Below are 72,089 nucleotides of genomic sequence, written 5' to 3'. Positions count from 1 at the left end.
CGATGCCCTGTTTGGCTGAGAACGATTCTTGGTTGGCATGCTACAAGGAGCATCCCAAGGACTTGCTGAAATGTGCCCCTCTGGTTAGAAACTTTGAAAGCTGTATTCGCAGAGCTAGGCAGCAAGTGAGTCCAGCAGAGTAATGTTTCCCAGAGAAAATGTTTCTGGTGACATACATGAGTGCAAGCTAATATCCAGTCCGAGTGACACCTAGATTTTTTCGGAAGAAATAAATAAAACACTCCTTGATGTCTCATTTGTTGGCATGCTTGCTGTCTTTTTTAAGTGTCATTTACATTTATTTTGTTGAATATTGCTCTTCGCGGCTCAAAATGTGTTACTTTAGTTAACTCTTTTGCGTTTCGATGTTGAGATAAGTTGAGTTGAGTTGTGAATAATAGTATTTTATAGGTCCTATCGAGATGGATTGAACTTTTTTAGATTGAAATGAGTTTAACTTTTTAGGTTGAAATATATGAAGTAGGTTGAGATGAATTTAACTTTTTTATAGGAAGTTGAAAAAATAATGAGTCTCATCAATAATTGGTTTGAGATAAATTAAGATGGCTTTAACAATAAAAAATACAGTAAGTGTTAATAAATGTAATGTGACATGGTCATTGGAGTTTCACCTTATGAACACCATTTCCTCTGCTCTAGGCTATCTATTTTAACCCAAGCCCTCGATATCACTGTGCTATCAATTCTAATCAGCAATTGTTTATTCTATCATATGCTTTAAGTTTTTTGATCGGTTATAAGTTTTAATGGAGTCTTGCTTTCCATACGCGTGAAAAAGGCGCTGCGGGTTATGTGTTGAAAACAAAATCTGGACAAAAGCATAGAAATCTTAGTAGTATCTTCACCATCAACATTTCGGCACACCAATAACTAGAGCACACATTTCTGTACACCAATCATGTTGTGAAATGTTATGCAAAACACACACAAATGATGACAAATAAAGTAAAAGTAACACAATCAAGAACACGACGCACAATATACGTCGTTCGGTAAATTACCTACATCTACAGAGCTACAAAAATCTTATTAATCAGAGGAGATTACAATCACACAATTTCAACTCACACTCTCTAAGACTTTTTGTTCTCTCATATAATATGCATTCACTAGACAATTGTTTTCTCTCAAAATATGTTTGAGGCTGTAAAAAACAAATATAATATGATATATTTATAGCAAAAGGCGTTGGAAACTTAATCTGACAAAATCTGCATACTTCGCTCGAGCGACGTATCGAGCGCACCTCGAGCGAATGACCAAATCAACATTGGCTCAAGTGGGGTGTCTAGCGAATACTAGGGTTTGTGTCTCGCTCAAGCTCATTGTCGAGCGGGACTGGAGCAAACTCTTAGACTTGAGTTTCGCTCGAGTGCACTTTCAGCAACACTTTTTTCAGCTCTAAAACTAATATCCACATACACCCCAACAAACCATTCGGTAGAGAATCATTAACAACAAACATTTTGCTAAACAAATCATTCGGTACTCAACTATTTTAAGTTTTCTCTATATCTTTCTCTTTATCTTTCCCATGCTTTTAGCTAGGAGCTATGTTCAGAAAAATGTATTTGATTTAGGAGCTTTTGTTGGGGACTTGACCATCGAGGAGGTTTGTTTTGTTGCAAAGAACTGAGAAGTAGCATAATGTTTATAAAGCTTCTAGATATGTACTGTTAAAGGCTAGGAACTGCATGAACTTTGGGACAAACTGTGGTGATGCCTATGCCTTCAAGCTGGATACACTTCTTAAGGTTGATGTCAAGGGTGCATATGGAAAAATCACTCGGTTGCATTTTGTTGTACATGCTTCGTTTGCTCTAGCTGGAATGTCCGGAAGAGAAATGAGAGAAGAGAAAGGAACAGTAGGTGTAGAAAGGAAGGGAAAAGAAAGTTGGCTATTGCTTCTTAGTTAAAAGAAATGAGTAATGTTAGATATAGTTATAGAGTATTCAAACGCTGTGTAATTATTTTGAAAAAAAATAGTACATTATTACAAAAATTAATTTTTTTATGTAGATTTTATATTTACTCACTTTTTAAAAAAAATTATGTGACGCTTATATACTTTATTATTACAAATATCATTTCTCTAAATAAACATAGGGGAAAAAGCTCTCTACTTTTGCTTTATGATTTTCGTTGCTTTTCGTTTGGTTTTTTTTAAAAAAAAATAATTAGAGGCTGACGAGACAATGCACAGATCTATGCCACGCCAGCATGTAACGGGGCATACGTTTTTGTACTAGTTTCTCTTTTTAAAGATGTAAAAATATAAATATCAACTTATAACCGCAGTACATCGTTTGCTGCAGTTAAAAAAAAAAAAAAAAAATCAGGTGAGTGTAAGCTGATGTATAAAATGATTCTTTAAAGATATATGCAATTATTTGCGTATGCCATTATTTTGATTAAAACATTTCTGGAGCTATTGTTTGAAGATCATAGTTATAGACTGCTCGTCTAACGTTTCATGAAAATTAATTAATTTCTAACTTTTTGTGTTCATCATCTATGAATGAGAAGTCTATGTGGCATGTTGCAGTGCTGTTGTAGTTAATATGTTTCTTTTTATTGTGATTGGTTTTCTTGTAATTCCAACCCTCTCCAACAAAAAAAAAAAAAAAAATCGATCTCTCGAATTTTTAATGCTAAATATTTTTATCTTTTTATTGCTAAAAGTCGGACTTTATAGATATGGAGTGAATATTGGAGGAGATCATAATAAAATCTGTTAGATTGTAATTCTTTTTTTCTAAGCAAACATTTCATAGATAAATTAAGTGGTTACAAGATATTAGATTTAATGGAGGTGAGAGTTCCCAACAATTATCCCAAAACAAACAAATGCAACACAAGAGAAATAGAAAAGAGGGATCTGGAGCCAACAATTTAGCTCCCACTCATTTTTCATTACGAGGAAGCCGCTTGAAGTGATTGTATAATTTGATAAACAGACTATCAAACTACGACTAAAAGTCGTAGTGGAATGTTGTGTGCTTAATTTTGTTGGTCTGGACTGACTGAAGTAGATTTTTATGACCACTTTATATTGATCATTGGTTAGAGAAAGCAAGAACATAAGAAAGTAGCAACTAGAAAATGAGTCGATATGCTGACATAGGACTGTTACTAGCTATGGAGGCGTGTATAGTTCACTCTTGAAAAAAAGGTAATAGTCGAATCTAAGAAATCCGAAACCGCTAATCCTAATAGTGTTATGCATGATAGCAACAAACTACTCCTTATGTGGCGACACATAAATTTCATGTGCAGTTGAATCATAATAAGGGTAGTATTTTTTTAAAGAGTAATACTATACATCATATTCTTATTTTACTTTCATCTTATTAAGTAAGATGTAGTTTGTAAAAAAAAAAAATATGATATATTTATTACTATTAAATGATAAAAAAATATTTAATAAATAATTATTTAATGATAATAATTATATCATTTCTTACTTAATGAAATAAAAGTAATATGATAATTTGTTGCATAAAATTTTCAACTAATAACGGTAGAAATGAGAGAAAAAGCATGAAGGCTATGTATGGGAAGGAAAAAGCAAGAGATGAAAAAAAAAAAAAAAAAACACCACCAGGTACACCAGTACCACCACTACTATAGTTCTCAGTAGTCAGAACATAAACCCACGCGCGGATCGGATCACGTGAAGGAGTAAACGATTTCCACGCCTTCTCCTCGGAAGAGAGGTAGCGAGGACCGCTAATTTATCGCCGTGGTTTTCCATTTCCTCGGTTCCCTCCCTTCCCTCCAAATCGCCGATACCAATTGTCCCCAGATTCCGACAATCCCCACTCTTTCCTCTCTCCACCCTCGGCTCCCGACAAGAAAAAATTCTGCCTCAGGTCCCGCTCAACCAGGTGCTCTCTCTCTCTCTCTCTCTCACTAATTGTTTCAAGCAAAGATATACTGGTATATTTTTAGATAAGATTATATTTCAAATTTTTCTAGAATTATGATAATATCCAATTGCTGACTTATTTCCTGTTAATGAGTGGCTTGTTATGCTGTTAATGGGTGGTGAGTTTAAGTTCTGGAAGTTATGTAAGTGCTATTATACTTGAAATGCTTGCTAACATGTCATTCAAGTCCCCAATCCCATAATGCGTATTTTTAAAAAAATATATGTATCTTTTTTATTAACCAACATGGTGGTAACTTGGAGTTCAGAGTTGGGATTCTTACGGCATATGGGTAAGATCATATACGAAGGAACGTAGAATGAGAAAATAGAGAAAGAAGAAAACCAAACCAAGAGACATAACAGGAAATCCAATTTAAGGATTGGATCACTTACTAGCATAGACCATTTGGTATGGTAAGATGTACAGAGCATAAAATACATGAGTCCTGGATTGTTGGACCAATGCGTGATGGGATACTCCAGCATCTGCTAAAACCTATGGAGTTACAGAAGTAGGGAGAAGTTACATTTCTGGACGTTTGTTATGCCACTTAAACTTAGTCCATATGATTAGAAGGAAAAATAAAATTGAGAAAGAACGATGTTGTTTATATATTTAAGAGATGCATTCACATCTTATTAAAGGAAACTTCTTGGTGTAAAGAGTTTACAGATTGTATTAGCATGCAGGCTTCTGAGTTTAAGCATTTTGTTCTGACTTAATTGTTGTGGTGAAGCATTGGAGTTACGTAAGCCCAGTCACTAAGATGTATTTAGTCAGATACTGGAATATAACTTGATCTGCATCAAAGCATTTCTTAAATGCTGTATGTGGGCTGTTTCAATGTGCTGTATGCTATCTTCTTAATTCCAATTGAAAATTTAGACTTTTTCCATGAAAAATGATATCAAAGTTTTGGGCACTTCATGGAAATGTCTTCTCATGTTGCTTGACGAAGGGCAAAGACATTTAGGGTTGGTTGGATAGTGAGATGAGATGAGATGGTTTTAGATGAAAGATGAAAGTTAAATAAAATATTGTTAGAATATTATTTGTTAATATTATTATTGTTTTGAGATTTGAAAAAGTTGAATTGGGATTTGAAAAAGTTGAATTATTTATTATATTTTGTGTGGGAATTTGGAGAAATTGTAATGATGAGATGAGATGAGATGAGATGAAATACTCAATTCAAATGAGCCCTTAGTTTTCACTTTTGATTATTATTTTATGGTTCAGATGAAGCAAAAGCAACATGTGTCCCAGGAATTATGATAATTGAAAGAGAACAGGGTTGGCTGAGCTAAAGAAATCTTAAGATAAGAAATGCTTCCACCTGATGGGTTGGGAACATTCCGTTAGTTGGTCTCGTTTATTTTCAGAAAACATCTCATCTCATCATTACAACTTTCCCAACTTCCAATACAAAATAAAATAAATAATTTAACTTTTTCAAATCCCAAAACAAAAATAATTTTAAAAAATATATTCTAACCATATTTTATTCAATTTTTTAACTTTAATCTCTTCTCATCTCATCTCATCTCCGAAAACAAACGGGCCCTGACCTGAATTACCCCCCTGTGTTTCATTCGCTGATGATGCAATGGATCGACCTTGAACTTGTTTTCTGCTAATGGAAGGCTTATGATGATTACAAAAAAGAAAAACAGAAAGAAATGTTCACTTGGCTTAATATATGTTTGTATGATCAGAAGAGTTAATTTCTTTCTCATGGATCAGTCCTGCATGAATCTGCAACTACTAAATATAATGATTGTCGTACTTGAAAACAAGTTTGCTGACTTACTTGCAAGTTACAGCATCATTCACCCTTGGAATACTTTTAATATGCCTTAATCAAGCTTTTTATATGCCTTAATTGGACTGGGGGATTTTCTTCTTGAATTACCTGAGGTGCACTTGCGGGAAACTTCTTGTCGAGGGCCTGTGCACCCCTAAGATTAGTCGGAACGCTGTTCCCAGACACCTGGTGCGAATAAAAAAAATCATGCTTTTTTATGGTTGTAGTACTTTTTTTAAAAAAGACTTTTAAATAAACTTATATAAAAACTAAGTGTTACATCTACAAAGAGATCTCATAAAAGTAAACTCATAAACTAATGTAGCTTAATGTAGTATGGTAGATTATGAAGTTCTTTTTCCTATAAAATAAATCTGACGTATTACATCAAACCATGTTAGTTTGTGAGTTTACTTTGGTGAAATCTCTTTGTGGATGAAGCATTTCTCACAAAAAAATTGTTGTTGGAGGAAGCTAATGCAACCTCTTGATCTCGTATTTCATATTCATCTTGTGCATGTCATTTGCTGCAAATCTTATTTGTTATTGCAAACAACATTGGTCTTATGAGCAATGTGGCCCAGCTTGAAACAACATTGTAAGCAACAGTGAGTTTACTGATTGTATTAGCATGCAGCCCATGTTTGTGTTTGTCTCTCTTTTGTTCAATTGCAATAATAGAAAAAATATTACTGAATTTCTACTTTTTAAAGATAATGGTTCGAGGAAGAGATGCCTGTTGGGAGCACTGTGACCTTGTTGATGCAACTAGACAGAAGGTTAGGTGTAATTATTGTCAACGGGAATTCAGTGGAGGGGTATACAGGATGAAATTTCACTTAGCTCAAATAAAAAACAAAGATATAGTGCCCTGTTCTGAAGTCCCAGCTGATGTGCGAGACCATATCCAAAGTATACTACGCACTCCCAAGAAACAGAAAACTCCCAAAAAAACAAAGGTGGATCGTGCAGCAGCAGCCAATGGTCAACAAAATAGCTCTTCTGCTAGTGGTGGCTTCCATCCTAACCATGAATCTAGCGGACAGAATGGAAGCTCCTGTCCGTCTTTGTTATTCCCACGCCCTTCACCAAGTGGACAGCCAGCAGTAGATGATGCTCAGAAACAAAAACAGGATGACGCCAATAAAAAGGTTGCTGTTTTTTTCTTCCACAATTCTATTCCTTTCAGTGCTGCTAAATCCATATATTATCAGGAAATGGTAAATGCTATAGGGGAGTGTGGGGTTGGCTACAAAGCCCCAAGTTCTGAAAAACTGAGATCTACTCTTTTGGAGAAAGTGAAAGGTGATATACATGAATGTTACAAGAAATATAGAGATGAATGGAAAGAAACAGGCTGCACAATCTTGTGCGATAGCTGGTCTGATGGAAGGACAAAATCACTTGCAGTGTTTTCAATTACATGCCCAAAGGGGCTCTATTTTTGAAGTCTGTTGATGTATCAGGTCATGAAGATGATGCTGCTTACTTGTTTGAGCTGCTTGAGTCCGTGGTTTTAGAAATTGGTGTAGAAAATGTTATTCAAGTTATAACCGATGCCACAGCCAGTTATGTTTATGCAGGAAGACTTCTTATGTCCAAGTACAATTCATTGTTTTGGTCTCCTTGTGCTTCCTATTGTGTAGATAAGATGCTAGAAGATATTGGTAAACAAGAGTGGGTGGCTACAGTATTGGAGGAGGCAAAGAGCATCACAAGGTATATTTATAGTAATGCATGGACTTTGAATATGATGAAAAAATTCACCTGCGGAAGGGAGTTGATCAGGCCAAGAATGACCAGATTTGTGGCTAATTTTCTCTCCTTGAGGTCCATTGTGATCCAGGAGGACAATTTGAAGCACATGTTTTCTCATACTGATTGGTTGTCCTCCATACATAGTAAAGGTCCTGATGCACAAGCCATGAAGTCCTTGTTGAATTTAGATAGATTTTGGAAGTATGCACATGAAGCTGTAAGTGTTTCTGAACCACTAGTTAAAATCTTACGGATTGTTGAAGGGGACATGCCGGCTATGGGGTATATATACGAAGGGTTAGAGAGGGTGAAGGTTGCAATCAAGACATATTATAAGGGTTGTGAAGAGAATTACATGCCAATTTGGGATATAGTTGATCGAAGATGGAATATGCAGCTTCACTCATCCTTACATGCTGCAGCGGCATTCCTTAATCCTTCTATTTTCTACAATCCAAACTTTAAGATTGATCTGCGGATGAGGAATGGGTTTCAAGAAGCTATGTTAAAGATGGCTACAACGGATAAAGATAAAATGGAAATCACTAAAGAACATCCCATATACATCAATGCGCAAGGTGCTCTTGGGACTGATTTTGCAATCATGGGAAGGATACTGAACGCCCCAGGTACGTGTAAGCAGCAGTTACTGTTACAAATCTCACCTTATGAGAAATTAATTGCTCTCCCACTTCTATCTGGGTTTTTCCCTGTCACCGTTTGTGTGTTTTAACAAAATTACATGTGTATCACTCGCCATCCTGGATTCTTAGGTGATTGGTGGGCAGGATATGGTTATGAGATCCCCACACTCCAGAAAGCTGCAATACGGATACTGAGCCAACCTTGCAGTTCCCATTGGTGTAGATGGAACTGGAGCACTTTTGAGAGCATGCATACCAAGAAACGGAGCAGAGTGGAGCTGGAAAAATTCAATGATACGGTTTTTGTGCACTGCAATCTTTGGTTACAAGCCATTTGTCGAAGTAGAGATGGAAAATGTAAACCCATTATCTTTGATGAAATAGATGTTAGTTCTGAGTGGCCCACTGAGTCGGAACCTTCAGCTCCATTTTTGGATGATTCATGGCTGGAAATACCCCTTGAATGCAGGGGTAGCCCCTGAGCTTGTTTATAAAGATAAAATAGAGAACATCTATTGAATGACCAGTAAAGTAAGTGTATATAAAAGTCGTGCCTGATAGTTATATGAGTACGTACTGAAATATGATTAGTTATAAGTTGATAACTGTAATGCTCCCTCTTTCATCTACATAACGTACAATGAAAAGAAAATTCAACCCAGTTCTCTCACATCTAAACGGTTTTTTCTTTTTCAAATGACAAATTTGTAATATATATGAGTCTGATCTTCTGCAATGGAACATTAACTTTTCAAATCCTGATAAGAGTCAAGAGCTTCTTGTGAATGGTTTGATTGACTTTAATTTACATGCATTCTTTGCTTCCCAGGAATAGTAGGGTCGTCGTTCTCAGACACCCGTTGTCCATAAAACAAATGAAGAGTGCTACAGTTATAAATGAATTATATAAAAATAATCTTAACGTGACTTCATGTGATCCATCATATTTGTTTTACAATAAAAGTAATTTTACAATCGGATAAATTACATTAAACTAAATCAATTTGTGAGATTACTTTTATAAAATATTTTGTGACTAGAGTATTTCGCCTAAAAAAAAAAAAAAATAACATAAGAAACTTCAATAAATTATAATACTCTTATATCCGAAGATTCCCTTGCCGGCCTGATTCCCTTGCCGGCCTGTTGTAGCTGGTTCAATGAATCATATAGATCCTTGTCTTGACGGTATCCTGTGTGGTTCTACAGGCTACACCACATACTTTAAAGTACTGTATCTTATATATGTGGTGGGTAGCTGCCAATTCATCAAGTTAATCCTCTCTCTCTGAGGACACATCTCCCCTACACCACCATGATGACAGACATCTCAGCTTTCCTCCGAAGTATTATCAATGGAAACGATCCCCTCTCACGCTTGCTCTTCACCCTCTTTGTTATCTTTACGCTCTCTTGGTATGTATGGATTTACTCCAAAAGTAATAAGGTCACCCCACCGTTGCCACCGGGACCCCGTGGCCTGCCCTTGGTCGGAAACCTTCTCTCCCTCGACCCGGAACTGCACTCATACTTCGCCGGCCTTGCCCAGAAACACGGACCCATACTCAAGCTCCGGCTCGGCAACAAGCTCGGCATCCTGGTGACCTCCCCATCCCTTGCTCGCGAAGTGCTCAAGGACCACGACGTCAACTTCGCAAACCGTGACGTGCCCGCCTCTGCCCGGGCCTTAGCCTATGGTGGGTCCGATATAGTGTGGACCCCGTACGGGCCGGAGTGGCGGATGCTCAGAAAGGTCTGTGTGCTCAAGATGCTCAGCAACGCAACCTTGGACTCCGTCTACACGCTCCGCCGCAAACAGGTCCGAGAAACCGTCGCGTACTTCTACAGTAGGGTCGGTTCTCCCGTGAACATCGGGGAGCAGATGTTCTTGACGGTGCTCAAAGTAATAACCAACATGCTGTGGGGTGGGACGGTGGAAGGTGAAAAGAGTGCGAGCGTAGGGTCGGAGTTCAGGGAGGTGGTGAACGAGATGACTGAGCATTTGGGGAAGCCTAACATCTCGGATTTTTATCCTAGTTTGGCTCGGTTCGATTTGCAAGGCATAGTGGGGAAGATGGCAGGGTTGGCCCGACGGTTTGATCGGATCTTTGATGTCATGATAGATCAAAGACTGAAGATCAATAAAGAAGACGGGAGCAGATCAGCAGCTGAGGATATTGTTTCCGGCAAGGAAGATTTCCTGCAGTTTTTATTGAAATTGAAGGATGAAGGAGATTCCAAGACACCTCTCACCATGTTCCACCTCAAAGCATTGCTCATGGTATGTCTTCTTTCTTTTCTTTTATTTTGTTTATTAATTATTATTTTTAATTATGACCATGCATCGGTGCATGAAAAATGGTGAGAAGTGTCTTGGAATCTCCTACATAATATTTATTATTCTCAAACACTCGATTTAAATAAACGGATATGTCCTTCCTAAGAATTCTAAAATTACATACAAAAATAAGAATATATTAGTTTAGAACATAATATATTAATTTTAGATAAAAGGAAAGATTAAAAAAACAATGCTTTGGAATTTGGATATCTTTAATTTGATTTATCGGTACCGAGCTTCCAATCCACTGTTCTCTCTTTTTTTCTTTTTTTATCAAAAGCAAATAACATTAATACAACTTAAATCAATACAATGATTACCCATTGATTGCTCATGTCGAGCGACGTACCACCCAAGAGCGGCCTACAGAAGGAGGGGCGTTGGGCGAGATTTTTAGTTTTTTTCTATTATTTAAAGTGGATTTATTATAATTATTAAAAATAAAATAGAAAATTTATTATATTAAACAATACATTCAAGGTAGATTTTAAATATATATATATTTTTATATAATATTAGATACAATTTTAAGATAAATAACGTTAAACATAGTTGGTTCTATTTTTTTAATTTTAAACCTCAGTACCGATAGGAATATAACTCCGACCTGTAATTCACAATCCAACTCACATGGGATGGGATCTATCTCATTCAGCGGCGATCCTCGTATAAACCATAAAGGAATATTTGTTTCCACCCCTTTTCGGCCAATCCATGCTGCTACTCCTCCTAGCTAGTTAGAAGTATAATCGGTTCGGTCCGGTCTCGTTCCGCTCGAGAGAGTCACAGATCGAAAATTTAGATCCATCATTTTTGTCAAATCAAAACTATCGGTTCGGTCGGTCCATTCGGCCCAATTCGGTCTATGAACATTTTTTTCATTGTATATATATGATTAATGAAATTAAGTAATCTTTTTAATATTTTATATATGTATGGTTAATGAATATTAAATAATTTTATTGTATATATGGTCAATGGTGATTCATTAGATAAAAATTACATAATTAACTTATACAACTATTATATAAAATAATATATTATATATATATAAAATATTTAAATATATAAATATACACACACATTCGGTAGGTATTGGTTCAGTCTGGTCCAGAAAAATCACACCTCGAGACCGATCAATAAGACTAATATCAGTCCAGTTCATCCCGGACCGAATCATTCAATCCGGTCAATTTTTTCGATCCGGTCTAGTCCTCTTACAGCCTTACTCCTAGTCTTGTGTCATAAGAATCAATTTTTTTTTTTGTCCTTATTAAAGGAAGATAAACTTTATTTTGAATAATTTTGGACCTTTGGTTAAGAAAAAAGGATAGAAAAACTGATAAAAACCTTAAGTACTTTCAAAATCAAAGAACTCAGGCCTTAAATATTATGTATTAAAAGATCGGGTTTTTTAAAAGCATTAGGCAAAATACGTGTTTAATTAGGGCATTGTGATCCCTAAAAGATTAAAAAAAAAAAGAAAGTGAAAGCTACCGCGCGCACTTTATAGTTTATACACACGCATCGTTCTTCACTTTACTAATTTTTTGTTCGACGTAGAAGTCAGTTGCAGCACTTTCTATGATTTATATCAACAGTGAGTCGAAATCATGATATAGAAATTAAAAATTAAATAAAATATCGTAGAATATAATTTTTATTTTAAAATTAAAAAAAATTAAATTATTTATTATATTTTATTTAAATACTTAAAAAATTATAATAATTAGAGGAGATGAGATAAGATTATTTCACTAAATAAACCAGGCCTTAAGCTTTTAATAATAATATTCTCTCAATTTTAGTTTTTAATCTCCAATCCCTGAAGAATAAGTATTTTACTCTCCTAACGAAATGGTAATTCGTAAATGGATATATATATATATATATAGACTAGGAAAAATGCTCAGGGGGGAACCCACCTGTGAACAGTGATGATTACACTGTTTACAGAAACAGTAATATTACTGTTTCACGTTTATATCTTATTCATGATACTCGATTTGAACCCAACAGTAAATTATAAAAGAAAAATACTTTAAAATGAGATTTCATAAAATTAAACAACTCATAAATTCATGTGATTTAATATGATACGGAGTGATATTATAAAATTATTTATTTTATAAAGTTACGTTGATTAATGGTAAATTTATTTTTATAATATTTTTTTTTTATCATTGTAGTTATATTCTCATTATAAAAAGTAAAAACGGTCTAAAATACTGTTCTGTATTTCTAATATTCGATCGGCCACTAGCGCCAAAAACAATTATTATTGCTCTTCGGCACTTTCCTTGGCTGCTTGTTTGCCACATTGTAAGTGGGGTGCGTGATTGTAAAAGCTGCATATATAGACATCGACGTCAAAGATGAAAGATATTATAATAACTCGTTGTTCACAATGTGCCCCAACTCTATCGTTATTCTCTATCTCATTCGTATTTTTCTATGTTGTTTTGATTAGGTGAGAGACAATGCATGACACCGGCCCTTTTATCAAATACAATATATAATCATATTTAAAGGGTTGAGATGATTTAATAAGCTAAGATCTTCACATGATATAAATATTGGATTTGTTAATAGATGGGTCAGAACGTTAGGTGATATTACTGTTACAATATTTTGTTAATTTATTATGTTAATTAATTGGTAATATTATTTGAAAGGGACGCATCCGCATGCATAACCTAGAGTACTGTGCTGTGCACACGCAGGATATGGTGGTGGGTGGGACAGATACATCCTCCAACACGATCGAGTTTGCCATGGCTGAAATTATGAACAAACCAGAAGTGATGAAGAAAGCCCAGCAAGAATTAGAGGATGTAGTTGGCAAAGACAACATTGTCGAAGAGTCTCACATTAACAAATTATCCTACTTGCATGCTGTGATGAAAGAAACGCTGAGGTTGCACCCTGTGCTGCCGCTCTTAGTCCCTCATTGCCCCAGCGAGACGTGCGCCGTGGGAGGCTACACCATTCCAAAAGGCTCTCGGGTGTTCGTGAATGTGTGGGCAATTCAGAGGGACCCTTCCATCTGGGAAAATCCATTAGAATTTGATCCCCTGAGGTTCTTCAATAATAGTAAATGGGATTACACTGGAAGTGACTTAAACTATTTCCCATTTGGGTCTGGCCGAAGAATATGTGCTGGCATAGCAATGGCTGAGAGGATGGTGATGTATTCACTTGCTACTCTTTTGCATTCTTTTGATTGGAAATTGCCTCCTGGAGATCAGAAGCTGGACCTTTCGGAAAAGTTTGGGATCGTTCTAAAAAAGAAGAACCCTCTTGTTGCAATTCCTACCCCAAGGTTACCTGATCCATCTCTCTATACCTAAGTTCACGGGGCCGTGAGATTGTAATAATGATCGATGTTTTTTATGTCTCAGTTTTTTGCTCCATTTGGCCGCTTCGAGTCTTTGAAGTTGCTCAAATTAATTTGTACGCAAGAAGCTAATTAAGTAATCCTGCAATCTTAAAAAGGTGGTGATTGAGAGTGATTGTTTGTTGATGGTGAGGGATCTTCAATTTCAACAGTCTTCCTCAAGGCTGGGAGCATTATTGCAAGAAACTAAGAAGTTGATGTCTACTTTTGATGACTTTCAGATTCAACATGCAAGTAGAGTGGCTAATGAAGCTGTCATGGCTTAGCCCGACATGCTTGGATTGTTGAGTCTATTGAGATGTGGTAAAATGGTTTTTAGATTTTATTTTTCAAGCAATTTGGCTTGATAATTGTCAGTAAAACTCTGATTATTAATGTGATTCTTCTTATTAAAAAAAAAAGGTGATCCTGCAACCTTGATACTTCCTATATATATATATATATATATATATATATATATATATATATATATATACCCTTGGAAGATTAAATGAGGTTGAGACAAGTAGTACCACTAGTACGTACTAGATACATGTTTATTGAAAGATTAATGGAACGACAACAATTAATATATATAATATTATATATATTATAGGTGAATTTGCATGCGTCTTTGATCATGTAGATAAGATTTTAATTAATAACACGAATGAAAAAATGATTGCAAGATATAATTTTAATGGTTAATTTTGAATTAATGATGTAATTAAAAACATAAGTAGGTTAGGGTGTTGATTATATATATGATACTGTTCACCTGGGTTTGGGCCCGGGTTAACTTGGGTTACTTGGGTGAAATCGGGGTTTTGAGACTCGGAAGTCTGGTACTGAGTTGTTCTCCTTTCTTTTTTTTTATTTTATTTTAATAAAAGCCTATATTTTATTTTATTTTTCAAGAAAAAAATAATGTTGAAAAGCATAATACTAATGCATTAAACATTGTTCATAATAATAAAAACATATCAAAACGGAAAACTAAATTTTATGTAAAAAATAACTAATTAAAGTTTGAAACTGCTAATTACCTTTTTAACTAAATGCATGAAAAACAAAAAAGAAAAATCCAATATTCATTATGTAAAATGCTTGCAACACACAAATGCAATTCACTATATATTATATTATTTGGTATTTATACATTACATTGCAGAAACACAAAATTATAATATTAAGTTACAAAATCAGTAGCATAGTCTTCCATCAATAATTTAATCTCACACCAAATAACAACTTCAAGTGAGATAAGAGAGACGTACAACCAAATAGTCTATTGTCGATTCCTGTAATTAATATAACATAACTTCAAAAAATCACTCAGATATTAGGACAAAGCTTATAAATACTTAAGATTTGACTGTAAATTTTGGCAAGAGTATTAAATAGGCATGGCTATGAAATTCTCATGTATCATGAAGGTGTCGAGCACAACCATATACTACTTGATGTACTCTCGAACCTTATTGTCTCTTATTGGATCGATCATTTCTTTCAGTAACATGATGCAGTTAATTGGAAGCTATACAAATGGTTTCATCCGCAAACAATTTTCTTTATATTATTATTTCACGATGTCGATCTATTCATCGAGATGCTCATTATACAGAACTAGCTAGAGGAGCCTGAGAAAAAGAAAGTGATCAGGCCGTCAATGAAGTTATCATGAAATTAACAAGAAATAAGACCCATATGTACCAATAACGACCTTGTAGTTTCTTGTTTGACGGAAACTTGAAATTTCTTGCCATGAGAGCGTGCGCGCAGTACTCTTCGTTGGTTTTCCATGCATTGAAGATCACCTCTTCTTGGTAGATCAATCTTAATTAGCTTCTGCTTTAGCATACAGATTACAGATCGATCTGCTCCTCTATTTTCCCACATTTCTGCATTAATCAGTGCAAACTCTTGATGATCACTGATCATTCTAATTAGGTATAGCATCATATATATAGTCTCTGAATTCATATTATATATAAATAATATATATAGATAGGGCCTTGCAGTACTATAGGTCAATGAGAACGTTGTCATATATAGTCTCTTAATTAGGCCGGTCTAGATCATCTGTTCATGAATACAGAAAAAGAATAATCAGTCGTCCCTTCAATCAAAGTAATTAATATACGGTGTCGCCACACATGAACCAGGTTGCCATTTGTGAAATTAGCATTTCAAAAACTGCAAGCCCAACCAAACGTATTTTCCAATTTTAAAAACTTTGCAGTTTCTTATAAGTGGATTTAACAAGAAAAGAAAAAAAAAAACCAATAAGTTACATGACAATAAGCTGCAATCCTCAATGTTGTCGAGAAACAAATTTGGCCTATTTGAATACAAACATTGATCCTTCTTTAGAATCAAATTTTCCAGTAAAAGAAATAATGTCAAGTGCTGAACAACATTATAGGGTAGTACTGCACAAACGTAAAGACTAAAGTAAAAGATCAATCAATTAGAAAGTGTAATAGATTTGGTTAATATATTCTCATTAATTGATTCTTTTACTTTAATAGAAAGTGTAATAGATTTGGTTAACACTTGTGAGCTACACATATATGCATGCACAATCAGTGAGCAGTAATTTACAAGACAAGTCAGTAAACATGAAATTAAAAGTTAAAACGTGTTTCTTCTGTGATCAGCTACTCTGTGATGGTTAATGGCAAATCTGGATAGGAAGTTTTACCTTCAAGTGGACTAGGGCTCGTTTGGATGATGAGATGAGATGGTTTTAGATGAGTTGAATAAAATATGGTTAGAATAATATTTTTTAATATTATTATTATTTTGAGATTTGAAAAAGTTGAATTGTTTATTGTATTTTATGTGAGAATTTGAAAATATTGTAATGATGAGATAAGAAGAGATGATTTCTATATCCAAATGAGCCTTAAGGTAGGTGACCCTTTGTCCCCTTACATGTTCATAATCTGTGTTGATGGCCTTAGCCAACTTTTGGTTAAGTTAGAATTGAAGGGATGATTTCTGTATTCAAATGAGCCCTAAGGTAGGTGACCCTTTATCCCTTTACATTTTCATAATCTGTGCTGAGGGCCTTAGCCAACTTTTGGTTAAATTAGAATTGAAGGGAGAAATAATCTATGCTCAGGGTGAACCACTTTTATTTGTTGAGACTGTGCAATGTTTTGTAGTTCAAAGATGGAAGAATGGAAAAACATCTACTCAATTCTTGGTGTTTATGTAACACCCCCTTCCCGTAGGCTAGGAGTGCCACGTATTTTCCATAAAAATAATCCGGTAATAGATCCCATAATTTCATAATTGAAAAAAAAATTGAACTTTTATTATGCAGAAAAATGTATAATCAAACTGTCTTCCAAAACATTAAATGAAATAAACTGAAATAAATTCATGTCATAAAAACATGTTTATTTTAGAAAGTCTGAACTAAAAAAAAAATAAATGCTCCTTCTACTCCTGGCCTGCCTGCTCGTAATCATCATCTTCACCTGGGTGGTTAAAAACATGAAAATAAACTAAAATGAGTCGATGACTCAGTAAGAAATCTATCACAACGTAAACGTAATAAACATAAGATTTTCATAACAACTTTCATGCTGAGCTTAAAATTCATGACTGTTCATACTGATGCTTATGCTATGTATGACTGTTTTAACTGACTGATCTGACTGATTTATCTGATTTAACTGATTTATCTGACTGGCCAACACACTTAACCCTGTGTGCAAGGTTGTGCACCGGCCCCACATCCCGCTGCAGCAAGGGGAACCGCTGATAGTATTCTAGCATACTATGGTGGACCACGACTAAGTTCATGGCTTGCACACCACCCTGAACTGAACTGAACTGCATTGGTACCATACATCTGAATGACCATCTTATTAACTGATCTGATATTATCTTACACTTGAATTTAAGATGGCCTACGTGTCTTATACACATGAGATGCATGACATACTACATACATAATCATAAATTCTGAATTTAAACATGATGCGGAATGACATGATCGTATGCTATGCTAGATGACATGCTTGCATATGACATGAGCGGTTCATAAATAGTGGCTATCAATGAACTGTCTTGAATAATACATACATATAAGCTAACTGTGATGACCTAATTTATGATCAAATTTACTTACTTCGCTGCGTGTCTTCTTGAATAATACTTCGTAACTTGAGACCTATATTCAATAAATAACTATCACTAAATTGTTTGGAAAATAAATAAATGCTAATATCTTACTTAACTAATTTCGGAATTCTAAAATATAGTCAAACCAATATTTGTTTAACACTAAAATCAATAATTCATAGTATTTAAATTACTTAAAATACTAATTTATAATTTAGTAGAAATACTCGAGCTATTTTAAAATAATTCACAAAAAAACTTAAATTCTTAAACTAAGTTTCATTTCTCAACATAATTATTAAATCTTATAAGAAACTTAACAAATTCCACTAAATTCTTAACATAGAAATTTTATTAAAATCTTACTAAATTGACAAAGGAAATTTAACTCAAATATTAGACTTAACATTATTCTTTAAAAACATATTTCTAATTCTTTAAACATTTTTATAAAAAAATGAACCTTTAATTAACTATATTTATTTAATAACTCAACTAGTAATATTAAACTCAATAAAATTCACTAAAATAATTATTGAAATAAAATAAGATCAAATTCAATTAAACATCATTATAGTCTGTAAAAAGGTCAAGGACTCTGGCCCATAATAATAATACTACAAGAGCCCAAACAAAAGAACAGGCTCACACACGTACGCACAAGGGCTTAGGGCCCAACGGCCCAATAAGACCTACGGATTCATTCGGATTCATTCAAGTATCCGAAAACACGGCAATAAAGGAAAAAACAGAGAGCTGAGAGAGAGAGAGAGGGTCTGCGATGGTGGCTCACCGAGGGAGGGCTGAGGCGATGGCGGCGCTGGTGGCTGGGAGTGACCGGCGGCGCGACTGAGGGTTCCTATGGTGGTGCGGCACCGAGTGAGAGAAAGAGAGAGAGAGAGAGTTTAGAGAGAGAGAGACTGAGCCGAGAACTACCGAAATAAAAAACAAAGGCTGCGGCGGTCGAGATCTTATCGGAATGGAGTGGGTGTGCTGGGGCTGAGCTGGTCGGCAGTTTCTGGTTCCACGGGTGGTACTCTGACGTCCTATGGTGGTCGGCGGCGGTTGGAAGAATCTAAGGCTTAAACGGCAGTGTTTTGGTACTCTGGGTGTTTCAGAAGCAGATGTTTTGGAGTGGCTCACGAGATACTCCTCTCGTACGAGGTAAGCAAATATTTATAAGCGTAGAAGATAGAGAAAATGAAAAAGGAAAATCTTAGAGGAGTAGAGACGTGCAGAGACTGAGAGTGGAGACGTGCATGAGTAGAGGAATACACGGCAATAGAGTTGGTGTTCCACTAGGACGTTAGCAAAACAAACAAAATCACTGAGAGAAACATACGGGTTGGGTGGTTTGAAGTTCTCAAACAGAGGCTAACAAAGTGATGAGGTTCGGTGACTAGAAGAAAAATTTTAAACTTTAAATTTCAAAACAAAACCGTAGTAACATAATCTGATACACTTTAGAAATCCTTATTAAAACAAAACTCTAACAAATCATAAATCGCAACTATAATATAAAATATAAAGATAAAGTACATATAAATTCTGATAAAACTATAATCATAAAAATATAAATTCTAAAAATATAAGTTTACTAGAAAAAATTACTTATATACCCTAAAACCAAAACTGGTATGTCACAGTTTATGAGAGAGCTTCAGGGCAGGTGTTAAATATATAGAAGACATGCATCCATATTTTTTAGTTCCAATACGACAAGTGAAATGAGAAAGAAGATCTTACAAGAAGCTGGAGCAGGAATATGTGGCAGTTATGAGAAGTATTTAGGCCTTTTAACAGTTGTGGGAAAGTCAAAATATAATGTTTTTCGAAGCATTAAAGAGAGGGTGTGGATGAAGATGCAAAACTGGAAAAATGACTCTCTCAAAAGCTGGTAAGGATAGGAGTGTAACCAGTTTAGTTCAGTTTGGTTTTATACATTTTTTAGAATCGAATCGGTATACACCAGTTTTGAAATTTTAAGAACTAATATCGGACCGGACCGATTCACTACCGAAACTATTAATTAATTTATAATATAGTATAAGTACATTATTTTACAATAATTAACACATACTAGTATAATATTAAATTTAACTATAGTCTATATATGCTCTAGACTTTTTATACGAGTATATATGATCAAATGTGTAAAATTAATGCATTTACAAAAGTAATGTACTTTTTTTAATTTTTTAAATATTTTTAAAAAAATATACTATCTCACTAATAGTAACTTTCTTAATCATTAAAAAAATTAAAATACACGAATGATAACTTTGAGGGATAAAATGATTAAAGTATCATTTTCCTTTTCTAACATGCACCGTTAAGATGTTTTAGAAAAAAACCATTGAATTACAAATTAACCATTCTTCCCTGATTTACAAGAATTCAAAACGGCATGTACTGATCAATTTAGTGACGAAAGTTTTTTATTAAATAATCCACCCGTTTAAGTACGTACGACGTTTAGATTGATATATTAATGGTGATTTCAGAAAAAGAAAAAGAAAAAAGATTGATATATTGGTGAAAATATCAGATATGTTTCCAATCAGTTAATGACATGTCCAGAAAAAAAAAAAAAATTATAACCAACAGATGACATAAGGTAATAAAAAAGTGAATTATATGTTTCCAAATTTTTTCTGTTGCTTTGGCTCTTGTGTATCCCTATCTCATGTTTTTATCAATTTCTGATCTGTTTGGATATAAGGTAATGAAAAAGTGAATTATCCTCCATTTCATAAAGAGAAAAGAAGGGAAAATACATTTCATGATCAGTACCTCATATAATTAATATATAGATCATGTAATTTACATTTTGCACCCAAAACTATAATTGATGTTGACATGCATTACTTATCTTCGAGCTATAAAAAATCTGTAATGCACGTATAAAACTTATTTTGGTTTGATTATTAAGATTGTGTCATATAAATGATCATCTATTTTTAATTACTTTTTTATATATATCTTAATTACTATAATTGAGTATTATTTATTATTTTTTCCTTTATAAGGTATAATATTTTAGTTTCGATAATTTGGAGATTGAGGATGCAAACCTAGCTAATTTCGAAAAAAGAAAAAAAATGTTAGAGAATATCATTTCATTTTTTCATTTATTAAGATTTTTTTTTTTTTTTGAAAATAAACCTCCTTGTATTCAATTCAAATTGTAACTGTATTACAATACATTTTGTCTATCCTTAATTGATTCGTAATATACTCAGGGCCCTCCTCAATCCAATACAAATCACTCACCCCATATATAGCCCCTTTTGCAAGTTGATGAGCCACCTCGTTTCCCTCTCTGTGAGTAAAACCAATTTTCCACTCTGGATAGTGCCTCAGTTTCTGTTGCAGGTCTTCCACCAGCTGACCCAGACTTGAGTCATTCCTCTCTCCCATCTTCACAGCATCAATCACACTCTTTGCATCCCCTTCAATTATGACCTTTCTCACTCCCAACTCTTCACATAGAACCATAGCTTCCCACATGGCAGAACACTCAGCCCCAAAAGCACCTAAGATAGCTTCTCTTCTAATTGATGCTGCAGCAAACACCTCACCTCTTCCATCCCTTATTATCACTCCAATACCCATCTTTTTTGAAGGCGCACTAACAACAGCATCAAAATTAGCCTTTAATATCATATCCCCAGGTTTCTTCCATCCTCTATCATAGTTAATACCACCATCTGTTGCATTTAGATTTATTTCCTTCTCTTTCTTCCTTCTTGCCCGATTGAATTCCTCATATCCTTCTACTGACCACTGAATCACCCTTGCTGGACTTGCAAATTTTTTCTCAAAGACCACTTTATTTCTTCTATGCCATATATTTCTCATTATTATTACCAGCTTCTCTATGTTTTCCATCGTGAGTTTGCTGTACAGTTCCCTCCATAACTGGAAAAAACTTTCCTCACCCACTCTCCATTTTTGCACTGGGCTTCCCTTCTCTGCCCACACATCTGTGGCTGCTGGACACCACCAAATAGCATGCATAGCAGATTCTTCATCACTTAAGCATATTGGGCACAAGCCATCTGTCACTATTTTTTTCTGCCATAAATTATGCTTTGTAGGCAGAATATTGTGAGCAAGTTTCCACAAAAAGTGTTTCACAGTCCCTGGGACATTCAATCTCCATATCTGCTTCCATATAGTTTCCTCTCTGTCTCCCTTAGAGTTTTCCCCATCCCCCATCCTTCTGACTTGCTGCAGCATATGGTAGGCACTTCTGACAGAATACTTGCCATTTCTAGATTGGTCCCAAATTAGTCTATCCTTTGCACCCAAAGGGCTAACAGGCAAAGACAATATCATTTCAGCTTCATCTTCATCAAACATCTGTCTCACCAACTCCATCTTCCATCCTTTAACTGAGTCATTAATCAACTCACTCACTCGAGCATTAGCATTTAGCATCTTTACTTGAGATTGAACACATCCAGTCACAGGTTTAGGCAACCATTTATGTCCCCATATATGAATGGATTCACCATTACCTACCCTCCATCTCATACCTCTCTTAATAACTCCCATAGCAGCCCACACACTCCTCCAAATGAAAGATGGACATTTACCCAAAGGGGCTTCAAGGAATGAAGAGTCTCTAAAATATTTATCTTTAAAGATTCTAGCCACTAGAGAATTTGGAAATTTGAGCATCCGCCACCCTTGTTTGGCAAGCATAGCCAAGTTAAAATCCTCAAGTAATCTAAAACCCAACCCACCATACATTTTACCCTGCCCCAATCTACTCCACTTCCACCAATGGATTCCATCCTCTTTTTTATGTTGAGACCACCAGAATTTAGCAAAAAGCTGTTCAATTTCCTCACACAGCCTCTTTGGTAACTTGAATACACACATAGTATATGTGGGGATGGCTTGCAACACTGCCTTAATGAGAACTTCCTTTCCAGTTTTTGAAAGAAAAGCATTTTTCCAATTTTGAATCCTATTCCACACCCTTTCTTTAAGGCCCCTCAAAGCATTATACTTGGATCTTCCCACCACAGCTGGTAAACCAAGGTATTTTTCATAACTGTCACAAACATTGGAACCAGCTTCATTGAATATCTCCTTTTTAATACATTCCTTCGTGTTTTTACTGAAAAAGATAGAGGTTTTTTCCTTATTTAACTTTTGCCCCGAGGCCTTTTCATAACATTCAAGAATAGAATATATGTTCCTCCATTCCTCTACTGCAGCCTTCCCAAAGATCACACAATCATCTGCAAACAACAAATGATTTACCCTTAAACCCCCTCTAGTTGCAGCCACTCCCTTAATCACCCCATCCCTTTCAGCTTTCTCAAATAAGTGACTTAATCCTTCTGCACATATCAAGAACATATATGGAGATAAGGGATCTCCCTGCCTTAACCCCCTCGAAGGAATGATTTTCTTCCCTGGTTTTCCATTAACCAACACTGAAAAACTAACAGTTTGGACACATAACATAATCAGTCTAGTGATTTTCTCCCCAAAGCCCAATTTGAATAGCATAGCTCTTAAGAATGGCCATTCAACTCTATCATAGGCTTTAGACATATCAATCTTCACAGCCATACTACCAGACTTTCCTTTATGCTTGGTTTGCATTGAGTGAAGTAATTCAAATGCAACCATAATATTATCAGAAATAAGCCTATCAGAAATGAATGCACTTTGTGTTAATGAAATAACAGCAGGTAATACCTTTTTCACTCTATTTGCAAGGACCTTGGAAATCAGCTTGTATAGGACGTTACAAAGGCTGATTGGTCTGAATTCCATCACAGTCCTCGGCATCTTGACCTTTGGGATCAATGCTATGAGTGTGTGGTTTAAATCTGCCCCCATGTTACCCCCATTTAGAAACTCCAACACTGCCTCACTAACATCAGAACCAACTGACTCCCAATGCCTCTGATAGAACCCCGCCCCAAAACCATCTGGTCCAGGGGATTTCCAAGGAGACATTTGTTTCAGTGCCATTTCTACCTCCTCTCTTCTAAAGGTTCCTTCAAGCCCCATTCTTTGTTCACTATAGATTTTAGGCTCAATATCTGAAATGCAACATTCAATATCAGCTTCAGAGGGATTATTAGACGAGTACACTCCTGTAAAATACTCTCCAAAAGCCTTTTCAATAGCTTCCTGCCTCCTCACAGTAAACCCATGAACATCAGCTATTTCAACAATATAATTCTTTTTTTTCCTTTGGCTAGCACATGCATGAAAAAACTTAGTATTACGATCCCCAAGTTGCAGCCAATGGGCCTTAGCTCTTTGCCTCCACCAACAATTCTCCTGTTCCAACAACTCCTCCAACTTCCCATTCACCTGTCTTATTTCATCTACATTCGAAGGCCCTTCATCTTCTTTTAATTCTTTTAGTTTTTCAGAAAAGATCTTGATCTCACTCCCTCTCTTTGAATTCTTACTCATATACCATTCTCTGAGAGCCTGACTGCAAGACTTTAGACTCCTCTGAACACTTAAGAGCCTACCTCTCATCCTTTTTTCCCTATTCCAAACCTCTTTCACAGTCTCTCCACATTCCTTTTCCTGATCCCAGGTCATTTCATAACGAAAGGGTCTCTCAAATCTTCCTTTCAAGTTGCTGTCATAATAACAAGAAAGTAGAATAGGAAGGTGGTCAGAGCTCCATACAACCAGAATTTCCACCTCCACCCTGCTGTAACCCCTTCTCCATTCTTGATTAGCAACAGCACGATCAAGCCTCTCTTTTACAAAAGACCCATCTGAGTGGCCATTGCTCCACGTATACTTGTTACCCCTCCATCCAAGATCACTCAACCCACCAAGAGATAAGGCATTTCTAAATTCCTCCATCTGACTTTCTCTCCTCTCATTACCCCCCCATTTTTCATCTTGAGAACACAACTCATTAAAATCACCAATCACACACCAACCCACCTCAGATGAAGGTTTTAGCATTTGCAACAATTCCCATGATCCCTTTCTTTTGGCAGTTTCTGGATGCCCATAAAATCCTGTCAGCAACCTCTTTCTTTCCCCCTTCAACTTCACCCAAAGGCTAATGTGCCATTGAGAGAAATTCATCAATTCCACATCCTCTATATTCTTCCATAGCATTAACAACCCACCCCTCAACCCTCTCGGTTCCACCATCATACAGCCATCAAAACCCAATTTCCTTTGAATTAATTCAACTTTATTAGATCTCAACTTTGTTTCCATAATAAAAACAAAGTCTGGCAGCTTTTCCTTTGTAAGATTACAAAGGACCTGAACTGTCTGAGGGTTGCCAAGCCCTCGACAGTTCCAACTTAGAGCCCTCATTGATCCTGGCAGGGCTGCCAAGTAGCTCTTGCCCTAGAAAGTGAACTAGTAACTTCATTTGTATCCACTCTTGATTTTTTTTTATGATCCTCATCACCTCCCACCTCATCCTCATCCCTAATCAATAACCTTTTCCCTACCAACCCGAGTCCTCCATTTTCTTTTTTCCCCTTTCTCTTGCTCTCCTCTTCCAAGTCTTTTTAACCCCACTCATTTTTTCATTTACACTCCCCTCCATAAAAAGACTAAGACCTTCACCAGCCACCCCTTCTCTTTCCTCCTCTTCTATCTCTGCCAATCCTCCCCCCTGTTCACCTCAGTTATGGATACCTCACCTTCCATCGTCTCTTTCTTCCCCTCGTATCTCTCCAAACACTCCCCATCTGTTCTACCCTCCTTCCACACCTTGACCCTCATCTCCTTTGACACTCCATCCTCTTCATCTCCTTCCATAGAGGCTGATCCCCCCCTCCCCCAACATTTATATCATTTTCACTTTCCCCACCCCTAAAAGCTCTTTCTGAATTCATATTATTATTCCAACCCCCATTTTTCCCTATACCCCCTCCCATATAATTCCTTCTCTTTAAGCCCCTCCCTACTCTTAGCCATGATCCAAACTGCTCCTGAGCTATATTCCCAGCCCCCTTACTCTCCTCCTCCCTCACACAACCCTTCTCTCCATGGACTAACCAACCACACCGAAAGCATAGCATAGGCAGCTTTTCATATTTAAGATTCGCCCATACATTTGCCCCATTTACTTTAATCCACCTTCCTCTAACCACAGCCCTTTTCAGAGGTATCTCCACCCTTACCCGAAGGAATTCCCCCCAACCTATTCCATCACTTGGCACATCCACATCTATCAAATTTCCAAGTGACTCACCAATCACTCTTCCCTTCTCTTTCGTCATGCAGAACATTGGCAGATTATGGATCTGAATCCAAAACCACTCACTGTCAAACTTCCACTCATTTGGTTGGGAATAAACCTCAAATGCCTTAAGTGCAAACAGATGGTTGTCAAACAACCACGGTCTACCATCTAGCACTCGCCGTTTATCATTCAGAGATTGGAAGGTAATCACAAATTTATTATCGCCTACCTCACGAAATTCGGCAGGCTTGCTAATCCTCCAAATCTTCCCCATCGTGACAGCTAAAATCTCCCTTCCGATTGTTCGTTCCATACATATCTTTCCTACAATACTTCGTTCCCCACACTCCCGTACATCCCCCTCTGTTTCTTCTCCAACATCAACAACAAGCCTCTCCTCCTCCGAGAGCCTAAACTTCTCCCATTATGCTTCCAGATTCTCCATACCTCCTTCCGAGGACTCTTCCATGGCTGCCTCACACAAACCTTCCTCCCAGTTAGTTATAACTGTTTTCCACCACCTCAGTTTCTAGAGAGAAAAAGAGAGGAGACTTCATTTATTAAGATTTGATCATTAATGATTATCAAAATTGTGTCAAGTCATCTATCTCTATAATTAGATAGAATATAATAAAAATATTATTATCATTTTTAATAGAAGTCAAAATGCTTCAGTATTTTTAATTGTTGGATGAAGAAATTAAAATGAAAACCACATTTTCAAAAGGAAACAAAATGTTAAGAGACCGTCATGGTTTGAATCATGTACTGGTGGTAGTTTTTGTCTGTGCTGGGAGTTGTTACATAAATTCTTTGCTCGTACCTATCTCATGATGTTTTTATCAATTTCTCTGTTTGGATATAAGGTAATGAAAAAGTGAATTATCCTCCATTTCATGAAGAGAAAAGAAGGGAAAATACATTTCATGAGTACCCTCATATAATTAATATATATATCATGCAATTTACATTATATAAGACAGAATATATTAATTAGGAAGCATTTATTGTATCAAATCTGGAGCTCCTAGGTTTGACCGCTGGGTGTGCCGGATTCTAGTGTAAATTATATTTTTATATTTTTTAAATATTAAAAAAATAAAAATATATATAAATACACTAATAGTCAATTCCTTAACCATTAAGTAAAAAGAAAAATTAAAAAAAAAATAAATACATAAGTGATCAAAATGAGAGGACAAATCCATGGAATAATATTAGAATCTGATCATTTTCCTTTTGTTTTTATTGTTTAGATCATTTATCTATTTTCGCAAAACAAAAACGGTAGCTAGTGGAAGCGCTAATTTTTTAACAAAAATTCCCTAATTACTCTTACACCAACCGATAGTTTTAATTTTACCCAAGCATCATGTATAAGATCATAACCAAAAAACATAGATCTAGAAATACTACTAGAATTAAAAGTTCTGAGAATTTGATATAAGTTCTAGATCATTAATTTCTTCTAGTTAGAAAAACTGAATAATCATGATCTGTATATATAATTAACTGTGTGAGTCGTTACAATTTTCAGTTCATGCATGCATTGAATAAAAAAAATAATTAGATAATTAGCTGTATATACGAATTAAACTTCTTGTTTTTACGTACGGTTCGACCTTGAAAATGAGCCTTCATTTGTTTTCCTATATATAGGGAGCTTTATATTTTAGGAATAAGAAACCTGCAGTTCCACTACGTACAGTCGCCAGTTATAGTCGCCATGCAGTCGGATGATGTGGATTGATGACATGGCAGTTGCTATTAATTAAAAAAAAAACAAAAAACAGAGTTCCGATTCCTACTTCATTCTCTTGCACCTCTTACGATTCGTGGTCTTCAACTCTGGTTTCCTTCGGCGATTTATGGTCTTTGTTGGTGCTGTTGGTGCTTCTCTTGCGTTGTGGTTTTCGGCGATTTGTGGTCTTCGCTCCAGCTTCAAGTGGTTGAGTTCGTAAGTATTAAGGAAGAAAATAAAGCAAGTGCACAAGCAGTCACCCAAGAAGAAGAATGCATTAGCACATGCACAACCGAAACCAACACTTAGGCAAATACCCACATTGCAGAAGCAAGGAAAACACAATAGAGATTTTCTCTTTTACACATTCTGTCGAGTAATTGATTTTCATACTGAGTTGTAATCTCAATATGGTATCAAGAGCTTGTTGAAAAACCATCATCTTCATCAAATTTTTTTTTTCTCTTTCTTCTGTTTTTTCCATGGCATCCGAAGACTTTTTCCCCATCTCCTCCACACAGAACCCAACGCCCACCATCAACCCATCCATTCTCAACTCTGCAACTCACTTCATCACCACGTAACGCTGTGGCTGAAGACGAAGGCGGCGGCGATTTGTGATCTCAGACTTCCATCAGTCGGCTGAGGGAGGGAGGGCGGTGGGTTCGAGGGAGGGACCTTGTTGTCGAGGTTTCTTCGGTGCTTCAAGTGGCTGCTAACTCGTGGTCTTCGACAGGATGTGCAGCTTCGTGGAAGGATCGAGAGGAAGAGAAGAAACACAGAGAGGGAGGGATTGATGAAGAGTGGGAAGGAATGAAATGAAAAATAAAATAAAATTTGAGGGAGCCGCTTACACGCCGCTTACCCGAGTTGACTGTATATAGCTTTTTTCATAAGCAAATATGTGCATCAGTCTCTTTTCATTTCCAAAATCGTTGGTAGTTGACGCTATTAAATACATACTTTAAGGATTGGATGCATACATTAATTAATTAGGACAGTTGATAGAATTTATAAAAGAAATATTACAGTCACAAAAATATTTTATAAAAATAAATTTATAAATAGTTATAATTTTTTTTGTAATACATTAGATTTATTTTATAATAAAATTAATTTTACAATTTAACGCACTACATCAAATCACGTTAATTAATTTATAGATCTACATCTTTTTATAAAATTCTTTTGCAGTCAAATTAAGCATTTCTCGACCTATAAAAATATGATAAATGATAGTTGCAGTTATGAGTGCACAAGCGCTATGCAATCCCTTTAAAAAAAGTGAATAAATACAGAACTCACATGAAAATAAATTAATTTTTTAATAGTGGACCTCACTCTTTTTAAAATAACTGCAAGACACTTTCATACTTCACGACCGTATGTATCATTACTCTAACAAATATTGAAAAGGAGAGGAGTTGATCGTACTGCAAGTAGTAGTAGTACGAGTACTTACAAGTAATAGGTTACAAGTAATAGGCTGGGTGACAATGGATCGAAGAATGGTGATGAGAATGGTAGCGAGAGTAAAGGAAATGGTGGTGGAGTGCTTTGTGAAGCCAGTAGCTAGTAGAGAAACTCAACGGGACCAGCATGCATCAGAATTGTCAATATTACTCCATCTGTCCTCCACACAGGCAAGCGTGAAGGATCTAATGTCTTGCTTTTATAAGCTAGGTACATCAGTATTCCATTGAATAATATTTGATCATCCCTGCAAATTAATTAATTAATTAAGACCAATTATTTATTAATATATATATATAAGAATAATATTAATTACAGATCACCAATTGCTTTCTCTGTCGATTTGATCGAATTCAAGGCCCTTGTCGACGATGGAGCGGTTGCCAGCTTTAGCAGTCCAGTAACGAGAGAGGCTAATCCATATCTGGTTGTGAAGCATCTTCCATAGTAGAAAAGGGAATATGAGGAAGCAGGAAAGGTCCCTTTCGCTCTTCTCCATGCTTAAAAGTAAGAATGTACCATTAATAGCCCAAGGAGCCAGGATCAGGTACTGATCATCATCAACAATAAATTAATCAAAAATAACTCAAGCAGCAATAATTAAGCTAGCTAGCTGCATGCCGATCGATCGGTGAAACAATATGTAATAATTAGAGATTAATATTATATATATATATATATATATATATATATATATATATATATATAAGAGCATGAAGCTATATATATATATTTCAGATCTTTTTAAGGATGTAATTTTAATTTTTTTCCTAACAATTTATTATAAGCTTGTGAGCAGTACCGTTGATTAATGTTCATTCTCGGTGATCATCGATTCATCTTACACGTACAGCTTGATCGGTAGTACTATTTTGGCCTTTTTCTTTCTTTCTTAACTTAATCTTTTTGAAGTCAAACCGCCCTTAATTTTGAGTTCGATCCAGAATACAACTTCATGAGTCACCTAAGAAAAAAAAAAAAAAAAAATGGAGCAGACAACGACATGCAGAGACCCCCTATGACTCATGATCTTTTTGTTGTTTTTACTTTTTGACTCATCTTGATCACTGCTATGAGGAAAAAAATTGAAAATATAATTACAAAAAGATGAACTTTTGAAGGAAAATTAATGCATTAGACAATTTAAATAATGGGAGACAAGCGCACAAAAAATAGGCACTTCAATAAATTTGACTTTTAGGTTTAAAATTATTTAGAGACGAACTAAATTTTATCTTTAAAAGTCATTTTTTGGGATGAAATTTAAATTTCATCTCAAAAAATTGATGACGTTATAAAATCGTTCGACCTGATAAATATCCGTTTGGACAGTATTTTCTGTGACAAATTAAATCGTCTCAAAAAGTTTTTTACGCTTGAAAGGAAAAAATCCTTTGGAACAGAAAAATTTTGGCTGGGAAATAATTTATTATGCTGGGAAAAGTTCAAAACCGTTCGAACTTCGAACGATAAATTGTTTTGTTCGAACAGAAAAGATTTGGTGGCAAAACCTGGCAGGAAGGTTTCTAAACCATTCGAACGGAATATATTTAGTTCGAACATATTCAAACACCACATTTATACATTCGAACGTATAATATTAATTTCGGTACGTAACTCAAAATATAAAAAATATATGTCATACATACAAATTCATTAATTAATTTTATGTAATTAATTTAAAAATATTTTAATAATTTCTTTTATGTTAAATAAGATTTTTAGTTAAATAAATATTATCAGCCATACACCACATGATATAAATCAATAATTACTCCAGAAAAGACAAAATATTTAATTTACAACTAATGCAAATGATTAAAACATCATATATATTGTCCATAATTACAACAAAAAAATATATGTAAAATAGAAACTACAAAACTATTGTGATGCGAGGTCTCTACACACATCATTGACTGTAGCTAATCGTGTCTCTACCTGTGTCAGTCAAGTACTGAGTGTGACCTAAGTTGCATTATTGTCATTAATCTCTGTACGTAACTCAGAGACGCTAGCAGTAATCTCTGTACGTAACTCAGAGAAGCTAGTAGTAATCTCTGTATGCAACTCAGACATGGCAGTATGCACTGCATTGATCACCGCTGATGTGTGTATGCTGATCTCAGCACTCAGTATGTCGGCCATCTCCTTACAAGTAGATGTGCGTGATGCCTCGACCTGTGTAGATGCCTCACCAGCTGATACTCCAGTATCTCCTTGCTGTGCATCTCTCTGAATATTAGTCTTGTCAGGAACAGGTCCACAAAAGTGAAATCTCGAGTGTCTCATGCTCCGTGACAGGGTGGTGCTTTTGATCGGTCCCATCAGCTCTCGTGCACGCTCGGCAACTTCTGGCATGACCCCAAAATGTAGCAAAAATTGAGTGATCAGGATTCAAACAGTAGTATATCTGTTGTAATTTACAGAGCCTTTGATCGGATCCTCTCAAATATATGCCCTACGAGGTCGATCGGAATGCCACAAGCGACTCGTATCATAAATTTCGCTCGATCCATGCCAACCTCGGTCTTATGCTACCGAGGGTTAATATTGTTGGCGATGATCAAATTCAAGATCTTGAAGAAAGAAGATAAATCTATCTGCCTAATGCTCTTTGTCCCATCGTACACTAGAGCATCTGGACCAACAATCAAGTCTCTATTCTCATGATTAGCAAGTGTGTGCCTCGAACCTAACAAGATGTGTGCGAACAAATGATTGAAAAATTATTGGACTAAAGAGCCATGATTATCGTGTATTTTTATAATGTATCTTGCCTGTTGGTATCCATGTGTTCTTGACCAGAGATGTGCGAGTTGCGTTAATTAAGTTGGGTGCATTTTTTTAAATATTTATGTGCTAGAAATGTGTGAGTTGCGTTAATTGAGTTGAGTGCATTTTTTAAAAATTTATGTGCTAGAACGTTAAATGTAGAAGTTTTAGATCGTATGGAATGAGAAATTGCACTAATATTATGTAAGCTAGAGAGTATTTATCCACCGTCATTCTTCGACATCATGGTTCACTTAGCCATTCATTTGCCACGTGAGGCTCGACTTGCAGGACCAGTCCAGTATAGATGGATGTATCTCATTGAACAATTTCTTGGAAAATTGAAATGCACTGTGGGTAATAAGGCCCGCCTAGAAGGATCAATTGCAAAAATATATACTGATGACGAGTGACATACATTCTGTTTCAAATACTTCCACATCGTTGACACAATGTTTGAACGGTCGGAAAGAAATTTTGATGTTAACCAAGCAAGACAACAGAATGGGTTTTCTGTATTTTTTCAACAAGTACGTCCATTTGATGCTCAATATGGTTATGATTTGTGTGAAAGAGAGTTCGAGAAAACTCAATAGTACATGCTAAATAATTGCCCAGAAATAGAGAACTACTTGAAGTAAGTTCAAATTAATTGTTAATTAATCATTGACTTTACTTATTAAAAAATTATATGAATATACTTATTGTTGGTAATTTTTACTTTCTGTGATCATATTAACGTATTCAAAAAACTGAGAGTAAATCATATAGACCAGAGACATGAACAGCAGTTCTCGAAATGATTCGAACAATGGGTAATGACATTAATACAGATGCAATTTTGCACTAACATATTTAAAATAGACTGGATTGTTAACGGTTGAATGTTTATACTTTATTTAATATGTAGGTTGTACAAATGCATGCGAGTAGTCTGAACGATATATCAGATGAATGATATGCATTGCCGCATGGCCCCTCGAGACATGTTGCTTGATATTCTACATGTATTTCTCAATGAAGTAGGTATCACACAATTGATCAATAACTTTATAGGAAAACACAAAATAGTGGTGTCCTTGTCGAAGTGAGTCATGATGGAGACAATGTTAATTTTTATGGAGTTATCGTAGATATAATTAGAATGAAATATATGGGAAAGATTGTGGCTTATATATTTAAGTGTGATTGGTGGGATTTAAGCAATCCTTGAAGGGAAAAATGTCATGATGAATATTTTCTGAGTATTAATACATCAAAAAAATGGTATGAAGATGATCCTTTTATTTTGGCTTCCCAAGCATCTCAAGTATTCTATTTAGACGATCCTCAGTTAGGAAATCAATGTCAAGAAGTCCAAAAATTTTCTCTTAAAAATATTTATGATGTTATCCCTGAGACAGAGGGATAAGATAAAGAAGAAGATGATCCCTATACTTAAGAAACATATCAAAAGAGTCAACTTGCCTTTAACTTATTTGTAGATTTGAGCCAGTATGAGATGATCTCATTACATATGGAAGATATTAAGGCTGAAATAGTTGAGGCGACAGTTGATCAAAGTGTTGAGTCATCTGAATTATCTACAGATGATGAGAAAAAATCTATAGATGAAACTGATACAGATGATTGATTGGTTTTGTGTTCACATTATACATTATCTCACAATTATGCCACCAAAGAGGAAAGAAGTTTGCATCCCATCTCCACTTGCTCCTAGCTCCCCGTCTGACTCACCATTAGAGATTGGCTCTACGGAATAAGGTAAATAGCTAATAGTCATTTTTTCAATTAAGATATATGATAATTGATGCGAGCTAAATAACTAATATTATTTTATAGAGATAACAGTACAATATCGTCACGGACGATGCACTACTAGAGGTGTGACGTTGGAGAAATATCGTAAAGTATGTAAGATTAAGGTTAATATTCCTGACGAACATACAGGAGGCGAGGGACAACAAGCAGTTTGGCTTGCATCGCATGTGGGTACTCTTACATGGACTTATGCACCTTTGGCTACGAATTCATGGCATAAAGTCCCACAACATGTGAAAGAGCTTATAACGAAATGTTGTTTTGTACGTAATATTTAAATAATAAATTTATATTGATATTATTTAATATTTTAAATGATAATATCTTTGTGTATAAACTTTATCAAGAATGACTTCGAACTAAATTTTAGTAAGAGAGAAGAGCGTAAGACTGTCGAAGAGCTGATGTGTAATGCATTATGCAAGTACAAGGCGAGATGTCACAAGCATTACAAGAAGTACGAGAACAAGGAAGATGCACGCCAGCATCATTTTCAAGATGTCCGACCTGAAGATTGGGAAAAATTTTGTGACATGTTTGAAGATCCATTATATAAGGTAAATTAAATGAATTCTTTATGTGTCATATTTGTAATTTTCACTTACTAATTTTTACAACTTCTATGCATGAGCGAAGTTCCTATAAACAAAACGAATAGATTGAAGTTGAAGATTCATTATCATGCAGGCTCAAGATCTTTACATCGTCTCTCTCAGAAATTGGTAATGTCCTCTTTTTTTTTTTTTTTTTTTTTTTTTTTTTTATTCTATATAGTTTGTTTTAATATTGACTTTATAACTTAACAATGTCTCTTGTAGAAAGAGTCAGACACCAATTATGATCTGACAAAATTATATGTTGCATCACATACTAATAGTAATAGAGAGTGAACTCATCCCGATGCTCGTGAGAATTATGTAAATATTATAATTTGTTTTAATTAAACATATTTAAATTATTTTGTCAATATTAATTTTATATGTTATGTGTAGGATAAAATAGTTACCCTCCGTGCTGAAGCTGCATCAGATTAGAATTCATCAACAAGTGACGTTGAAAGTTTTACACAAGTTCTGGGTCAACGTTCAGGATATTTAAGGGGTTTGGGTCGCTGTGTAAATCCTTCAGGCTCTTCATCAACTTTAAGCACTACTACCATTGCGTTAGAGAATGCAGATTATAGGATCGAAAAATTGATTGCAAAACGGCATAAGTTAGAGGCTTAATTGACGAAACAAGTAGGCATGAAGATTCGCATAAAACATCAAGAAAGAAAGATGCAACTCCAAATGCAAGAGTAACAAAGATAGATGCAACTTCAAATATAAATGCTTATGCAACAATTCAGGCCTCCAAGCAATTGATTTTCATTAGAAGTGTTTTGCATATTGAACAATTATATATCATATACTGATAATTTTATTTGTATTGTTACTAATTTATTTATTTAGTTCTGACTTATTAGATTAATTTTATTTATATTGAAAAATTTATAATGTATTTTTGAAATATAAATATCTATTTGATTTTAAATTAGTATTATCCATGAAAATAATAATCGTTCGAACATATATAAATCGGATATAATCGTTCGAACCTCACAAGTTAGAGTTTGAATGGTAAAAAAAAGTTACGCCCCATTCGAACGTGTTTGAACAAGCAATTCACTATTTGCATTCGATCATCAATTTGTTTGTTCGAACGGTTTTTCATGTGTATTTGGTCGAACAGATTGGTATCGATCTACCAGCCATGAAGTACCCGTTCGAACAAAAATATTGGTCAAACGTTAGTTACGCCGTTCGAACGACTTTGCGAGATGAATTTAAATCATTCCAAAAAAAAATTCTGTTTGAATGTGATAGAACGGTCTAACTTAATTTCGTCTCAAAAGATATTTTTTAGAACGAATTTGTGATTTTCATCTTAAAATACCTTTTGGGACAGTTTTATTGGGATGACCTTGCAACATTTTTTTTCATCTCAAAATATATTTTGAGACAAAACTTTTCGTTTTAAAATACCTTATTTGTTGTAGTGAGGCCGTCGGAGAGATTTGACCATATTTTACAGGTTCCTAGCTAAAACTCATGTTCAGCTCGAAACAAAGGTAACTTGCTTTTGATACAGTACTACTATCTTTACGATCGAAGAGAACAATTGATTAATGCACCGTTAAAGAACCAAACATCGTTCATGAGAAACTAGTCTTGTCCGGCCGGTAAAGCATGCAATTTCAAGAAAGTTTGCAACACACAGCTAATCCTACTTATTATCGTATCTGATCGATTCTTATTACATGACCACCTTCATCAGGGATATTGGAATAAAAACCAACACGCAATTAATTTACAAACTGCGCCATAAGGGTGCATGCATATGGGCTCACATATCTGTTATCTGTATGTGGATCACTGTGTGTGTGTGTGAGAGAGAGAGAGAGAGTAGCTAATGACAGTACCTTAAAGCTTCCAAGAGGCGTCCATGGCCAGTTGGTGAGAACTCCTGGTTTAGAAGCCATACTTTCTTCGCTACTTTCTTTGCCTTGCAATCTTCATATATCTTCTAATTAAGGCCTCACACACACACACACACACACACACACACACACACATATATATATATACACACACACATATACATATACATATATAGACTAGGTGAGAGCAACGCTTAGTTTATATTTAATTTTTTTTTTGTTAAGAACTAATTTTTTATTAATAAGGACATAATGTTTTCGGTTAATTAAAGAACGATGTAATGTTTATATAATTTATAAATAATTATACGGTGTGATATATTATAAAAGAAGAACATTAATAGAAACTATAACATAACCCTATAAATAAACATCGTCCATAGTTTATGAAAGTTGTTTGAGATAATTTTAAATTAACAAATTACCTTGTTTTGCATTGAAAAGGTTCACGAAAAACAAATGATTCTAAAAAATTTTGGGTCTCAGATGAAAACACTCTGTCGCAAGCTCAATCTTTAATATTTTTTGTTTCAGATCTCGACTTTCGGTGGTTGCTTGAACCTATATAAGCCTTGTAAAAGTTCATGGGAATTAACATTGAGAAAATAAACCTCGTTGGTAGTAATTGAGTTTTCTAGGCATTTTACCTCCTCTCCAACATATTTAAAAAAAAAAAAAAAAACCTCATTTTCCAATATCAATAATACTGCAAAGACGCTTAAAAAAAAAAAAAAAAAGAAAGAAAGAAAGAAAGAAAGAAAGAAAGAAAGATTGCAAAGTCATTACTGCAAAATATAACAAGATCTTGATAACACAATAACCAATCATGAACAAGCCTTCAATAAGAGATAGTCCAAAATCTTTCATGTATGGCCATCTCTTATGTGAAATAACAATAATAGTGAATGTTTTGGCTATTGACTTGATAGCAGCCACCAAAAATACTTAACCGCGTCATCAATGAAAGATATGCCCAATACCCAACAGATTATATAAAGATACCAGTATTCTAGATAAATTAGTAATACTAAAATTTACTGGCATCCTTAACTCAACCTTTATGGCAAGGTAAATCCCAGTATCATAATGTATCTGACCTCCAAAATACATACAAGATAATAGCACATGTTTATATTCACAATCTTACAGACCAGTCAGTTTAGAATACAGATCCTCGCAAGATTGAAAAATAGAAACCCCAAAGAAAAAATTAAAAGAAATTAAAGAAGTCCAAAGAGATAGTTTTAAATCTCTTTTTCAGTATTACTCTAATGAATGGCTTCTCCAATTTCTGACACGTCAAGAAATGTAAGAAAATAGAAACGTTTTTACTAATGAAATAAAATTGGAGACAGAATTTGCTACATGGAGATAGAATGATTTCACAGAACCAAAGAAATATTAAATTCTATCAGACCTACCTCACGAAAATGGCCAAACGCTTGGTTTCTTCTCGAAGCCCAGAGTAAGCCCCACTTCCATTCCTTCAACCTTACCTAGGAGTAGCACCCATCAAATTCTCTTTTTTAGTGTACACACGAGAAATGAGTAAATAAACACACGAGAAACCAGACAAGATTTAACAAACGTGAAGCCAAAGCCACACAAGATATCGCCGCTTTCTGGAACTTGTTCTATCAAAAAAATTCTAGAAAATGAAATATATATATATATATATATATAAACTTGTTCTGGAAAACAAATATCTAGTTTCCTTCTGTAACTGCTTCCATATGTTGACCAATTTTTCACTTTCTACATATCCCAATCCCAAACCAGAAAAAGAAAAAAAAGTTATCCATGAGGTAGGGCTAAACACTGAATTGGCACATGAGTTGATGAAAATTTTTGGTCTTTCAAGGTCTCAAATGACAAAAAATTTATGTAGCAGCTAGATATCCTCTTATTATAATAGGATATATATATATATATATATATATATTTATATAATACATTCATGAACCTACTAATTTCATGCCGGGCACTTAATTAATTACCTAGTTAAACTGATGACATGCATATATTTAAATGTTTTAATTGTGAGAATTTCAAGAATCTGCATGCCTGCCACATTTATTAATGACGTACGTTTCTTCTAGGATAAATAGATATAACTTAATTGGACACGAAATTCATCATGATCATATACGTACATACATGTACATACGCTTGATGAGTTGCAGTTTGATCTTTTTGAGGCACAAAAACTAAACTCGGATTCCTAGTCCAAGTCATAATGATTATCTCCACAGCCCACTTTTCTTGACTTGTATAATTAATTATTGATGAATGGGCTAATATACCTATTGATGAATGGGGTTAACTTTAATAGAAAAATAATAAAAAACCGTTAAAAGAAGATTTACAATTAGATAGCCATTTTATATATATGCTAGTAAGGGCAGACACGTGCATTGCACGTGTGCTCAAGTGCAACTAGTTGTAAAAATATAAAAAATAAAATTAAAAATAAAAAGAGAAGTGAAGAAATGAAAAAAAAAAAAATACCATACAAAACAAATAGAAATCATGGATTTATACAAGTTAAAGTAAACCTAATATAAAGTTAACAGAAGTGAAAGATCCAGATTTAACCAATATCTAAAATTTTTAATGCAAAAAAAAAAAAAAAAATGGTTAAATTTAAAATTTAATGAAAGCTTAAAATAATAATGCAAATTTCAATATTTAACAAAGTAAAAAACGTGAAATTTTTTTAAAATAGAAGCTTAACATGCTGTATCTACTTATACTGTGTCTACAAATATCTACATTATTAAAAACATATTTAAATAAAAAAATTATAAGAGATGTTTGTAGTCCAAATTTCCTAAAAAAACAAACAAACCAACTAAATAGCGGTAGTTTAGAGTATAGAAAAAACAGATGTAAAAGTACACATTGGAAGTTGCCTTCGAATTTTATCTAAATGGCTTAACTTCGTAGCCGCTCATGTTTTGCTGTGCAAATCATCCATTTTTAGCCAAAGCAAAGATCCTATACCAAATTTAACTAGAGCCTTTTCTTTTCCTCCATTTTTCCTAATTTTCTTTTCAGAAAAAATAAACACCTTTGAAGAAAATGAAGGTAAAGATTAACTTTTCCATTTCCCCTACTCATTTTTCTTAACAACCTCTCCATCAACAAACCCAGCAAAGAGTTAATATGAAAAATTCAAAGAGAATGGAAGATGGCACCTAATACAAATATAATCCTCTCCCTTTCGTCCTCATGCCACCATGCATGTAACATGCAAGGGAGAAAGAAGATACCAAACAAGACACGGGTCATGCATATCTAAGACTTTCCCACAAGTATCTCGTGCAAGATCTCCCCAAGCTTTATGTAGAGAGCTTGCTGCTGCTTCAAAGTGAGGTTCATCAATATCTAAAAAATATTTTCATATATGATCAATGCACAGTAATAAAGTTGTTAGTTTTTTTTTTCTACTTTTAAGTATAGCCGGCCCTATTCTCTCTCTCTAAAAACCCAGACCCGCCCTCTTTAAAAACCCTCTCGTTCGGATCCAGCTGGGGGGAAGGGGAGCTTCGGCTCCTTCTTCCTCCTCCTCTCCTCCCTCTCCTCGCCGGCCTTTCGTCTCCGGTGGTTTTTGTTTTGGTATTTTTTGTTTTTGCAGATTTCGGCCGAATAAGGGAGGGTAGCCTGCTCGAGCTTCTCCGGTGACCAACGACTAACATGCACACCACCGGGAGAAGCCTTACTTGCCGATCTTGCGGTCAACCGGATTGGGCGCCATTTGGAGCGGCGCGTTGCACCGACGCGCGGCTTAAAAGGAAACGCGTGGGTCCCTCAACCACCGTGATTCATCTTCCGTCGACGCCATGCACGACAGCTTAGGGCCCAGTGACTCCGGCAACGTCTTGACTGACCGATCGGCTCCTTCTCAGTGTGGCGTGTGTCTTGCACGTGCCACCAGCTGCCTTCTCTTTTGTGTTTCCCGATTCTATTTAGTTGGTGTTGTTTGGTGGTTTCTGACTTTATGTCGGTGTGTTTTTGTTGGTATTTGTTTGTTGGTTTTTTTAGAAAAATAAAGTGAAATAGGCTATTGGACTTATGTCCATAGCAGTGTTGGTTCCTCCCTCCTCCGGTTAGGAGGATGGGTGTAGTGTTTATTTCTCCTCTTTTGGAGGATGGAGTTTGGTTACGGGTTGGTTCTACCTCTATTTTATATAGAGATTAATACTCTCTTTTGAGAGTTTTTAAATTTTAGACAATGCCGTCACAAAGATATTTATGTACAGGGAGCTTACAACAGGAATTTAGTTTGACTTGTAATTTTGAGTCACAGATGTAACTTCCTTATGGAATGAATGATGTCTATTTCCTATAAAAAAAAATATATATATATATATTTTCATATCAGCTTATATATTCATATATATTGATTCATGCTATCTAAATGGATAGGTAAATTTTTATGCACAAGCATGTAAACGCAGTACCTAGTTCAAGATTGTATCAACTTAGAGGCTTTGTCGCACAACAAATGCATGATGGTTGAATTTTATTTAATTGATAAATCAACATAGACTTATGGTTCGAGTCTACAATTTACAAACAAGGTATCATGGTTATCAAGCAAAACTCAACAAAGTTAGAATGAAACTTTCAGCATTCAAGGTTAAACTTGTAATCTGAGTTATTTCTCTCTTTGCTCAAGAAAGTAATCAATGTCTCCTACCTGAATTTGAAAAGTGCCATGGTGGAAATGCATCTGAGAAATTCATATATAAACTTTGAATTTCAAATCCATTACAGGCATATAGATGAAATCTTAATCAACCTCACTATATTCTTCACCAATGTTGTCGCTGGGTTATCAAATATGCTAGTTATCAAATATGCTCTACTTCTGGCTTTTAAAGTATTTTGTGTACCTAGCCTTCCACCTATTCGTATAACATTTTTATGTAGAAAGTTTCAGGCTCATCCTGGTAAACTCATCTTTCATATCTCTTTTGGTTTTCAGTAGAAGTTTCTAAGAGTACAACATAATTTATGGTTACAAACAACAATTAAACAAGCAAGGCATCATGATTTCCTACCAAAAATGACATTATGAATAATCACACATGCATTGGGGATGGTAATCAAGTTTATCTTGAGTAAAATAATTTACATAAACCAGGAGTATAACAAGAAAAATTATGAGAAGCCAAACCTCATCAAAGCATACCTGGAAGTTAATTCTATCTGTAATTCCACCATGTCTAGGTATACTATCACCAAAATCGTACGGGAAAAGAGGGACATATAGCAAATGATGTGTGACAACATCTTGGAAGCTTGATTGAATCGTATAAATTTAGAAAGTATAAAGGCAGACCTTGATTTTAAAGGCTCTTTTGAAACCACTGGCAAAGAAGCCTCCAAAAAGTGCTATAATAGATGCAAACAAGCCAACAGAGAGATCCAAATCGAACAAACCTGCAAAACAAGACAACCAAAATGTTGAACATGCCAGACAAAAAAAGATCTATTTTTTCACAAATATGCAAATCACACAACCAAAAGAAGCTACAATGCAGCCCATCAACACAAATTGAACACCATAAATTTGAAAATCAAAAGATGCACATCAGACAAGCAAAAATAAAATCAGCTTCAACGAATGGAGGAAAAAAAAAACCCACATTGAAAAAAAAAAACCTGAATAGAGAACCATTCTTATGGAGAAAGAGGTGTTATCAGCTAGAGCTCATTTGCCTTAAATTCATACTTCAAACACATAAATATATAACATACTTTTAAAATTTAAAATTTATTTAAAGTTAATAATAATTATATAATTCATAGGTCAATGATGAAAAAAAAAGTTCTTTTCAAAATTATACGTCTTAATAAATGATTAAGAAGAAATCATTAACAAATGCCAAAAGAGAAAAAAAATGTACAAACAATTACATATTTGTACAAAAATATAGAAATAGACCTAAATATTCACAAAAGTTAAAAATAGAGGAAATAAAAACTGTGCAACATTTAAATTCATCTCTTTAAATTTTTTATTTCCTTAAGAATTTTTTATGCTCTTCAGGGTAGCTAGATTAGTCGCAATAAATAAGAATTCTCTGATGAATCAAATATTCCTATGTCAATAGAGTTGAGAATATATCCTCAACACCAATTTGCAAATGTAATGTTCCTAGAATTTATTTTCCAAACCTCTGAACAAGTATTTTTAGTAATTTGGCTAGTAACTTCTATCAAATTATTAGACGTAAAATTTGCTTTAAAGTACCAAACTTTTTAGCATATTCACACCAGATTGTTCCACTTTATAATTTGAGATAGTTTGGAGGAATTTTTAGAGAAAGTGGTCAGAATAGTGGCGAAACAGAGCACAAAATTTTCTACCTTCCAAATCCGACTGGCCAGATTAGGATTCAAAAGGTGAAATGTCTAAAAGAATTTGAAGTTTGACATCTTTACATGTAGTATGACCAAATAATCATTGATAAGGGCTATATAAACCTGCCATGAATATGAGAAGCAAGCACACCATAAGAAACCTAATCTTATCACATGCATAGTGTCTGATACAAGGAAAGATAACCAAAAGACAAAACTTCATCAATAACTATACGAAGATGCTAGTATTAATAATAATATACATATATACCAGACCAGATCCGACATTCAGTAAAAAGCCTAACCACAATACTAAGAGCTTATTGTTGTCTCGAGGATACTCTTTCTCATAAATTTTGCTTGCATATTTCCAGTTAATAACCTTCCATATGTTCTTTAGATAATTGGATTTCACATCACGGTACTACATGAGAAAAAAAAAATCAATTTTAAGTAAGAATGAGGATGATTATTTATGGTTTCAAGTTACAATGAAATGACAAAATCATGCAAGAGACTTGCAGATTATTCTATATTCTACCCTTGAAACAGCTGAGATAGATGCCCAATATACTCAAAGAAGCAATCCTCATACTGAGAGGTGAGCAGAAGCATTTATCATCATTGCTACATAGCGGGAAGAAAGAAAACAACATCTGAAACCATAAACAATTAAACATTGCTACTCTTCATTTTAAATTTTGTCATCCACAATCACACATGTCGATGTGAGTTAGTTCATATAAGAAAGTTTCATAAGATTCTACTCTAATCCAATATGTTGAAGTTATGCAATGTGAACCAGCCAAATTCAGACTATCAACATCTTTGAAATAATAGCAGAAGCAGTAAATTCACCTGCAGGTAGTATATATGCTCCCAAACATCTATTCTAATCAGCGAGACCAAAGCTGATCTTCTAGTTACAAGTGGATCATGTAAATTTTTATGTCAACAAACATAATTTCAGTCACTAATAAAATCTAAAGAACAAAAAGTAGAATATCTAATGCATCGTGGAATCATTGAAAAGCTAAGAGGACATTAAGCTTACTAAGAAATATTTCACATTTTTTCATCCAGATTTTTTATCACCTAAAATGTTTGAGTATTCACCATTGAATGACCAATTTCACATAAACGCGCACACAGTAGCAAAAATGTGATTAAAGTCTCAATTGCAAGTAGCATCAAACTACTCGGCACATAACATGCATCTATATTATTTAAACAATGACTTAAACAACATAGCTCTAATGACCATACCTGGTCTGTAGTGGTTTCAACTGAGAGCTGCTTCCACTCTTTATCCAGAGCAAGCCATTGTCCAGAATTCAATTAATTATATAGTTCCCCATTAATTGATTTATGAGATCCATCCAATATATTCAGAATCTGATGTAACTCAGAGAATAGCTAAAAAATGTTTTTGAAAACTTACAACCTATCCAGAGCCTTGCAAGGCAGTACCTTCTACATTGACTTTCTGAATCAACACATCGAGAGAACCATATAGTGTGTCAATGGCTGAGCACAGGGAAGGCTTTGGCGGCTCTCCACCTAGTTCTTGTCATAACAGTTTCAGAATTGTGATCAGGGACCCACAAAATGACATCGAATGAAACTGAATAATCAATTGCTCACACAAGAAACCAAATAAACAGAAAATCAATAATGATAAGTAGACTTGCTTTAACTTGTGACAGATTCTTCCAAATAATCGAGTGGTTTATATGACCTTTTCCACAAAGATTTGGCAAGAGTTAAATGCTTTGTTTTTAAGAATACAAAATTTGTTGGCTTTACTTTTATCTCAGTACTAAAGCATTTTTTATGCTTTCAAATGAAGCAGGGATTAAAAAATCCCAGAAGAGAATACAAAACGGCGCTACGACCAAATCCTTCACTCCAAAGAGCACAAAGAGAGAGAGAGATGAAACCTCCACTGTTAAATTTGATGGCACTCTGAAGCCAGACGATGGTGGAAGAATCATCCATGGTGAGGGGGTGTTCGAGGCGAATGAGGGGTCTTGTGGGTGAATGTCCTCTGTGCGTGATGGGTCTCATGACGGATTTGGGTGGTCTTGGTGGTTCTCTTTGTAGATCTAGACAGATGTGGTGGTTTGATGGTGGTGATTTTTAGTGTTTGGGCACGACTAGGCTTGGTGTCGGTATTTGGTGGTTTATGGACAGAGGGTCAATGGAGGCGAAATAGAGAGTGAATGGAGGCAGCTAGTGGCGCCACTGGTAGCTACCGAGAGTAAAAAAGAGAGAAATCATGAATTATCACTCTTATACCAAGCGGCAAGCGGTGGGGAAAAAAATTCAGAATCTGATAAGAGCAGTGAAAGCGATGGAAAACAAAAAGGAAAAAAGAAAACCAAAATCACAAGAAAAAGCTCTTGTCAAGAAGACAAGACACACTCCGAACCAAGAAACATACACTGCAACCAAAGAAGATGAAAATTACTCTTATACCAAGCGGCAAACGGTGAAGGCGGTGGGAAAAAAAATCCAACAAAATTCAGAATCTGATAAGAGCAGTGGAAAAAGAAAAAGATTGCTGTGTTTGGATATTGAACTGAGTTGAGTTGAGATGATAAAATATTGTTAGAATATTATTTTTTAATATTATTATTATTTTTAAATTTAAAAAAGTTGAATTATTTATTATATTTTATATTGAAATTTAAAAAATTATAATGATAAGTTGAGATGAGTTTATCATCCAAACATACCTTAAAAGAATCACAGAAAAGAAAGAAATTCAGAACGAAAGAATGAGATTTCGAAAAGCTGAAGGATCGAAGGCTTTCAAGAAGAAGACAAGAAAAAGCTCTTAAAAGTTGAAGGATGGAAGACTCTGGAAAAGAAGACAAGAAAACAAATTGAAAATGGACAGAGTGGAAAACAAGAAGACAAGAAATCAGGAAGACAAAAAAAAAAAAACAACAGCCAACAGTCTTGTAAGATGAAGACTGTGGAGGCGGTGAGAATTCGAGAAAGCGGTGGAAAACGGGAGACGGGAAATTTAGCAGTTGAAGCGGTAGACAAGATGGAAAAAAAAACTGAAGCGATAAACAAATGTAAAAAAAAAAAAGTAATTCGAGAAAGCGGAGGAAAACGGGGAGAAGGAAAATTTAGAATCATGATAAAATGGAACACAGAAATTCGAGAGACAAAGAGGAAGAAATTGTAAATTCACTCAGAATGGAAATAGGGACATAAATGAGAAACATGAGAAAATAAAATGGAAAAAGATGAACCAAAAAAATGAAGGCCACATCAGGAAAATGAATATAAAAGCAAGGAAAAAATAGAAAAAGTGAGAGACAAATCAGTGAAATGAACATAAAAGCAGGGACAAAAAGAAAAAAAAGATAAACGAAGGGACATAGAGGGAAAATATATGCAAAAGTAGGGACAAAATTAGAGAAAAAGATAGACCAAAGGATACAGAGGGAAAACAAATATAAAAGTAGGGACAAAAAGGAAAAAAAAAATAAACCAAGACCTGCCTACTTATTGGCACTTATTATATATAAGATAAAGATAAAGATATATATAGTACATACGTAACTACTTTAAACTCTTTCGATCCATATATATAAGAGTAATACTACTTATTATCCTAACTTTCATCACCTTTTTATTATCTTATGATGTAGTATTAAATGATTAAAAATTATTTATTATATTTTATTTGTCAATCTATTATTTAATATTACATTATGAGATAATAAAAATTTAAATGATGAATAAATTTTCTCTATATATAATCGGTTCGGGCGCGCAATAATTAGTTACCAGTACTCAAGCAGCTAGTCAAAGATAAGTAAGACGATGAATGTAAAAGTGCATGTCATTCTTTAATTAATTAATAATGTTCACACCCCATTTGAGTCAGAAGCCCCTTCCCCACATGCAGAGCCGACCGGCTCTCAGGTAGAGCTAGATCGATACATAGATCCTGATCATGAATATATATATCTATTCAATACAAAATTCAGATGCATTTACTGTTCTCAACCTACTTTGCTGGACTGTTATAACGAGCTGGAAATTAAATTCGACTAATTGATCTGTACTGACTCTGAAAGAGCATTCCGGCCAGCCATCTAACCAACCATCCATCCATCCATCCATCCATCCATCTATATATATATATATATATGTATGAATTCCTTTAAATGCAAGGAAAATGCAATGTGATAGATGCAAAATATCTAATCAAATGTAAATTAATGCATTTCAATCGCGGTAGCTAGTTCACTAGCTACTTGTAGGCTAGGACGTTGAAGTTGCATGTACAAATCAATATCTATAGAGCGGTGCTACTCTGCTGCCATATTGTTTGGTGTTATTGCTAGTTGTAAAAATAAGTTTTTATTTTTAAATTTTATTCACATTTTTTAATGTATTTAAATATTTTTAAAAAATAAAAAAATATATCAATATATTTAAAATTACTTTTTTATCATTCGGTAAAAAAAAAAAAAAAGTACCGAGTAGTATGTTTTGGACGGCATAGTAGATTTTTTCATATCTATATATATATCTAGTTTTTTGTTTTAATTCTTTGTTTCTTTCTCTGTCTCCCTCCTTTAGTACTTTTACCATTATTTTCTTTTCACTAGCCCATGCATTGTTTTATTTCTTGCTATTTGTTTGGCGCCTCCGATCGATATTGCATGCAGTTCAACATGCCCTGCATCATTGTTTTAGAAGTCTGAGTGTGTGAGAAAAAATAAAAAAGTATATATATATTATGGAAATATTTTCATAATATATTCATTTTATTTTATTTTTTATCTAGCTTACTTTTATCATTTTGAGTGTGGATATATAGACTACATATTGCAACCCCATTAATTAAAATGTGAGACTAGCAATTAAGCTGCTAGGTGCGCCAGACATTTGCAGATTTTGAAAGATATGAAATTGATGTATAAAGCGTACGTACATTATTGCAAAAGTAGTCATTTAGGTAAGCTAAAATAATTCAAGTAGGTTTGATTAACTAATAGATAAAAACTTAGATATAGCATTGAAGATGTTCTAATTAACTAATTAAAATGCATGCAGCTCATTCAAAACACGCCGTTAACTAATAATGAGTAGTTAAGGGGATCGAGAGAGAGATCTCACCGAAACCTCATGATCTCGATCTACACCAAAAATGCATGGCAAAATCCCACGCATCAAACCCATTTGGCAAAACTCACCCAAGATGCATGACTTCTCCAAAACCTAGTCCCCGGCCGGCCTTGTCACCTTCTCCAAAGTCCAAACAAACTATATTCTTCCTAGCTCCCATTTTTTTTTCTTTGATCTTGCTCTTATTTACCGATGTCGTTGATAGAATAAATTAAAGCTACTCGATCTACGTACTAGTTTTTCCTATTAATTTTTGTTGATATTAACGATCGACCATATATAATTGAACACGTACACGTGATGCATGTAGTATGCTATTTGATTAAAAAAAAAAAAGGTGATAATTTAATCTGAGGGTGCAATAGCTCAAGAAAAATATTTTCGACAACAATTTTGTAAAATGTATGACAATTGGAATGCCATATGTAATTTCTCCAAAATTTATAGAGCCTAAGAAGTAGTGCTCAATCGGATGCCAAACGTACAATCGAAACCAGACCGAAACTAGTGTTTTTTTTTTTTTTTTTTTTTTTTTTTTTTTATTTTTTATTTTTTATTTTTTATTTTATAAAACACCGAAACTAGTTTTCAATACGTTTAGGTTGCTAGCGCACATTATTAATAAAATTTAAAGATCAGTTGAGATCAAGGTGGTCCAATACCAATGAGTAGGTTGACAGTTGCAATATTTAGGGAACTAGCTGTCTATGGGACGACTACGTACCTGATCTAGTGGTTTCATTAATTTTTGGGTTCTGCCTCGCGCTACAAATCTAGCCCAAACTAACTTTACAAGCTAGTTTTTTTGATACGAGTGTTTAAATATAATGAAAAAAATAATAAATTACATGATAATGCATAGTATACGAGATGATAAATAAAATTTTTCTTACATTTATATATATAGGAAAATGTTAGTATGTTGTCTGAGTTTATTTTCTCATTTTGATCGCTCATATATTTAAATTTTTTTAATTTTCTTTTACTTAATGATTAAGAAAATGATTTTTAATGTATTGATGTATTTTTTTTTTATTTTTAAAAAATATTTAAATATGTTAAAAACGTATGAAAAGAAAAAAAAAAAAAGTGAATTGGTGCTAGGCGGCACGCCAGCGATGATTGTTGGGCGATAGCCTAGCATGACTAATATACATACATATATATATATATATGTATATATGTGCGTCATTACAAGAAAATGAGTTTTTTGGGATAAAATTCTAAATTAAGTATATAAAATTCCTAAGAATATGTAATATTTTAATTTACCATAAATAATAATAAATCCGTATAGCTAGATTTTTTTATCTTTTGAAAATAATAACTAATAAACTCAAATAATATTTATTTTTAAATATTTGAATGTCTTTCAATAAATTTCTATAATTAAATAGTACTGTTCGAACAACTATTATGAGCATTCAAACGTTTAATAGATCTGTTCGAACATAAAAGTATCGTTCGAACTATGTTGCAACAATCACCGCGAGATTTATTTATAACTTTCTACCAAAAAATTGGTTTGAATGAATAAATGTGGCGTTCGAACTGGTTTTAATGTATATGTTCCTGCCACGACTATTATTTGAACAGTTATATCAATATTCGAACATGATTTAAAATACAATTCGAACTTGTACTGTAGCGTTCGAACAATATAGCAACATCCCCACCAGATTTAGTTATAACTTCCCACCAAAACTTTAGTTTGAATGATTAAATATCACATTCGAACGGGTTCGAACTTTCCCCGACACAATTATATATACTTTTCAGCTACGATTATTATTCGAATAGTTATGTAACAATTTGAACGATATTTAAAATTGTGTTCAAACCTTTTTATTTATTTATTTTCTTTTTATGTTTGAATGATTTTCTTTTTCTGAGACGATATATTTCATCACAAAAGGTCTAGTACTTAAAAAATCGCATCTATGTTTTGAGATGAAATTTAAATTTTGTCCCAAATAAGTACTTAGGGACGAAATGTCCCTGAAATTTAATTTGTCCCTAAAAGATTTCGTCTCTAAAGACCAAATCTCTTGTAGTGTTTGCACCCAAAACTATAATTGATGTTGACATGCATTATTTATCTTCGAGCTATAAAAAATCTGTAATGCACGTATATATAAAACTTATTTTGGTTTGATGATTAAGATTGTGTCATATAAATGATCATCTATTTTTAATTACTTGTTTATATATATCTTAATTATTATAAATGAGTATTATTTATTATTTTTTCCTTTATAAGGTATAATATTTTAGTTTCGATAATTTGGAGATTGAGGATGCAAACCTAGCTAATTTCATTTATTAAGATTTGATCATTAATGATTATCAAAATTGTGTCAAGTCATCTATCTCTATAATTAGATAGAATATAATAAAAATATTATTATCATTTTTAATAGAAGTCAAAATGCTTCAGTATTTTTAATTGTTGGATGAAGAAATTAAAATGAAAACCACATGATTTTCGAAAGGAAAAAAATGTTAAGAGACCGTCATGGTTTGAATCATGTACTGGTAGTTTTTGTCTGTGCTGGGAGTTGTTACATAAATTCTTTGCTCGTACGTGGTTGGATTGTTCATCATCATGTGCTGAGGCGAGATGCATGCAGGCCGCCACGTGATTATTTCTCTAACTAGATAAATAGAAGGAAAATGATAGTATTGGCCTATGGCTATCAAATATGTCTATTAAATATGTCTACTCATATTTTTATTTTTTAATAATTAAAAAAGTGACTATTAATAAATTTTTATTTTTTTATTAATGATTGAGGATGTTTAAAAAATACTTAAAAAAAAATATTTATACTAATATGCATATTTAATGAAAATATTTGATAATTATCCTAGTGCATGTTGTTAGAACTCCGTTTGGATTCAGATGTGAGTTGAAATGATTTGTAAATAGTTGAATAAAATATTATTTTTTAATATTATTATTATTTTGAGATTTACAAAAGTTGAAATATTGTTTATTATATTTTATATGAAAATTTAAAAATATTATAATGATAAGATAGTGCGTCGAGGTCAACTTTCAATCCAATCGAGAGCTTATTTTCTCATTACTAGATTCATGTATTCGGGTCTCATTCGAATTCCACGAAAATCAGTGCACATGGGGAATTAGAACGAAGTCAGGATATTGACCTTGGAGGCCGAATTTTCAGGACTGAAACGAGTTTGAATTTTCTAAGGGTACTTTACTTTGTCTCTTCAAATTTATTATCAGTGTAATTATATTTTTTTATTAATATCTCTACATATTTTTAAAAAATAAAAAAATACGATTTTATTAATAACTATTTCCTTAATCATTAAAAAAATAAAAAAATAAAATAAAATATCCAAACGGTAATTTTGATGGGACAAACTCAAGATATCCAGGTATTTAACTCGCCAAACATCACCCTAGCTCAGGAGAAAGTAGACTGATCCGAAGCAAATAGTCAAGACTTCAGACTCTATATAAAGGCGTGTTCAAACATGAGTACTTGTGCAGATCAATTCTAAAAACATAGTTGTTCTCAAAGATCAAGCTGTGACTTTCGTCCAAAGTTCCAACTTGTAAGTCTCTTAATTTATTCATCAGTTTTAAAACTATATATTTCCTCTAAAGTCAAATCTCATTATCTTTTTGCTTGTTTTCTTATGTTATTGTATGGTTTACATTTTCTATGCGATATTTTTTTGCAATCACTAATCAAAAGCTAGTTGATATGTGAACGGGGAGATGAACAGTAAAAAATTGCTTATCACATATTAATCCCTTGGCAAATACCACACGGCTCTATTATTATTGCTCTTTCGTTGTATGCTTATTTACAATCTTTCATGACCTCTCATACTCACTGATAGAATATAATAAAAATATTATTATCATTTTAATAGAAGTCAAAATGTTTCAGTATTTTTAATTGTTGGATGAAGAAATTAAAATGAAAACCACATTTTCGAAAGGAAAAAAATGTTAAGAGACCGCCACGTGATTATTTCTCTAACTAGATAAATAGAAGGAAAATGATAGTATGGGCCTATGGCTATCAAATATGTCTACTAAATGTAGTCACTCATATATTTTAATTTTTAATTTTTTTAATAATTAAAAAAAATGACTATTAGTAAATTTTTATTTTTTATTAATGGTTGATGATGTTTAAAATTAAAATACTTAAAATAAAAATAAAAAATAAAAAATTTATTTATACTAATATGTATATTTAATGAAAATATTTGATAATTACCCAAGCGCGCATTGTTAGAATGTCATTTAGATTCAGAAATGAGTTGAGATGAGTTGAAATTGTTTGTGAATAGTAGAATAAAATATTGTTAGAATATTATTTTTTAATATTATTATTGTTTTGAGATTTGAAAAAGTTGAATTGTTTATTATATTTTATGTGAGAATTTGAAAAAATTGTAATAATAAAATGGGATGAATTGAGGTGAGTTTCCAATCCGACTTATTCTTCTCATTAATAGATTCATGTATTCGGGTCTCATTCGAATTCCACGAAAATCAGTCCACGTGGGGAAGAACGAAGCCATGATTTTGAACTTGGAGGCCAAATTTTCGGAATTTCTTATCAGTGTAATTATATATTTTTTTATTAAATATCTTTAAATATTTTTAAAAAATAAAAAATATACTATTTTATTAATAACTACTTCATTAATCATTAAAAAAAGAAGAAGTAAAAAGTAAAAAATAAAATAAAATATCTAAACGGTAATTTTGAGGGGGCAAACTCAAGGATACCCAAGTATATATTTAACTCGCCAAACATCACCTAACTAGTTCAGGAGAAAGTAGACTGATCCGAAGCAAATAGTCAAGACTTCAGACTCTATATAAAGGCGTGCTCAAACAGTACTTGTGCAGATCAATTCTAAAAACATAGTTGTTCTCAAAGGTCAAGCTGTGACTTTCGTCCAAAGTTCCAACTTGTAAGTCTCTTCATTCATCAGTTTTAAAACTATATATATATTTCCTCTGAAGTCAAATCTCACTATCTTTTTGCTGGTTTTCTTACGTTATTGTATGGTTTATATGGCATTTTCTTACGTTACTGCTCTTTAGTTGTATATAATTAATATATATGGCCTCCTAAACCCGTTTCACGCTAGAGTTTCTTTCGAACAAACTCACAAGATATGAAAAGTACCCAAAATTTGTAACAAAATCCGGCTCTATTAATTCATGATACTTATTGTAACAAAATTTGGCTTAAATGGGCCAACTGATCTGTTCAAAACGATTATAAACATATCAATAATATCTTGTCAACGTGCTTCACTTGAACATAATCTGAATACGTACATATATTTTTTTGATACAATTAAGTTATTTTTTTAAAGATATAAAATTATGTTAATAAGTTCAATTCAATCCATTTAAATTAAAGAATTCAAAACGGATTGATATAAGTTTGTTTGTATTAATTCAACATAATCAGTTCTCTTTTAGGGGCTTGCATACTTTATTAAACAAATTATACAGATAATTACAGTACACCATGCATCTATTATCTATAATGAGTCCAATCAAGATTGATATATTTGACTCGTCTAATTAAAATAGTCAAATTAAGATTGAGCAATATACAGCTAAAAAATATTGATGTACTGTGGTTTGAATAATGAGATAAGATGATATGGTTTCAGATGAAAGTTGAATAAAATATTTTTAGAATATTAGTTTTTAATATTATTATTATTTTAAAATTTGAAAAACTTGAAATGTTTATTATATTTTGTATGAAAATTTAAAAAAATTATAATAATAAGATGAAATAAAATATTTTCACTATTCAAGCGAGACTTGCACCACGTGTATATATATACACATGTATAAAACTCTAGTAAACAAGAATCCAACCCAATATTAGACCCAAACAAAATATTTCAAAGTCAATTTGAATATTTAATTGTAAAAAGCTGCAAGAAAATTAAAAAAAAAGGTTTGGGAGAAAAAGGGGTTGCCGGTAGCCCATATGACTCAAGCTGTAAGTGCCCATGTGATTTCCATCCCACTAATCAATGGTAAATTAAGAGTGTAACCACATTAATATGTGAGCATTATTTTATGAGAAGTTTTTATAAATCTAATACTTCGATTCTCCGTAACGAAATATCTATACATACTCGACTTCCACCGATAGGTCTCATTACTTCTTGTTCCTTGCTTTCTAGGGCATGCTTCAACCCAACAAACATCACATACATATTCCTAATTTTGATTTTTGACCTTTTTCTTTTTTCACATCGCCCTACACTTGAATGCAGGTTCTGCGATGGGATGGTGGAGGTCCTATGCTGGCGACGGGAGATTTTCTAGCTCAACTCTTACTGTTTTGATCGGTACATTTGTGGTGTTATGGTTGTTATGGGCCATCAAGAAGCAAAGAAAGGCTGCAGTACCTCCATTGCCACCAGGTCCCCGTGGCTTGCCAATAGTCGGGTACCTTCCATTTGTAGGTACAGAACTTCATACGAAATTTCATCAACTGTGTGGGATCTATGGCCCCATCTATAAGGTTTGGCTTGGAAATAAATTGTCCATTGTGATTAGCTCACCCTCGCTAGTTAAAGAAGTTGTTCGTGACCAAGACGCAATATTTTCCAACCATGATACTAACATAGTTGGACGTATTGTCACATATGGGGGAGCCGATATTGCCCTTTCCATGAATTGTCCTAACTGGAAGATGTTGAGGAAGATATTTGTGAGAGAGATGTCAAGTCCAGCAAATCTTGATAGTACCTGGGCCTTACGGGTAGAAGAGGTAAGGAACACTATTAGAAATGTGTACGACAAAAAAGGCACCCATATAGATTTAGGGGACCTGGCATTTATAACGGTGATGAATGCCATCATGAACATGCTGTGGGGTGGCACACTACGTGGAGAGGAAGGGGCTAAGTTTAGAGCAGAGTTTAAGCATATCTTTACGGAATTATTGATCATTCTCGGAAAACCAAATGTTTCGGACCTTTTCCCGGCTTTAGCAAAGTTTGATTTACAAGGGATCGGAAGGAAAGCAAAGAAAATTTCTGAAGACATTGATGGAGTAGTTGATTATGCCATTGACAAACAGATCAAGAGTTTGGCCAAAGCCAAAGAAGAGGGAACGACAAAGACAAAACAAAAGGACTTTTTGCAAGTTCTCTTGGAACTAAAGGAGCAGGACGACGGTGCACCATCAATGAGCATGACCCAACTCAAGGCCGTGGTTTTTGTATGTATATATATATGTGTTCGATCCGCTTTTCTACTTTTGCGTTTCATTATTTTATAGTCGAACAGGAGGGGTTGAGTTTGCCATTTATAACTTTAACTAATTCATAGACATCCAAAATTTGTTTTGGTTTGTTTGTTTTTGTTTTTCAATTTTTCAGTTCAACTGATCACCTTACTGTTGTTTAAATAGGACATAGTGGTGGCTGGATCCGACACCACAACAGCTATGTCAGAATGGGTGATGGCAAGATTGTTGAAGCATCCAGAGATAATGAGAAAGGTCACTGAAGAATTAACAGAAATCGTGGGGTTGGACAACTTAGTTGAAGAATGCCATTTGCCCAAATTACATTATTTAGAAGTGGTTATTAAAGAGACATTCCGTTTGCACCCACCTAGTCCTTTCCTATTACTTCGTACTCCAAGTGAATCTAGTATCATTGGAGGGTACCTTGTACCCAAAGGTTCTAGTATTTTCTTGCATATTTGGGCTATACAAAGGGATCCAAAGTATTGGGACAATCCATTGGAATTTAAACCTGAGAGGTTTCTAAATGATGCTTATGGTAGGATTGATTATTCGGGCAACAATTTCAAGTATCTTCCATTTGGGTCAGGGAGAAGAATATGTGCAGGGCTTGCACTAGGGGAGAGGACACTCAAATACATCTTGGCTTCACTTTTGCATTCTTATGAGTGGAAATTGCCTCAAGGTTCAGAGATAGAATTTTCTGACACTTACGGTGTTATTACCAAGAAGAAGAATCCAACCATTGCAATTCCAACCCAAGGTTATCCAAGTCTGAGCTCTACACATAATAGTACAATGTGAGAAATATACTCTATTGTATAAAGCATTTGTATGCACAATAACTAGGAGGTTTTGATGCTTTTCACTTCCTGTAGTGCTATAGACAATGTATTGATGGTTTCCAAATAATGCCATTTTGCTTGTCTGCAAAGAGGCTTATACGTACACTCACCTGTATCTAGATTTGCGCAATTATTGGCCTATGAATAAAATCTTACTTTGGTGTTTCCTTTTCTTCTTCTTTTGCCAGTCTGACGTGGTTTTGTAGTAAACAAAGTTTTTTTGGGCGTTTTGTATTATAATGATCATGTAAATGAGTCTGCATGCATGATCATCTCCGTCGATTCTAAAACATTGACACAGATAAAGCGTCTCCATGATTTTTTTTCCATGAGTATGCCAAAATGTGCAGTGCAGACCACCAATCATGTGTTACGATATACACCATTAGCAATGAAATTGTTTTTACCATAAAGCAAAACAACCAAAACTTTGGTTAGTGGCATAAAGGGAGAGCAATAAGAGTAAAGAGTACTATCATGGCTACTAGCTAGGAAACCTTCACTATGATCAGAATCTCAGTTCAAAGTCAGCAAGTTGCGCTCTCTTTTCATTCATTAATTATATTTTATTTTGCAATTGGCAAAAAGGGATTTGTTTCTTTCATTAGTTGCCAACAACTTCTTTTACGACATTCCAAATATTCAGCTAATCAATGTTGGAGATTGTTGAGAAAATATCAACCACACAGAATAACATGTGGCATGTGTTATTAATATAGGAACTGTACAAAGTTCTATTAAGAGTCTGTTACAATGGAAGCACTAGTAGTGGAAAACATAACAAAGTCTACTTGAACATATCTTCTAAACTTGGATGACTTATCAGAATCAGACTCTTTATACTTAACATTCCCCTGCAAGTCCAATGAAGTGGAAACTACATTGAGCTTGGAATGGATTGTTGTAAAGTTTGATGAAGACGTGGGCTTGGTAAAGATATATGCTAGGAGACAGAGACTAGGTCTCAATGAGTTTCTTGGCAACCATGTCCCTAACAAAGTGAAAATCAATTTATACATGCTTCGTACGAGAATGGAAAACTAGATTTGTTGACAAATACGTTGCATGCTCTTATGTTGTCACACCATAAGATAGGGGATTGTGAGAGTTTAATACCAAGTTCCTGGAGTAAGGATTGAAGCCAATGAATTTCAGCTATTATATTGGCCAACACCTTGTACTCAACCTTGGTGCTCAGCCAAGCCACTGTAGCTTGCCTTTTGAAGTTACCTAAAATCGGAATCTATCCTAATAAAATACAAACAATTCTTCTACGTATAGTTGCTTGGCACAAATGGTGGGGAGTCGCTGATGCCAAGTCAGCTAAAAAAACAATAAATAACAAAGGAAAGAAAACGCCCGCCTTGCATCCGAAATAGAAAAATTGCAAAACACTGAAACAAAGCTTGTTGTCTAGCTTTCAGAGTGGGTTTCGTCTAGCTTTCATGTGGATTTTCGATTGATCGTGTTCGTGTTCGTGTTCGTCTGGATCTTGCGTGTTGGTGCTTCTTCTTCGTCTTCCTGCTTCTGATCTGGTTCATTGATACCCACATTGATCTGGTTCGTCATGTTTGTCTGGAACCGTGGATAGTCATTTTCGTGTGTTTTTCATGTTGGTCTTCTCCATCGGCAGCTTCATCAGGCGTTGGCAAGATCTATTTATTTTTCCATGGTATAGGTAACAATAATTTACATTTAGAAGAATAGAAATTACCTGAAACAAGCTACAGATGCTCTAGTTCTGAAGTGTGCATTTAACGCCCCATACCCGGAAGGGTCCGAGGATTACTATCTGTCACTTACAAACCTGTCTTTCCAAGCATTTAAAACTCCAAGGACTTCATAAATAGTACACAATCTCATATTTTCCAAATGACCATAATACAAACTCCATAAGTCATCATTACAAAATAACATAAACTAAAGGGGGTCCACAATTTTTCAATAATCTCAAAGAAATAAAACGATACATCTTTAAATCTCAATAGGTCCAAAGAACATAAAGTACTTTAAATACTCAAGTTAAATCCTTCTACTAACAATGGTACTCTTAGGTACTCAACCTTCTATTCATATCTAACCAAACTCCAATTTCTAATCCTGACCCCCAGTTGGGTAATCAATGCCATCTGAAAAATAATGAAGATAAAGGATGAGTTATACACAACTCAGTAAGCAGAGAACATATACCAGTATGTAAACATGGGCCCTCTTTAGAACATTTAGTATGCAGAAGTAAAACATTTCATTTTCATGTACACATCTCAAACGAATTATCAAAGAGAAATTCGAGAAACTTTTCAACATTTTCATATTCATAAACCATTTTCATATTCAAAATCGCTTTGGCATAACATAACTACACGTCTTCATATTATTATAACATAACATATACCATGTTTAACCTCTGTGGCAGGGTTGTGCTATCCCCTGTGGCCAAACCAGGCAGTATCATATTGTGAAACTTCCCATTTTTCAATCTCAGAGCCCCGAGTGTGCACACATGAAAGAACACGTAAAAGACCACTTTGTTTCCAAAGTGGGTGCACTCATATCATATAATATCATATCATTTTGGTACTAACCACATCACGTGAACTAGTATCATCATATCATAACCATATGTAGAATCAGAGTCAAAACAGATAAGTATGCCAAAGGTTTTTCATATCCATATCATATAAAACCACATGCTGAACACATTCACATCATTTTCATTTGATCAAAAGTAGATCCAAATCATTTTCATATCATATATACAAAAATTCACAGATATCATATTCGCTCTTTTGTACATTTTAGAAACATGTCAAATATTGCTCATGTCTACACTATTCATGTCAAAAGCATTTCTCTTCTCTTTCATAATAATATTTCATGAGTGAATTCAAAACATTTACTGAGGTTGTTTTTCTTTTCACCTTTTCTTTTTAAAACAACATGCATATTTATACAAATGAACCTCAGTTCATTTTATTTATTTTTATGCAAAGTCTAGCATAGGAACCTCGCTTACCTGGACTTCTTAACTTTTCGAAAACTTCCTCAACAATGCTGAACAAAATTAGTCGTCACCTATAAGATAATCACTTAAATTTTCATAAATTTCCAATCAATATCGTATTTCGATATCGAAGCCTAAACTTCTAAAATAACCTATTTTTAATTCTTCAAAACCCCAAAATTTTCATTATTCTTAAAATACTAACATCACTATCTAAACTCATCAATATCCAACTTAGTAACTCCGACTAAAACATTAAATTCTAACCTATTTATGATTGAGATCTTGCTATAATTTATAATACTAAATAACATAACTATATCAAAATCATTATAAGTAGAAAATCATACTTTTGTTTAAATAATAAAAAAAAAATTCTTTTAAAAGGATTTACAAATAAGATTTTGCACTTACTGATCATTCTAAAAATTTATCAGTATTTATTTAATAACCATTCCGATAAAAAAAAAATATCAGTCTCTTGAAAATACCAACTTAACAAAATAAACCCACATGTGTCTAAGTCTAAACATAAAAATCACATGCAGTCCACGTTTCAATTGCAAAAATACAAACTTAGTTGATGTTTTAACCAAAAGGGCAAAAGGGTAATAACACCCTTCATCTACCAGTTACTGGACACACACACAGAGTTCCCTTTTTAGTAACTATTATCAACACAAAACTAAAAACCAGAAGAGGCAAAACGTGAGTGACGGCAGGGACATACCCACGAAAAAAAAAATTGAGGCAACAACACCGTGGGAGCGCGACGGACGTTGGACAGAGGTGGTGGTGGCTTTCCGATGGCTTCGCACAGGGAGGGAGGGAGAGAGAGAGAGAGAGAGAGAGAGAGAGAGTGCTGGAAATGAGGGAGAGGAAGCTAAAGTGAGAGAAAAGACGGAGGAAGGACAGCCAAAGGAGGGAGATATGGCGATGGAGGTTGGTGGCTTACTGAGAGGCTTAGGTGGCACGGGCGGACTGTGGGGTGATGGGATGACGGCAAGTGCTGTGGGTTGGCAGGTTGATGGCTTAAGTGGAGGAGAAACACTCCTCTGTTTCTTGGTGTAGGAACAAAGCTTTCCGTGAGGTGGGGTGCTCTTGCTTTCGTGTGGATGAGCAGCGGCTGAGGGTGCTATGGTGCACACCATTGGAAGCAAGTGAGCCACAACAGGTGGCACCGAGGGGTTGGGGTGGCTGCAGGTGAGGTTCTGTTTCGGTGACGAAGCTTGCGATTGTCGGCAAGGTTCCTTGCTAGCGCAATGAAGTGGAGCTCTCGGTTGACCTTCTGTGAAGAGAAGGACGAGCGGCACATAAACTAGGGTTGAGGATGTTTAACACACACATATATATAAGCTATAAATAGTAAAGAGAAAAACCTAGAGGAAGATGATGAAAAGGGCATGCATGAAAATGGCAAATGGGCACGAAACCATCCGACGTGTTCTGGAAACGCTTCCATGGGCCTGGGCTTGGTAGCGGGCTGGGTCTTACATCCTCCCCCTTACAAAAATTCAGTTATAAATTGTCAAAACTCCCATCGAAGAGTCATGGGTACTTATCTCGCATTTCTTTCTCCAACTCCCAAGAAGCTTCATTAGTAGCATGATTCTTCCACATCACTTTAACCAAACGGATAGCTTGAGTCTGTAACACTTGTTCTTTCTATTCCAAAATCTGAACTTGTTCCTCCATATAAGTCATATCCTCTTGAATCTGAAGTGGTTCATAGTCAATAATGTGTGTCGGGTTGGGAATATATTTTCTCAATTTGGAAATATGAAATACATTATGCACTCCCGCAAGTGCCAGTGGAAGTGCTACTCTATAAGCCACCGGTCCAATTAGGTTAAGAATTTCAAATGGCCCAATATGTCTTGGGCTCAACTTGCATTTCTTTCCAAATCTCATAACTCCTTTCATCGGTGCTATTCTCAAGAATACTTTATCTCCAACCTCAAACTCTAACTGGCGGGGACGTTTATCTGCATAACTCTTTTGTCGGCTTTGAGCTGCTTTCATTCTAGCCTGAATGATATCTATCTTCTCTGTGGTCTGCTGGATAATCTCTGGCCCCAAAAGTTTCCTTTCACCTACTTCATCCCAATACAATGGAGATCTACACCTTCTGCCATACAAAACCTCATAGGGTGACATTCCAATGCTAGCCTGGAAACTATTATTATAAGCAAACTCGACCAATGGTAAATGTCGCACCCAAGCTCCCTTAAAATCCAACACACATGACTGTCCATCTGTCTGAGGGTGAAATGCAATACTGAAGCTTAACTTGGTACCCATGGCCTCCTGTAGGCTTCGCTAGAACTTGGAAGTGAAACGAGGGTCTCTATCCGACACAATGGGTACCGGTACCACATGCAACCTCACTATCTCCCGCACATACAACTTAGCTAGTTTCTCCAGTTTATAAGAAACTTTAATGGGCACAAAACGAGCAGTTTTTGTTAAGTGATCCACGATCATCCATATAGCATCTTGTCCGCTCAATGTCCTTGGTAGGCCTGTCACAAAGTCCATGGAAATATGCTCCCACTTCCACTCTGGAATCTGGAGTGGTTGTAATAATCCTGTTGGTCTCTGATGCTCCGCCTTTACCTGTTGGCAAGTTAGGCACTGTTCCATAACTTTAGCAATTTCTCTTTTCTTACCATTCCACCAAAAAGACTCTCTCAAGTCCCGATACATCTTGGTACTCCCCGGGTGAATTGTGTATAAGGAACGGTGTGCTTCTTCAAGAATTATCCTTTTCAGTTCTTCATTGGCTGACATGCACAATCTACCTCTAAACCTTAAAACTCCATCCTCGGAAATGCTAAAGTCAGATTTGCCCCCATTCTTGACTTCTTCCACTAGCTTCACCAACCCTAAATCCACTTTTTGAGCAGCTTTGATTCTATCTATTAAGACTGGTTGAACTATTAAATTGGCCAAGAAAGTACTTGTATCACTAGTGATAAACTCAATACCGGCTCTTTCTAGGTCCATTAACAACCTATGTTGAGTGGTAGGGACTGCAATTGCTGGTCCCATTGACTTCCTACCTAAGGCATCGGCTCCAACATTAGCTTTTCCTGGGTGATAATTGATGGTGCAATCATAATCCTTGATTAACTCAAGCCATCTCCTCTGCCTCATATTTAATTCCTTTTGAGCGAAGCAATATTTCAAACTCTTGTGATCTGTATAAATTTCATACTTTTCCACATACAGATAGTGTCTCCAAATCTTAAGTGCAAAAATGACTGTCACAAGTTCCAGATCATGTGTGGGATAATTCTGCTCGTACGCTTTCAGTTGGCGTGAGGCGTATGCTATAACCTTCCCATGTTGCATCAGTACGCACCCCAATCCAAGTCTTGATGCATCACTATAAACTACAAATCCACCTTTGGCAGTGGGGACTGTTAACGCCAGAGCTGTCACTAATCTCTGTTTCAACTCCTGAAAGCTTTCTTCACACTTTGTTGTCCATTCAAATTTATTATTTTTCCTAGTGAGTGCTGTGAGAGGAGTTACTATCCTAGAGAAACCATCAATGAATCAACGGTAATAACCCGCCAATCCCAAGAAACTTCTAACCTCATGAATATTCTTCGGTGTCGGCCAATTAACCACTGCTTCCACTTTTTCCAGGTCCATTGAAATGCCATCTTTTGAAACTACATGCCCCATAAATGCAATCGAATCCAGCCAAAATTCACACTTCTTCAATTTAGCAAACAACTTTTTATCTCTGAGTGTCCCAAGTACCAGCTTCAAATGTTCTTCATGCTCAGTCTTGCTTTTAGAATATACCAGTATATCATCAATAAAAACAACCACAAACTTATCCAAAAATTCATGGAACACCCTGATCATCAAATCCATGAATACTGCTGGAGCGTTAGTCAGGCCAAAAGGCGTGACCAAAAACTCATAATGGCCATATCGGGTCTTGAAAGCCGTCTTAGCCATGTCTTCTACCCTGATTTTCATTTAATGGTAACCCGATCGAAGATCAATCTTTGAAAATACCTGAGCACCCTGGAGCTGATCAAACAAATCTTCTATACAGGGTAGCAGGTACTTATTTTTTATGGTCGCCCGATTAAGTTCCCTATAATCAATATACATTCTCATCGATCCATCCTTCTTCTTCACAAAGAGAACTGGAGCTCTCCAAGGTGATACACTGGGCCTGATGAAACCCTTGTCCAACAAATCTTGCAATTGCTCCTTGAGTTCCACTAATTCAGACGGTGCCATCCGGTAAGGTGCTTTTGAAAGGGGTGTCGTGCCTGAGACTAGTTCGATAGTAAACTCTACCTCCCACTTGGGTGGGAGTCCAGGTAAATCTTCTGGGAAAAGCTCTGGATATTCCCTCACCATAGGTATCTGCTCTAACTTCAACTCCTCTTTTGGTGCTTCTACCACGCAGGTTAAGAATCCCTGACAACCATCACGTAACAATTTTCCAACTTGAATGGCAGATATGATGGGTGGATGCAACCTCACTTTCGAACTTGTGAACCGAAATTCACTTTCTTTTGGGGGTCTAAAAACCACTTCCTTTTTAAAACAATCTATACTGGCGTGGTAGCAAGCCAGCCAATCCATATCCAAAATCACATCAAACTCAATCATGTTAAAAACTATTAAATCTGCTGGCATTAATCTTCCCTCAATTGATAAAGGACACCTTAGTAGAACTTCGTCACAGACTACCGAATTTCCTGTTGGGGTTGCGACCACTAACTTGGACTTTAACTTTCTGTTTCTAAGGTGCAAAATCGAGAATAAGTCATGGAAACAAACGAATGTGTCGCTCCCGAATCAAATAACATAGTGGCATTATTAGAAAACAGAGAAAGAGTACCTGTGATCACAATCAACATCATTCATGAACTAAAATTTCCAAGTCTTAACCTCAACCCACAAATTAATATCTTAAAACATAACAAAGAAGTCATACCCGTGATCACGTCATTCCTATCTTCAGCCTCTCTAGGTGTCAAAGCAAAAACCCGTGCAGGCGCCGTTATATGTTGGATGTTGCCTCGCGCTGTCCCTTCTACCCTAGGTGGTGGTGGCTTGTTGCTATCCAATTGCAAAGGGCAGTCCCTGATATAGTGACCCGATTTGCCACAACAGTAGCATAGTCCCGCTTCCTTCCTGCATACTCCGGCATGTACTCGGTTGCAAGTTCTACATCGATATGCTTGTTGGGTGCCCTGAACTAGCCTTTTACCCGAGCTACTACCTTCATTCCTCTTTTTCCACGTTCCTTGGTCCATGCTAGAATGATGCTTCGATGAAATAGTCCTCTTCCTCTGATTGTGCAATGCAACACTCCTTTGAAGGTTTTGTTCAAAAACTGTGGCCTTATATACCAACTCTGTGAAGTTCCGACTTTGGAAGCCCATTACTCGTTCATAAAGTTTTTCCTTCAGCCCTTGTTCGAATTTACACGCCTTCTTTTCTTAATCAGGAATCAGATACGCAGCAAAATGGGATAATTCAATGAATCTAGCTGCATATTAGTGCACCGTCATGGTTCCCTGCACTAAAGTGGCAAATTCCATTGCCTTATCCTCTCGGGCCGAGCTTGGCAAAAAGCACTCAAGAAAAATCTACTTAATATGCAGCCAACTGGCTATTTCTATCCCCTTGCTTCTCAGATAGTTATTTCTGAGATCCACCATCTTTTTGCCTCACCGGTCAGTTATTAGCATATGCCACCTTTTGTTCATCTATGCAGGTTAGCACCTACAATATCTCCTCAATATCTTGAACCCAATCTTCTGCTAGGGTTGGTTTGTCTTTCCCATCAAATGAAGGGGGTGCATCCGATTGAATTGTTCTATGGTACAACCTCCTTCATTATAGTTATGTTGGCGACCCAAGGGATTTTGCGTGAGATCATCTATTAATTGATGAGCTGCTGCTCATAGTACTTCGGAAGCACTTGGGTTTGCTTCCCTTTCGTTCTCGTTTGTGTTCAAGTCCGACATCCTTCGTTCTCGTCGACGAGGTGACATCTTGACAAAATAACTTGGATTTTTAATATTCGTTTCAAAATTTATAACGTTCATATAAACATAAATAATTAGTGGTAATCGGAAAAACAAAACATATATATAATACCTCAAAGTTATAAAGGTACCTACAATAAAGAGGAAAAAGTACGCGTAACAATAGAAATGATAAATCTCCAAAGTCTTAAAACTTAACTCCATCAAATCTATTTAAAAAGTCTCTGGAAGTAGACCAAACCAAAAACCACAAGAATTCAGCTCATAGACCCGTAAAATCCTACACATCAAAATCATTCGTAAGTTCTGCAAATTTAAAGCCCTCGAATACCTATAATATTCTACCTTATAGTCCATTCTGCTGTCACATCAAATCTGAAAATGATTTCTTAAAGTCTATCTGTACTCCAAAATCTCACACACTATAGTCTGCTGAACCTCAAACCTGGCTCTGATACCAACTGTAACTCACCGTACCCGGAAAGGTCGGAGGATTACTACCTATCACTTACAAACTTGTCTCTCCAAGCATCTAAAACTCCACGGACTTCATAAATAGTACACAATCTCATATTTTCCAAATGACCATAATACAAACTCCATAAATCATCATTACAAAATAACAAAAACTAAAGGGGGTACACAATTTTCCAATAATCTCAACAAAACAAAACGATACATCTTTAGATCTCAATAGGTCCAAACAACACAAAGTACTTCAAATACTCAAGTTAAATCCTTCTACTAACAATGGTACTCTTATGTTCTCGACCTTCTATCCATATCTAACCAAGCTCCAATTTCTAATCTTGACCCCTAGCTAGGTAATCAATGTCATTTGAAAAATAATGAAGATAAGGGGTGAGTTATCCACAACTCAGTAAGCAGAGAACATATACCAGTATGTAAACATGAGCCCTTTTTAGAACATTTAGTATGTAGGAGCAAAACATTTCATTTTTAGATACACATCTCAAAAGTATTATCAGAGAGAAATTCGAGAGACTTTTCAACCTTTTCATATTCATAAACCATTTTCATATTCAAAATCGCTTTGGTGTAACATAACTGCACGTCTTCATCTTATTATAACATAACATATACCATGTTTAACCCCCGTGGTAGGGTTGTACTATCCCCGGTGGCCAAACCAAGCAGTATCATATTGTAAAACTTCTCATTTTTCAATCTCGGAGCCCCGAGTGTGCACACAGGAAAGAACACGTAAAAGACCACTTTGTTTCCAAAGTGGGTGCACTCATATCATATCATATCATGTTGGTACCAACCATATCACGTGAACTAGTATCATTATATCAGAACCATATTCAGAATTAGAGTCAAAACATATAAGTATGCCAAAGGTTTTTCATATCCATATCATATAAAACCACGTGCTGAACACATTCACATCATTTTCATTTGATCACAAACATATCCAAATCATTTTCATATCATATATACAAAAATTCACAGATATCATATTCGCTCTTTTGAATATTTTAAAAACATGTCAGATATTGCTCATGTCTACACTATTCATGTCAAAAGCATTTCTTTTTTCTTTCATAATAATATTTCATGAGTGAATGCAAAACATCTATTGAGGTTTTTTTTTCACCTTTTCTTTTTAAAACAACATGCACATTTATACAAATCAAACTTAGATCATTTTATTTATTTTTATGCAAAATCTAGCATAGGAACCCCACTTACTTGCATTTCTTCGCTTTTCAAAAAATTCCTCAACAATGCAGAGCAAAATTAGTCGTCACCAATAAGATAATCACGTAAATTTTCATAAATTTCCAATCAATCTCGTATTTCAATATCCAAGCCTAAACTTCTAAAATAACCTATTTTTAATTCCTTAAAACCCCAAAATTTTCATTATTCTTAAAATACCAACATCATTGTCTAAACTCATCAATATCCAACTTAGTAACTCCGACTAAAACATTAAATTCTAACCTATTTATAATTGAGATCTTGCTATAATTTATAACACTAAATAACATAACTATATCAAAATCATTATAAGTAGAAAATCATACAAACTTAGGTTATGTTTTAAACAAAAAGGGCAAAAGGGTAATAACACCATTCATCTTCCAGTTACCTGACACACATAATGAGTTCCCTTTTTAGTAACTATTATCAACACAAAACTAAAAACCATAAGAGGCACAACGTGAGTGACGGCAGGGACATACCCACGAAAAAAAAATCGAGGCAGCAACACCGTGGGAGCGTGAGGGACGTTGGACCGAGGTGGTGGTGGCTTTCCGACGGCGTTGCACAGGGAGAGAGAGAGAGTGCTAGACATGAGGGAGAGGGAGCTTAAGTGAGAGAAAAGACGGAGGAAGGACAGCTGAAGGAGGGAGATACGGTGAGGGAGGTTGGTGGCTTATCGAGAGGCTGAGGTGGCGCACGATAGACTAGGGGATGACAGGACGATGGCAGGCGCCTTGGATTGGCAGGTTGATGGCTCACGTGAAGGAGAAACACTCCTTTATTTCTTGGTGCGGGAACAAAGCTTTCCGTGAGGTTGGGGGGCTCTTACTTTCGTGTGGATGAGCAGCGGCTAAGGGTGCTATGGTACACACCGTTGGACGCAGGTGAGCCGTAGCAGGTGCCACTGAGGGGTTGGGGTGGCTGCAGGTGAGGCTCTGTTTCAGTGATGGAGGTTGCAGTTGATGGCAAGGTTCCTTCCTAGCGCAGTGAAGTGGAGCTCTCTGTTGACCTTCTATGAAGAGGAGGACGAGCGGCACATAAACTAGCATTGAGGATGTTTAACACACACACACATATATATAAGATATAAATAGTAAAGAGAAAAACCTAGACGAAGAGGATGAAAAGGGCATGCATGAAAATGGAAAATGGGCGCGAAACCATGCGACGTGTTCTAGAAACACTTCCATTGTCAGGGCTTCGTTGCGGGTTGGGTCTTACATGCACATTCAACTTGATTTAGCCATTAGTGCTACTACACGCGTGATACATAGTGCTATCGTAGGATGGAGGAAGCTTGTGGGGATTATTCCCCCCTCTTGGACTTTTAGGTAAAATACAATGTTGAGATGAAAGATGAAGACCTCAAATGCTTCCTTGTTGGTTTTGTTGAGGTTACATTTAATAGATTCTAAATGTTGTAAAACAAGACATACCATATATTTCTAGCAAAACTGGACAACATAACATGGAAGCTAAAGCCGCGTAAGTTTTAAAACTAATGCAAATAACCCAGTGAGTAACAACTTGGAGCAGAGGATGATTCAAACTAATGCAAACCACCCAGTGAGTAACACCTCATTTACTGCCAGACTAAACAGCAAAGTTCTCATTGTCTGTGTTGATTTTTTCATGCACAGTGATGTTATGTAGTCCAGTTTTGCTAGAAATTGCTGTGATTTAGAAATTTCTGTAGGGTTATCCCTTTAGCTTTATGATTAGACATGGAAGGTGTTTTGTTCTCAAGACATTTTAATTGCAACTTTTAATAAATAAGGGTTTTTACGTATGTTTTTTTATCCAAAAGGTACAAAACTGTATGGTTTTTGCATTTCCTGCATGGATAAATAAGGGTTGGTTGCTTAATTAAAATCATATACCTAAAAGTCATTAATCTAATGTTTATACCAGAAAGAAGTTAAGGAATGATCAGGAACTGGGTATAGAGCTAATTACATCAAATCTAGAAGGATTGAATTGCATGGGATCCCTGAACAGATCTGGGTCAGAGTGTATACAAGTTGCATCAATGTTCACATGCCATCCTTTCTTTATCTCAAAACCTGCAACAACTCATGCATAATCGATAAGAAGGCGTTTTCATTGAGGCGAAAATTACGACATAGAAGCTTTTAAAGCAATTGCTAATTATCTAGTTCATACTAGCTAATTATCATTATTATTTTTATGGGCTTGATGGATCACACCCAGTGCAATGATATGGTTGAATTTTAATTTCTGCAAATTTTTAAAACTTTATGGATGCAGATATTTTTTTTTTTTTAGGGTGGGGGGTTTGAACACCCGATCATGGACTCAATATATGGAATGATGCCATAATAAGTATGTTCATAAAAATCATCTATTAGATATGACTTCTCATTAAATATTCTTATTTTAACTGTAGGAGTATTGTTTGTGGAGGCTGTGCTGCTTAGGACATGTTAAAGCTGCAATGGAGAGTAGCCACACTTTGAGCAAATACATTTATGTTTAATTGTATAATGTAATTTAGCTTCATTCCCAAACTGGCAAGAATAGAAGAGGGACATGCAGTTATTCCCATGTACTGTCAATTTGTCTCTCTTATTATAGTATGTGCCGTTTGGCACTAAGATAAAATGTTAAGAGTCCTATGGTTTTGTATGGTCAAAACAAATATGTACATTTATTTATGCTGGAGTTAGTCCCCAGGTTTTGTCTCCATTGTTTTTTTCTTGAATGAGAACTCCAAGTGGTTGTCTTATCATTCAGTTGGAATACAGGTTGTAATTAATGAAAATGTCATTTTTTGAGTTTTGGTATTTTAGTTGAATGCTTGGTGATTGCAATAGGGATAATTGTAGGACCCGCGTCCCATTTCAATCTGCAGGTGTGTTTATATAAAGAAAAATGCTTGGTCCCATTTCAATCTGCAGTTGTCTTTTCGATTTTTCATTTTCTCCCACTCCAAACACCAACATTTCAAACCACCATTACAGGTCCACTACCAATGTACCTTTATTGATGAGGGAGAGAAATGGAAGGAGGGAAAGTCAAAGATTTTGGGAAATGGGGGTCAAACACTGAAACGGTGCGTTTTTAATTTTTCCACGTCAAACGCATTTGCCCAGCGCTTACAACAGGTGACTGTTATAGTTTTTTTCAAATACAAAATCCTCTAGTTGATCATCTATCATCATGGGAGTCCGCCCAGTCGACATTCTAAAATGCTTGTAGAATAGTATTTATAGATTTCAAATATAGAGACCATAGCTAATTGTCTATTTTAAACAACGAAGAAGATGCTTTGTCGCCTGCCAATTTGACAATTTTGGTTTGTGTATGAATTGAGATAATTTTTTGAATGTGAAAGCAATATATGGGTGAGTTACTAATAAGTATTATAAGGCCCCAACTGTAATACGAAATAGAGTAATGTCACTAAACCCTCACCATCCAAGGCACTAAGATCGGTGGAACTAGCCATTGGAGTGCCAACTAGCTTGGCCTCATGCATTTTTTTTTAGAATATCCATGGTATACTAGTGTTGTTGAGATAATAGGATTTGGCCGTTGGAGTTGAGTGCCTCAATACCCAAGAAAAAAAATTCAAACTGCTCAAGTCGTTGATTTCAAAATCATAATGCAGAGTATTCAATAAGTCATCAACGGCAGGCTTGTATGAACAGGTAATCAGTATGTCTTCGACATAGATTATTATATACATAGTGAACCTAGTAGAGTTGTGAATGAATAGGGAAGTATCTGGACGTTAGCCGTGATAGCCCAACTCTAATAAATGAATGCTTAGATGGGAAAACCAGGCTTGGAGCCTGTTTTAGTCCATACAATGCTTTGTGCGGCTTGCAAATATGATTTGGAAAGTGTGGATAAAAATAACCTCCTAGGAGGTTCAGTCATGAAAACCTCCTCTAATAGTGTACCATGCAAAAAGGAATTAAGCACATCGATTTGTTTAATCGACTAACCTGAAGACACAACAATGGAGATAATTTTTATCTGCATTATTGGTTTGATAATCGAACTGTAGGTGTAGGAGAAATCAATACCAAATTGATGGAGATATCCCTTGGAAACCAAACGTGCCTTATAGAACTCGACCTCACTGTTAGCTTTCCTTTTTATCCTATATACCCGTTTTGATCAACCAATGACATTTCAAGTTGTAGTGGGCGGAACTAGACTCCAGGTTCCATTTTTTAGTAGGGCATCAAACTTTTAATTCATTACAGCTCTCCATTCAAGGTGCTTGACTGCAGTAGAATAACACGTTGGTTCAACCATGATTGAATCAATTTTAGCAAGGAGGGCTTTGGGAAAGGGATGTTGAATGGTACCATCAGTGTGGTGTTTGGGTTTAGAGATATTGTTTTTAACCAATTGACCAAAGGGTGTAGGGAGGGCGGAGGATCTACCGGTAGTTGAGTGGAAGGCTCAGGTGACGACGAAGAGGTTTCAAGAGGATTCGAGATTGAAGGAGGAGACGTCTGAATTGAGGATGAGGGTTCCGGTGAAGTTGAGAGTGAGGAAGAGGATGATTGGGTTTGTTGGATGTGCAAGCCATTGCTTGACTATTCTGATTGGGACGACAAGGGCTCAGCTTCTAGCTACATGGGTTGAGCAATAAGGAATGGACCCGAGTGTAGGAAGGAAAAACTATGAAGGGGGTTCACCTTGGACCAACAGGGACTGCTGGTTTTGGGTCAACTAAGAATAGGATGGCTTAAGCTGGAATGGAAAAATTGTTCCCTCAAGAACGACATCCCATGAAATGATTATTTGCCCGTTTGGGGCTTGAGACATTTATATCCTTTGTGTTTTAGGTTGTAGCCAAGGAAGATACAATGAATGGACCGAGGCTACAATTTGTGACAAGTATATGGTCGTTTGTTGGTAAACAGGCGCAACCAAATACACGAAGGAAAGAATAATCAGGGTTGTTATGAAAGTGACGTTGAAATGGAGACTGATTGTGAGAGATGGTGATGTCATACGATTAATTATATAGCAGATAATGTGAAATGAATCATCCCAAAAGTGAAACATGACTATGATTTAAAAGAGTCAAACTAGTTCCAACAATGTGGTGGTGTTTCCGCTCAATAGCGCCATTCTATTGATAAGTGTGAGGGCAGG

The 72,089-nt window shown here is 35.1% G+C and overlaps 6 protein-coding genes and 1 long non-coding RNA gene across 8 annotated transcripts in view; 4 read left to right on the top strand and 3 right to left on the bottom strand.

Annotated features, from left to right (window-relative positions):
* The window catches only part of LOC121235895, a 4,172-nt gene extending 3,732 nt beyond the window's left edge, over positions 1-440 (top strand). The window contains exon 2 of the mRNA XM_041132324.1: positions 1-440. This exon is cut by the window's left edge and continues 414 nt beyond it. Coding sequence (XP_040988258.1) covers positions 1-143 — 143 coding nt within the window. The 3' untranslated portion in view covers positions 144-440.
* A 3,177-nt stretch (positions 441-3,617) lies between these two features.
* LOC121235834 lies at positions 3,618-8,754 on the top strand. Its single transcript, XM_041132257.1, is given in 4 exon segments — positions 3,618-3,908; positions 6,471-7,191; positions 7,194-8,144; positions 8,289-8,754. Coding segments are annotated over 3 exon segments (2,022 nt in total). The 5' UTR covers positions 3,618-3,908; positions 6,471-6,473; the 3' UTR covers positions 8,642-8,754.
* Positions 8,755-9,389: 635 nt separating this feature from the next.
* LOC121235615 (flavonoid 3'-monooxygenase CYP75B137-like) lies at positions 9,390-13,994 on the top strand. The gene is made up of 2 exons (XM_041131950.1): positions 9,390-10,440; positions 13,224-13,994. Exons 1-2 carry the CDS (start codon positions 9,475-9,477, stop codon positions 13,848-13,850), a joined length of 1,593 nt encoding a protein of 530 aa, XP_040987884.1. The 5' UTR covers positions 9,390-9,474; the 3' UTR covers positions 13,851-13,994.
* A 15,529-nt stretch (positions 13,995-29,523) lies between these two features.
* Positions 29,524-36,619, bottom strand: LOC121235282 (very-long-chain aldehyde decarbonylase CER1-like). The gene is made up of 3 exons (XM_041131604.1): positions 36,497-36,619; positions 29,763-29,989; positions 29,524-29,686 (listed from the first exon to the last, which is right to left on the bottom strand). The coding sequence occupies exons 1-3, from the start codon at positions 36,554-36,556 to the stop codon at positions 29,539-29,541; spliced, it is 435 nt and encodes a 144-aa protein (XP_040987538.1). The 5' UTR covers positions 36,557-36,619; the 3' UTR covers positions 29,524-29,538.
* Positions 36,620-39,811: 3,192 nt separating this feature from the next.
* Positions 39,812-44,884, bottom strand: LOC121235555 (superoxide dismutase [Mn], mitochondrial-like). The gene is made up of 8 exons (XM_041131898.1): positions 44,827-44,884; positions 44,574-44,624; positions 44,341-44,452; positions 44,153-44,219; positions 43,745-43,822; positions 43,163-43,310; positions 41,862-41,962; positions 39,812-39,901 (listed from the first exon to the last, which is right to left on the bottom strand). Exons 1-8 carry the CDS (start codon positions 44,882-44,884, stop codon positions 39,812-39,814), a joined length of 705 nt encoding a protein of 234 aa, XP_040987832.1.
* Positions 44,885-51,566: 6,682 nt separating this feature from the next.
* On the top strand, positions 51,567-56,335 carry LOC121235126 (flavonoid 3'-monooxygenase CYP75B137-like). 2 transcript variants are annotated; one of them, XM_041131376.1, is made up of 3 exons: positions 51,567-51,631; positions 54,353-55,305; positions 55,498-56,335. In XM_041131376.1, the coding sequence occupies exons 2-3, from the start codon at positions 54,361-54,363 to the stop codon at positions 56,137-56,139; spliced, it is 1,587 nt and encodes a 528-aa protein (XP_040987310.1). In that variant the 5' UTR covers positions 51,567-51,631; positions 54,353-54,360; the 3' UTR covers positions 56,140-56,335. The 2 variants fall into 2 exon arrangements, with proteins under 2 accessions (XP_040987310.1, XP_040987308.1); XM_041131374.1 differs by lacking the exon at positions 51,567-51,631 and adding an exon at positions 52,958-53,014.
* Positions 52,895-65,044, bottom strand: LOC121235127. Its single transcript, XR_005934521.1, has 3 exons — positions 64,955-65,044; positions 59,427-59,431; positions 52,895-52,905 (listed from the first exon to the last, which is right to left on the bottom strand). It is a non-coding gene; the product is annotated as an uncharacterized LOC121235127 (long non-coding RNA).
* Positions 65,045-72,089: the final 7,045 nt, after the last annotated feature.

This window comes from Juglans microcarpa x Juglans regia, chromosome 6D, assembly GCF_004785595.1.
Source record: "Juglans microcarpa x Juglans regia isolate MS1-56 chromosome 6D, Jm3101_v1.0, whole genome shotgun sequence".
Taxonomy (NCBI): domain Eukaryota; kingdom Viridiplantae; phylum Streptophyta; class Magnoliopsida; order Fagales; family Juglandaceae; genus Juglans; species Juglans microcarpa x Juglans regia.
Note: the sequence above shows the minus strand (reverse complement) of the source record. Positions and strands in the feature narration are given on the sequence as shown.

What these genes read in the sequence shown, in the direction of transcription:
- LOC121235615 (XM_041131950.1), top strand. Translation starts at nt 9,475, where the DNA reads ATGATGACAGACATCTCAGCTTTCCTCCGAAGTATTATCAATGGAAAC. An exon ending in ACCTCAAAGCATTGCTCATG is followed by an intron (nt 10,441 to 13,223) that starts GTATGTCTTCTT and finishes GTGCACACGCAG; the next exon opens with GATATGGTGGTGGGTGGGAC.
- LOC121235282 (XM_041131604.1), bottom strand. Translation starts at nt 36,556, where the DNA reads ATGGCTTCTAAACCAGGAGTTCTCACCAACTGGCCATGGACGCCTCTT. An exon ending in CGCCTCTTGGAAGCTTTAAG is followed by an intron (nt 29,990 to 36,496) that starts GTACTGTCATTA and finishes GATGATGATCAG; the next exon opens with TACCTGATCCTGGCTCCTTG. An exon ending in ATCGACAGAGAAAGCAATTG is followed by an intron (nt 29,687 to 29,762) that starts GTGATCTGTAAT and finishes ATTAATTTGCAG; the next exon opens with GGATGATCAAATATTATTCA.
- LOC121235555 (XM_041131898.1), bottom strand. Translation starts at nt 44,884, where the DNA reads ATGGATGATTCTTCCACCATCGTCTGGCTTCAGAGTGCCATCAAATTT. An exon ending in GAAGGTACTGCCTTGCAAGG is followed by an intron (nt 44,220 to 44,340) that starts CTCTGGATAGGT and finishes TAATTAATTGAA; the next exon opens with TTCTGGACAATGGCTTGCTC. An exon ending in TTGAAACCACTACAGACCAG is followed by an intron (nt 43,823 to 44,152) that starts GTATGGTCATTA and finishes AAAAATTTACAT; the next exon opens with GATCCACTTGTAACTAGAAG.
- LOC121235126 (XM_041131376.1), top strand. Translation starts at nt 54,361, where the DNA reads ATGGGATGGTGGAGGTCCTATGCTGGCGACGGGAGATTTTCTAGCTCA. An exon ending in AACTCAAGGCCGTGGTTTTT is followed by an intron (nt 55,306 to 55,497) that starts GTATGTATATAT and finishes TTGTTTAAATAG; the next exon opens with GACATAGTGGTGGCTGGATC.